This window comes from Oncorhynchus clarkii, unplaced genomic scaffold (assembly GCF_045791955.1).
Source record: "Oncorhynchus clarkii lewisi isolate Uvic-CL-2024 unplaced genomic scaffold, UVic_Ocla_1.0 unplaced_contig_11072_pilon_pilon, whole genome shotgun sequence".
NCBI lineage: Eukaryota > Metazoa > Chordata > Actinopteri > Salmoniformes > Salmonidae > Oncorhynchus > Oncorhynchus clarkii.
In genome coordinates, this window is record NW_027257930.1 from 95,477 (window position 1) to 156,424 (window position 60,948).

Consider the following 60,948-nt stretch of genomic DNA (forward strand, 5'->3'; position numbering starts at 1 on the left):
ATGATAGGTGTTGTTGTACAGGGTCAGTCATAGTGGTATGATAGGTGTTGTTTTACTGGGTCAGTCATAGTAGTGTGATAGGTGTTGTTTTACTGGGTCAGTCATAGTAGTATGATAGGTGTTGTTTTACAGGGTCAGTCAAAGTAGTATGATAGGTGTTGTTGTACAGGGTCAGTCATAGTGGTATGATAGGTGTTGTTTTACTGGGTCAGTCATAGTAGTATGATAGGTGTTGTTGTACAGGGTCAGCCATAGTAGTGTGATAGGTGTTGTTTTACAGGGTCAGTCATAGTAGTATGATAGGTGTTGTTGTACAGGGTCAGTCATAGTAGTATGATAGGTGTTGTTGTACAGGGTCAGTCATAGTAGTATGATAGGTGTTGTTGTACAGGGTCAGTCATAGTAGTATGATAGGTGTTGTTTTACAGGGTCAGTCATAGTAGTATGATAGGTGTTGTTGTACAGGGTCAGTCATAGTAGTATGATAGGTGTTGTTTTACAGGGTCAGTCATAGTAGTATGACAGGTGTTGTTCTACAGGGTCAGACATAGTAGTATGATAGGTGCAATGCAGGTACATCAGAGACAGAGGCGTTACTGTTACCTATGACAATCCGGTCTCAGCCTTCCTCTGCCTACATTGTTAGTCATACAAACCACAACTCCTCCCATTTTACACATGGTCTTGGTCATGTGCCAAGAACACTTATTCCTCCATTCTCATTTCCCCAGGCCCTTGCAGATCAGAAACATCCTGGTGAGAAAACATGTTTTTAACAGAGATGGGAAGTGCTAACAAAATAGCCTCCAACAAGTTTTCAACCAATTTAGCAGATGAGGTGAGGAACCCACATTGCTTCCAGAATGTACCGAAGCCTAAATAAATGCTCTAGTAAGAGCAAACAGTTGTGCAGCCTGAGCTGACAGATGAGCTGGTAGTTCAGCACTGCCAAGGCAGCAGCTACTCTTCCTGGGTTCTGGCAAAATTAAGATAATTTTAATAAATATTTAATAAAGATAAAATTAATTAATTTATACAAATTTAAAAACAGCACAATACATTCATTACAGAATTCACAACATACTAAGTCCTCAGGTCCATACTCCACTACCACATATCTACAATGAAAACTCCATGAGTACATTTGTGTATAGTGTGTATGTTATCATGTGTGTGTGTATAGTGTGTATGTTATCATGTGTGTGTGTATAGTGTGTATGTTATCATGTGTGTGTGTATAGTGTGTATGTTATCATGTGTGTGTGTATAGTGTGTATGTTATCATGTGTGTGTGTGTATAGTGTGTATGTTATCATGTGTGTGTGTGTATAGTGTGTATGTTATCATGTGTGTGTGTATAGTGTGTATGTTATCATGTGTGTGTGTATAGTGTGTATGTTATCATGTGTGTGTGTATGTTATCATGTGTGTGTGTATAGTGTGTATGTTATCATGTGTGTGTGTATAGTGTGTATGTTATCATGTGTGTGTGTATAGTGTGTATGTTATCATGTGTGTGTGTGTATAGTGTGTATGTTATCATGTGTGTGTGTGTATAGTGTGTATGTTATCATGTGTGTGTGTATAGTGTGCATGTTATCATGTGTGTGTGTATAGTGTGTATGTTATCATGTGTGTGTGTATAGTGTGTATGTTATCATGTGTGTGTGTATAGTGTGCATGTTATCATGTGTGTGTGTATGTTATCATGTGTGTGTGTATAGTGTGTATGTTATCATGTGTGTATGTATAGTGTGTATGTTATCATGTGTGTGTGTATAGTGTGTATGTTATCATGTGTGTGTGTATGTTATCATGTGTGTATGTATAGTGTGTATGTTATCATGTGTGTGTGTATAGTGTGTATTTTATCATGTGTGTGTGTATGTTATCATGTGTGTGTGTATAGTGTGTATGTTATCTTGTGTGTGTGTGTATAGTGTGTATGTTATCATGTGTGTGTGTATAGTGCGTATGTTATCATGTGTGTGTGTATAGTGTGTATGTTATCATGTGTGTGTGTATAGTGTGTATGTTATCATGTGTGTGTATATGTTATCATGTGTGTGTGTATGTGTTACGGATACCATTATCCTGTGTGTGTGTGTTTCTTTTCGCTCCTTTTCCCCTCACAGGTGAAAATCATCACTCCCCAATCAATCACCAATCAGAAGACACACCTCTTCCTGTTTCCTACCCTATCACAGTTCCTTCCCCATGGTTTAAAAACCCAATCATTTGTTTGCTCTAGAGCTCAATCTCTTTGTAAATGCCATGTTTGTAGATCTCTGTTTTTGTAGATTTCAGGAGCTCAATCTCTCTGTAAATGCCATGTCTGTAGGTCTCTGTGTTTCACTCGCTCTCTGTGTATTAATTGACCTCTCTTTTGTTTGAGCACCTCCATAGCACTTTGTCATCACCTGTGAGTATTGTTTTTGGTTATGGTGTTTGTTTGTTTGCTGGTGGAAAAAGGGGGAACCAAGACAAGTCGCCCATGGGCATACACTACCCGTAGGTGAACTTTGTTAAATACACTAGTTAGAACTGGGCGGACCACCCACTGTATTTTTGGTTAGTTAGTTAGCTATTGTTAAAGTAGGCTAGTCTAGCTTAGGGGTGTTTTTGCATATTTATTGTTTATTTCCTTGGGTCCAGCTCAGCCCCTTTTCCTCCTCCCCCCATTACCGTGTGTTTATAAATAAACCTGGAGTTTGACGGTAGATTTCTGTTGTCGTGGTTATTTCGTTCACACTTTTACTTTGTCACTATTATAATTTGCATGAGTTATGTAAGGGAATACCCCCCTGATTTGTACAAAAATGAATGTCAAAATATTGGCATTGGACAAACCATGTACACGATGTCCAATACCACCCAAAGCGGCGTTGATTCGTGCAAAGTATATGGCAAATGCCATATGGCAATTGCCAATTGTAACACCTCAAAAATCCAACAGGGGGCGAGTGCGCTCCACCTGGGTTTTTCATATTGGAAATGCAACCCAAGTCAACATCCAAAAGAAAAATTTTGAAAAAATGATATTTTTTTCAAAAACTTTTTACCCCTTAAAAAAGTGCTTTCTGGGCCTTTTTTCGAATTTCTTTCGCTTTTTTTGTCAATTACACATGTGTAAGAACTGTATGAATATACTTTTGTCCAATTTTGATATCAAATATTTTTTTTTTTTATTACATGCGCATAAGGCATATGTTTTGTCCATTTGCAATATGATTTCATAGGAAGTCAAAAGTCAAAAGTCAAAAATGTCAAAATTTGGTAAAAAACTTCACACATCCTTAAAAAAGTGCTTTCTGGACCGTTTTTCAAAATTCTTTCAATTTTTATGTCAATTACACATGTATAAGAACTTTATCAACATACTTTAGTCATACTTTATTATCATTTTTTTTTTTTTTTACTAGTGCATAAGGCATATGTTTTCTCCATTTGGAATATGATTTCATAGGAAGTCAAAAGTCAAAGTCAAAAGTAACGATTTTCCTCCGTGCAACTGGTGATCTGAAATGTGCAACTGGTGATCTGAAATGTGCAACTGGTGATCTGAAATGTGCAACTGGTAACCCAAAAAAAAATAATTTGATTCTATGTTTCCTTACTTTTTCAAAGTCACTGTGCATTTGCAATATGTTTTAATGGGCAGGTACCATCACGAATTTGTCATGCTATAAAAATCCTGCAGGAATGTGAAATTGACTGGCCCGATGAACTCGGGATGGCTTTGCAGTGATTCTGGGTCATCTCAATCGCTCGTTTGGGTTGATTTCAGAATGTCGCTTTTGGTGATGTTTTTTCACTATAGAATCATATTGCAAATGCACGTGCAACTGCTCACCCAAAAAAAAAATGTTTAGATTTTTTTTGTTTATGTTTCCTTACTTTTTCAAAGTCACTGTGCATTTGCAATATGTTTTTTTCACTATAGAATCATATTGCAAATGCACATGCAACTGGTCATCCCCCCAAAAAAATTTTAGATTTTTTTTGTTTATGTTTCCTTACTTTTTCAAAGTCACTGTGCATTTGCAATATGTTTTTTCACTATAGAATCATATTGCAAATGCACGTGCAACTGGTCATCCCCCAAAAAAATTTTTAGATTTTTTTTGTTTATTTTTCCTTACTTTTTCAAAGTCACTGTGCATTTGCAATATGTTTTTTCACTATAGAATCATATTGCAAATGCACATGCAACTGGTCATCCCCCCAAAAAATTTTTAGATTTTTTTTGTTTATGTTTCCTTACTTTTTCAAAGTCACTGTGCATTTGCAATATGTTTTTTCACTATAGAATCATATTGCAAATGCACGTGCAACTGCTCACCCAAAAAAAATTTTTTAGATTTTTTTTGTTTATGTTTCCTTACTTTTTCAAAGTCACTGTGCATTTGCAATATGTTTTTTCACTATAGAATCATATTGCAAATGCACATGCAACTGGTCATCCCCCCCAAAAAAATTTAGATTTTTTTTGTTTATGTTTCCTTACTTTTTCAAAGTCACTGTGCATTTGCAATATGTTTTTTCACTATAGAATCATATTGCAAATGCACGTGCAACTGGTCATCCCCCCAAAAAAAATTTAGATTTTTTTTGTTTATTTTTCCTTACTTTTTCAAAGTCACTGTGCATTTGCAATATGTTTTTTCACTATAGAATCATATTGCAAATGCACATGCAACTGGTCATCCCCCCCAAAAAATTTTAGATTTTTTTTGTTTATGTTTCCTTACTTTTTCAAAGTCACTGTGCATTTGCAATATGTTTTTTCACTATAGAATCATATTGCAAATGCACGTGCAACTGGTCACCCAAAAAAAAAATGTTTCGATTTTTTTTGTTTATGTTTCCTTACTTTTTCAAAGTCACTGTGCATTTGCAATATGTTTTTTCACTATAGAATCATATTGCAAATGCACGTGCAACTGGTCATCCCCCAAAAAAAAATTAAATTTTTTTTGTTTATTTTTCCTTACTTTTTCAAAGTCACTGTGCATTTGCAATATGTTTTTTCACTATAGAATCATATTGCAAATGCACATGCAACTGGTCATCCCCCCCCAAAAAATTTAGATTTTTTTTATGTTTCCTTACTTTTTCAAAGTCACTGTGCATTTGCAATATGTTTTTTCACTATAGAATCATATTGCAAATGCACATGCAACTGGTCATCCCCCCAAAAAATTTTTAGATTTTTTTTGTTTATGTTTCCTTACTTTTTCAAAGTCACTGTGCATTTGCAATATGTTTTTTCACTATAGAATCATATTGCAAATGCACATGCAACTGGTCATCCCCCCAAAAAAAATTAGATTTTTTTTGTTTATGTTTCCTTACTTTTTCAAAGTCACTGTGCATTTGCAATATGTTTTTTCACTATAGAATCATATTGCAAATGCACATGCAACTGGTCATCCCCCCCAAAAAATTTTTTATTTATGTTTCCTTACTTTTTCAAAGTCACTGTGCATTTGCAATATGTTTTTTCACTATAGAATCATATTGCAAATGCACGTGCAACTGGTCATCCCCCCAAAAAAAATTAAAATTTTTTTGTTTATTTTTCCTTACTTTTTCAAAGTCACTGTGCATTTGCAATATGTTTTTTCACTATAGAATCATATTGCAAATGCACATGCAACTGGTCATCCCCCCCCAAAAAATTTAGATTTTTTTTATGTTTCCTTACTTTTTCAAAGTCACTGTGCATTTGCAATATGTTTTTTCACTATAGAATCATATTGCAAATGCACATGCAACTGGTCATCCCCCAAAAAAATTTTTAGATTTTTTTTGTTTATGTTTCCTTACTTTTTCAAAGTCACTGTGCATTTGCAATATGTTTTTTTACTATAGAATCATATTGCAAATGCACATGCAACTGGTCATCCCCCCCAAAAAAATTAGATTTTTTTTGTTTATGTTTCCTTACTTTTTCAAAGTCACTGTGCATTTGCAATATGTTTTTTCACTATAGAATCATATTGCAAATGCACGTGCAACTGGTCACCCAAAAATAAAAATTTTGGATTTTTTTTGTTTATGTTTCCTTACTTTTTCAAAGTCACTGTGCATTTGCAATATGTTTCAATGGGCAGGTACCATCACGAATTTGTCATGCTCAAAATTTTTTAGATGTATTTTTTTTTGTTTCTTACTTTTTCAAAGTCACTGTGCATTTGCAATATGTTTTAAAGGGCAGGTACCATCACGAATTTGTCATGCTATAAAAATCTTGCAGGAATGTGAAATTGACTGGCCCGATGAACTCGGGATGGCTTTGCAGTGATTCTGGGTCATCTCAATCGCTCGTTTGGGTTGATTTCAGAATGTCGCTTTTGGTGATGTTTTTTCACTATAGGATCATATTGCAAATGTACAAGAGTCAAGTGGACAAGAGTCCATCAGTCAATTAGATATCATTCTGACCACCAAACTGATACAAACTGACACCAAACCCACTTTTTCCAACTCGTTTAGTAGCCAACTATTACATACTTCAGAGCTGGCCCAAAATTCACAACCCCTTCGGTTCAAACCATAAAAAAACCATAAAACACGTAGTTACGTTCTAGCTGCGGGTCCATTTCTTATGTTATGTGTTGGCCTAGCTGAGGCGACCCCGAATCCCAAGTTTCGGCTCGATAGGTCATTTGGTGTCCGAGAAAAACCCTAATTGGTGCTGAAAATCCACTATTTTCCATGACTTGCTACGGGGTCCTTGAATGAGCTATTGGACAGAAACGTTGGGGTCTGTCTATATGGGCCGAGACGTTTGCAATGCACCTAGTCTTGCGACTCTGGGACATTTCTAAATGTCGTCATTTTCGTGATGCAAAAATGAATTGAAGTTATTTCAAATGTACGAGGCTGTTTCTCGGTCCGAGAACCGTCTAGAGCCACGTAACTCACCACGCACCATCTACGGGAGGTCTAGAACAGGTTTCTAAAGTTTCGGAACTCTAGGTCCGACGGTTCTTTTTTAGCTCCAACAAAGCTAAGTATTGGAGCCACTGTCTGTCTCTACGCACCCCAATACGTCCCTCCTTCCAAGTTGTGTTTTAGTGTGATTTTTTTTTCCTTTGAATTTTTTTGGGAAAAATGACTGATTTACAGTTCATGGGGGTTGCCTAATCACACATATGAAGTTTTGGAAAGATCAGACTTTTTTAACCCTTCGAAACAGCCCCTGAGACACCAATTATGGCACTTCCGGTTGGCACAGGAAGTTATAAATCAACACATATCCTCATTGGGGTATGCTGTTACAGAATCCTGAGTTTTAAGTCCTTACGTTAAGAATTGACTGATCTACACAGGGTTGAATGCACTATGTCTATCAAACTGCATGCAGTGTATGGGTAAACACTTTTAGGGGCATTTTAACCACTTCCGGTTGGTCCAGGAAGCTTAGAATCAACACAGGTAGACCTCATAGTGGCCTGATGGACTGGTACCGAAGACAGGTTCATACGGCATTCATAACCCACATAGGCCTCAGGTTGAAATTAGGGGTGCAGGCAATGTATTCCTATGGGGAGAGATGACACTGTAATCTGTGAGATCAAAAAACACTGTTTTACTGTTAAGGGTTAATGCCACACGGTCAAGGTTAGGCTTGTTCAGATCGGGAGGACCTTAGGAACATTCATGTGGTGCAATTTTTCTTCTCACTCTAACGGTTCTCTCACTGTCACCCAAAAGCAAATGACATTGTGGTGCAGGCTTCATTTTGGGCCTACTATTCTAATGCTCGCTGCGCCTAGACCGAGCGAGCTACGGTCAAGCGGGATATCTCGCTGAACTCGGTACGGCCTAGGGATTATGGTAATGCCATTTCCTGCTCTCTGTGTCTTTAAGCACCGCACTTTATCACTCCATCCTTCCTGTGTGTGTGTGAGGGAGCTTTTCTTTGACATCTGTTGGGATTAATGACTGATTTACAGTTCAGAAGGGTTACCTAGTCACACATATGAAGTTTTGGAGAGATGTGACTTTTTTAACCCTTCGAAACAGAGAGTGTGACCCAATTAAAGGCACTTCCGGTTGGCACAGGAAGCTATAAGTAAACACATGTCTTGATTTACATAGCCACTTACAGAATCCCGAGTTTTAAGTCTTTACGTTAAGAATTGACTGATCTACACAGGGTTGAATGCACTATGTCTATCAAACTGCAGGCAGTGTATGGGTAAACACTTTTAGGGGCATTTTAACCACTTCCGGTTGCTCCAGGAAGCTTAGATTCGACACAGGTAGATCTCATAGTGGCCTGATGGACTGGTACCGAAGACAGGTTCATACGGCATTCATAACCCATATAGGCTTCAGGTTGAATTTTGTGGTGCAGGCTATGTATTCCTATGGGGAGAGATGTCACTGTAATCTGTGAGATCAAAAAACCCTGTTTTACTGTGAAGGGTTAATGCCACACGGTCAAGGTTAGGCTTGTTCAGATCGGGAGGACCTTAGGAACATTCATGTGGTGGAATTGTGCTTCTCACCCTAACGGTTCTCTCACTGCCACCCAAAATCAAATGACATTGTGGTGCAGGCTTCATTTTGGGCCTTCTTTTTTTCAAGTTTGCTGCACTCAGAACGAGCTACGGTCAAGCGGGGCGTCTCCTTGAACTCGGCACAGTCTGGAGACTATGGTGATGCCATTTTTTGTGTTGATTTCAGAATGCCATTTTGGTGATGGTCCCTCTCCGTTTAAACATATTGCAAATGTACAAAAGTCAACTAGCAAGTCAGTGTCCATCAGTCAATTAGATGTCATTATGACACCAAATGGATATCAATTGACACCAAACCCACTTTTTCCTACTCATTTAGTAGCCAACTATCACATATGTCAGAGCAGTCCCATAATTCACAGCGCCTTCGGTTTAAAACATAATAAAAAGGTAAAACACATAGTTACGTTCTAGCTGCGGGTCCAGTTCGGACATTATGTGAAGGCCTATGTGAGGCGACCCCGAATCCCGAGTTTCGGCTCGATAGGTCATTTGGTGTCCGAGAAAAACCCTAATTGGTGCTGAAAATCCACTTTTTTCCATGCCTTGCTACGGGGTCCTTGAACGAGCTATCGGACAGGCACGTCGGGGTCCGTCTCTATGGGCCGAGCCGGTTTCAATGCACCTAGCCTTGCGTCTCTGAGACTTTTCTAAACGTCGTCATTTTCGTAATGGTCAAAATGAATTGAAGGTATTGCAAATGTACGAGGCTGTTTCTCGGTCCGAGAACCGTCTAGAGCCACGTAACTCACCACGCACCATCAACCGGAGGTCTAGAACAGGTTTCTAAAGTTTCGGAACTCTAGGTCCGACGGTTCTTCTTTAGCTCCAACAAAGCTAACTATTGCAGCCACTGTCTGTCTCTACGCACCCCAATACGTCCCTCCATTCAAGTTGTGTTTTAGTGTGATTTTTTTTTCCTTTGAATTTTTTGGGGAAAAATGACTGATTTACAGTTCATGGGGGTTGCCTAATCACATATATGAAGTTTTGGACAGATCAGACTTTTTTAACCCTTTGAAACAGCCCCTGAGACACCAATTATGGCACTTCCGGTTGGCACAGGAAGCTATAAATCACCACATATCCTCATTGGGGTATGCTGTTACAGAATCCTGAGTTTTAAGTCTTTACGTTAACAACTGAGTTATTTACGGAGGGTTTAGTATGTGTGTGTTATTTCAGAAAATCATAGAAAATCACAGAAATCTCGCAGAGCTCCGCAGCACACTTTAAAAAGATTCGTATGAACACCCTGCAACTGGATCTGTAACCGTTGAAAAAAAAAAACGCCTATTTGTGACCATTGCCAAGTTGTCATTGTTCCGTTTCTCTTAAATGACGATAGATAAATGGCTGGTTCTTTTTTTATTGACACCGGAGGCTCCTTGACTTTGACCTGAAGTGGAAAAATAATTTCTCTATTTCCATTTAGGACCTTTAATCCCAGAAAAACGGCCATAACTCAAAAACCGTCGAGGCCTAGACGCCATCTTGTTCGGGGCCAACTGCCCATTATGCCAAACCTACGCTCACCGAGTTTCGGCTTCGAAATATTTTCCGTTTTCGAGATAAGGCCCCGTCGTGATTCGTGATGTTTTGCCAAATTGCCATATGATTCCGTATGCCCTCTTGTGGGAAATTCCGGGATAGCGGAAAAACGGTCAAAAACTTGTTTATTTTATAAAACGGAAACCGAATGTCCGACAAAGTTCATTTGATGACTTCCCGGTAGGTCTGGCCCTACCGCACGGCCCGACGCCGACCGCGAATTTTACAAACGATTTCGGACGTCTAGTAAGGGACCGTACATTTGCAATATGGACTTTCTCACTGATCATACACGAAATGCCGAAATGTTCCCTTAAGGTATGTTACGGGTCTCATTACCATCCCCCCCTAGACTCTCGGGCCAAAAGGGATTAGTAACATAAGCGGGGGCTCATCCGGGATCTGTCATAACTGACACCCATGCCGCTCATGTAGATTGTTGTAGTGGTATAGTTCAGTGTTGAGCGTCATAGCTGAAGTAGCATTAGTGTTTGCTATTTTCTTTGGCTCTTGTGAAGTAGTTTAAGATGGCTACTTTTGCTTTGAAATCCTTTTTGGATAACCCTTTGTGGGAGGTTTTTGACAAATGTCGTAGAGTTGATTTAATGACCTTGGCTGACCATTATTCAGTATCGATTCCGCAGAGTTTAGTTAAGGCGGAGGTTAAACAGCTAGTATTAAATGTATTGTTGGAAGAGCAGGTGCTTGTGTTACCGTTGCCTGAGTCTACTACCCCTGTAGGGGATGATGCTGCTCCTGTAAGCCCATTGGTGTCTGATAATGAGGGAGAGGCTAAAACACCAGCCACATTGTCCCATTTTGATCCACTCTCCCCACTGTCAAACGGTGATGCCAGGAGGGATGTCCGTTTAGCACAGTTACAACTGGAGGCAGAAGAGAGAGCCCAAATTAGGCGAGAGACTCTCCAGTTGGAGATGTGTAAAATTGAGGCAGAAAAAGAACGAGAATGAGAACAGTGGCATTTAGATTTGGAGATGTGTAAAATTGAGGCAGAAAAAGAACGAGAATGAGAACAGTGGCATTTAGATTTGGAGATGTGTAAAATTGAGGCAGAAAAATAACGAGAATGAGAACAGTGGCATTTAGATTTGGAGATGTGTAAAATTGAGGCAGAAAGAGAACAGCGGCAGATGCCGTTTAAAATGCGCCAGATGGAACTGGAGGCAGAGACAGCAAGGCTTTTTAGGGATGGTTGGCTACTACCGTAGCTTCTGTAAAAATTTCTCTGCGGTAGTTGCTCCATTGACCGATTTGCTTAGTCCGGCAAGACCATTTGTGTGGTCCCCTGATTGTAAGAGAGCTTTTGAATCAGCGAAAGCACTCTTATGTAGTACCCCTGTACTTGCTGCTCCAGGTTTTGAACAACCGTTCAAACTTGAGGTAGATGCTAGTGCCAGAGGTGCTGGTGCTGTTCTACTGCAGCAGGACAAGAGTGGAGTGGATCATCCCGTTTGTTATTTTTCCCCTAAATTTAATAAATGTCAAACGAACTATGCGACAATAGAACAAGAAGCTCTTGCTTTGTTGTTGGCTCTGCAATACTTTGAGGTATACATTGGTTCCAGTGCCCTACCAGTGATTGTGTATACTGACCATAACCCCTTAGTGTTTCTCCACCGGATGTACAACCAGAACCAACGCCTTATGCGTTGGGCGCTGATTGTACAAAATTATAATTTGGAGATCCGCCACAAAAAGGGTTCAGATAATGTGTTGGCAGATGCTTTGTCTCGTGTGTAAATGATTTTTGTATGTTTTGCAAGGTTGACTTAGTTATTATTGTGAGTATTAATTGTAATACTGTGGTCGCAATCCCCCCTAGGGTTGCTCTTTTAAGGGTGGGAGTGTTATGGATACAAGTATCCTGTGTGTGTATCCTGTGTGTGTGTTTCTTTTCTCTCCTTCTCCCCTCACAGGTGAAAATCATCACTCCCCAATCAGTCACCAATCAATCATCAATCAGAAGACACACCTCCTCCTTTTTCCTACCCTATCACAGTTCCTTTCCCTTGGTTTAAAAACCCTGGCAGTTGTTTGCTCTAGATCTCAATCTCTCTGTAAATGCCATGTCTGTAGGTCTCTGTGTTTCAGTCTCTCGTTGTGTATTAACCTCTCTTTTGTTTGAGCACCTCCATAGCACTTTGTCATCACCTGTGAGTATTGTTTTTGGTTATGGTGTTTGTTTGCTGGTGGAAAAAGGGGGAACCAAGACAAGTCGCCCATGGGCATACACTACCCGTAGGTAGACTTTGTTAAATACACTAGTTAGAACTGGGCAGACCACCCACTGTATTTTTGGTTAGTTAGTTAGCTGTTGTTAAAGTAGGCTAGTCTAGTTTAGGGGTGTTTTTGAATACTTATTGTTTATTTCCTTGGGTCCAGCTCAGCCCCTTTTCCTGCTCCCCCCATTACCGTGTGTTTATTAATAAACCCTGAGTTTGACGCTAGATTTCAGTAGTCGTGGTTATTTTGTTCTCACTTTTACTTTCTCACAATTATAATTTGCACGAGTTATGTTACGGGTCTCACTACCATCCCCCCCCAGACTGTCGGGCCAAAAGGGATTCGTAACACCCCATATCCCTAGCTTCTCTTTATTCAACCTGCCATCTACCCACCTGGGGACTGAGGGTTATGAGAGAACCCCCACATCACTGGCTTCTCTTTATCCAACCTGCCATCTACCCACCTGGGGACTGAGGGTTATGAGAGAACCCCCAAATCACTAACTTGTATGTTCTACAGCCTTGTAAAGATAAGGAGGGGATGACTGGGAGGCAGGTTGGCATTTATTGTCATGAATCTTGCCCTGGAGGAAGTTCAGTAAAGTGGTCACTATCTGACACAGGCACAAAGTAATACAATCTGATTTTAATCCTACAGCCAATTTTTACTTTGGAGCTGGGGCTAGGGGGCACAAGGAGTTCCCTAAAGGGAACACCCTATTCCATTCAGCTGAAAAAATATTCTTTAGAAATATTCAACTTTCACACATTAACAATCCAATACAGCAAATGAAAGATAAACATCTTGTTAATCTACCCATCGTGTCCGATTTAAATAAATAAAACAAAAAATGTTTTACAGTGAAAACACAACATATTTATGTTAGATGACTAAATTCAAAAACACACACAGTGATTTTTCAGTCACAAAAGCATAAATATAGATTAAAGAACTATAGATAAAATGAATCACTAACCTTTGATTATCTCCATCAGATGACACTCATATGACATTATGTTATACATGTATTGTGTGGTTTGTTCGATAATGTGCATATATATAAATCTGTTTACATTGGCGCGTTACGTGCAGTAATGTTTTGATTCCAAAACATCCGGTGATTTTGCAGAAATACTCACAATAAACATTGATAAAACATGCAAGTGTTTTCACAGAATTAAAGATCAATGTATCCTCTATGCAACCGCTGTGTCAGATTTAAAACAAACTGTACGGAAAAAGAACAATCTGAGAACGGCGTTCAGAACCCAAAGAAATAGCCGCCATTTTGGTGTCAACAGAAGCTACAAAAAACACTAAATATTCACTTTGAATATCTTCATCAGAAGGCAGTTCCAGGAATCCCAGTTCAATAATAAATGACTGATCTGTTTCATAAAGTTCCAAAAAGCCCATAATTTAGCCACTTGTTGTTAGCTTGTTCAGCCCAGCATTCAATCCTCAAAAAGCACGAGCAATTCCTCCAGACAAAAACTCAAAAAGTTCCGTTACAGGTCGTAGAAACAAGTCAAATGATGTATGCAATCCATATTTAGGATATTTTAAACATTAATCAGCAATAAGGTTCCAACCGGAGAATTTCATTGTCTGAAGAAAAGCATAGGAACGGGAGGACACTCTCTCGTGACCGCGTGTAACGAGACCGAGGCTTTCTGCCAGACCACCCACTCAAAGAGCTATTATGAGCCCTACCTTTATAGTGCTCTGCTAGCTGCCTCTGGATCAGTACGCTCTGCTAGCTGCCTCTGGATCAGTATGGTCTGCTAGCTGCCTCTAGATCAGTATGCTCTGCAAGCTGCCTCTGGATCAGTATGCTCTGCAAGCTGCCTCTGGATCAGTATGCTCTGCAAGCTGCCTCTGGATCAGTATGCTCTGCAAGCTGCCTCTGGATCAGTATGCTCTGGATCAGTATGCTCTGCAAGCTGCCTCTGGATCAGTATGCTCTGGATCAGTATGCTCTGCAAGCTGCCTCTGGATCAGTATGCTCTGCAAGCTGCCTCTGGATCAGTATGCTCTGGATCAGTATGCTCTGCAAGCTGCCTCTGGATCAGTATGCTCTGCAAAGCTGCCTCTGGATCAGTATGCTCTGGATCAGTATGCTCTGCAAGCTGCCCCTGGATCAGTATGCTCTGGATCAGTATGCTCTGCTAGCTGCCTCTGGATCAGTATGCTCTGGATCAGTATGCTCTGCTAGCTGCCTCTGGATCAGTATGCTCTGCTAGCTGCTTCTGGATCAGTATGCTCTGCAAGCTGCCTCTGGATCAGTATGCTCTGGATCAGTATGCTCTGCAAGCTGCCCCTGGATCAGTATGCTCTGGATCAGTATGCTCTGCTAGCTGCCTCTGGATCAGTATGCTCTGGATCAGTATGCTCTGCTAGCTGCCTCTGGATCAGTATGCTCTGCTAGCTGCTTCTGGATCAGTATGCTCTGCAAGCTGCCTCTGGATCAGTATGCTCTGGATCAGTTTGCTCTGCTAGCTGCCTCTACCTTTATAGTAGAATCATACAACCAAGAATCATCTTGTGGAAGCCCTAGGACGTGCATGCTCATCCATATCTAAGATGGACATCCAATGGCACTGTTTTCTAAATTGAGTTCTCACTTCCTGTTTGGATTTCTTCTCAGGTTTTTGTCTGCCATATGAGTTCTGTTATACTCACAGACATAATTCAAACAGTTTTAGAAGCTCCAGAGTGTTTTCTATCCACCAGTTATAATATTATGCATATATTCCAATCTGGGACTGAGTAGGAGGCAGTTCACTCTGGGCACGCCTTTCATCCAAAAGTGAAAATGTTGCCCCCTAGCCTCAACAGGTTTTTAATATCTGTAGGAAATCACACCGTTCTGCCTCCAGGTCAAGATTCATGACAAACATCAACCTGCCTCCAGGTCAAGATTCATGACAAACATCAACCTGCCTCCAGGTCAAGATTCATGACAAACATCAACCTGCAACTGGGAGAGGCAATGTAATATCAAAAATGAAATTGTTTTCACAATTAACATGCCTTTTCTTGTTTCAATTATGTTTTATGAAAAATACAATATCTTCTTGTATACTTGTACAACTAAATAAACTAAAATCACATTTTATTTGTCACATACACATGGTTAGCAGATGTTAATGCGAGTTTAGCTAAATGCTTTTGCTTCTAGTTCCGACAATGCAGTAATAACCAACGAGTAATCTAACCTAACGATTTCACAACAATTACCTTATTTACACAAGTGTAAAGGGATAAAGAATGTGTACATAAACATACATGAATGAGTGATGGTACAGAACGGCATAGGCAAGATGGAGTAGATGGTATCGAGTACAGTATATACATATGAGTTGAGTAATGTAGGGTATGTAAACATTATATTAAGTGGCATTGTAAAGTGGCTAGTGATGCATTTTTTCCCATCAATTTCCATCAATTCCCATTATTAAAGTGGCTGGAGTTGAGTCAGTATGTTGGCAGCAGCCACTCAATGTTAGTGGTGGCTGATAAACAGTCTGATGGCCTTAAGATAGAAGCTGTTTTTCAGTCTCTCGGTCCCTGCTTTGATGCACCTGTACTGACTTCGCCTTCTGGATGATAGCGGGGTGAACAGGCAGTGGCTCGGGTGGTGATGATGCACCTGTACTGACCTCTCCTTCTGGATGATAGCGGGGTGAACAGGCAGTGGCTCGGGTGGATGTTGTCCTTGAGGATCTTTGTGGCCTTACTGCGACATCAGCAGTGTATGTGGAGCGTATGTCCATATATAATTGTACTATTTGTTATTCAACATAAAAGACGTACAAGAAATTATCACATTGGTATTTTAACAGTGTTATTGTTTCAATAGTTTAAATTTAAGAGTTTAAATGTTTAAACAGAGGATCCATCTAAAACAGTATAACACAGGATGATAAACAGAGGATCCATCTAAAACAGTATAAAACAAGATGATAAACAGAGGATCCATCTAAAACAGTATAAAACAAGATGATAAACAGAGGATCCATCTAAAACAGTATAAAACAAGATGATAAACAGAGGATCCATCTAAAACAGTATAAAACAAGATGATAAACAGACGATCCATCTAAAACAGTATTAAACAAGATGATAAACAGAGGATCCATCTAAAACAGTATAAAACAAGATGATAAACAGAGGATCCATCTAAAACAGTATAAAACAAGTGCAGTATGTTCTGAGAATGTTACTTTAACGTCACACTATAACTTCATGGGAGTCTTGTGGAAAGACTGGATGTTGTTTTGGGTGGATTGAGTGACGTCTTCATCAACATTTGCAGAATATTCCTGTAATATTTTCACCTCTTGTCAGACGCCAACAGTCTAGTCGGCTGCAGACATTCATAAGGAGTTCTAGTAGTTTATTTCCCATTTGCAGGTATTAAAAGTAATACATACATTGTAATTCCTTGTTGGAGCTCTCTCACATATAGGACAGTACATACCAGAGGAGGCTGCTGAGGGGAGGACGGCTCATAATAATGTCTGGAACAGAGTGAATGAAATGGAACACATGGAAACCACGTGTTTGATACCATTCCACTTATTCCCCTCCAGCCATTACAAGCCTGTCCTCCCCAATTAAGGTCCCACCAACCTCCTGTGGTACAAACACAAACAGTAAAATATATCATAAAAATGCAAAGTGGTAAAAGATCAGAAAAGGAACCAAAAGGTTCAGTCATGTTCTAATAGTCTGATGGAAACAGGTTGATGATTTAACAGGCAGATAGAACTGGGATAGAAGCTGTTCTAGAACCTGTGGTCCAGAAACTGATTTAACAGGCAGATAGAACTGGGATAGAAGCTGTTCTAGAACCTGTGGTCCAGAAACTGATTTAACAGGCAGATAGAACTGGGATAGAAGCTGTTCTAGAACCTGTGGTCCAGAAACTGATTTAACAGGCAGATAGAACTGGGATAGAAGCTGTTCTAGAACCTGTGGTCCAGAAACTGATTTAACAAGGCAGATAGAGCTGGGATAGAAGCTGTTCTAGAACCTGTGATCCAGAAACTGATTTAACAGGCAGATAGAAATGGGATAGAAGCTGTTCTAGAACCTGTGGTCCAGAAACTGATTCAACAGGCAGATAGAACTGGGATAGAAGCTGTTCTAGAACCTGTGGTCCAGAAACTGATTTAACAGGCAGATAGAACTGGGATAGAAGCTGTTCTAGAACCTGTGGTCCAGAAACTGATTTAAAAGGGAAATAGAACTGGGATACAAGCTGTTCTAGAACCTGGAATCCAGTGTGTGTGTATATGTGTGTGTCCAGTGTGAATGTGTGTGTACAGTGTGTGTGTGTCCAGTGTGTGTGTCCAGTGTGTGTGTGTGTCTATTGTAAGTGTGTGTGTGTGTGTGTGTGTGTGTGTGTGTGTGTGTCCAGTGCGTGTTTGTGTATGTCCACTTTGTGTGTGTGTGTGTTATGCCTTAAAGACAGAAGGGCCCATTGGTGAAAATGTTTGTGTGTCCAGTGTAAGTGTGTGTGTCCAGTGTGTGTTTGTGTGTACGGTGTGAGTGTGTGTTCAGTGTGTGTGTTCAGTGTGTGAGTGTGTGGACAGTGTCAGTGTGTGTGTGTGTGTGTGTGTGTGTGTGTGTGTGTGTCACTGAGTCGCCATTATCATAATCCGAATGTGTCAAGTTATTATTTACTGAAACTGTTGTTTGTCCAGTGTTTGTTTGGATAGAGGTATAGATAGGTGAATGTGATCAGGTGGGTCAGTGTGTGTGAGTGTGTGTGTGTCAGGTGATTATTGACACTGAGGAGTCATCACCCCAAACCCTAATCCCTGGATAGAGGGGCTCAGTGAATGTGGAGGTGAATGTGATCAGGTGGGTCAGTGTGTCAGAGGAGGCTCTATAGAAGGACAGAGTGCCGGCTGGCCAGTCCAGATACACTCCTACTCTGTGGGGGCTGGAGGGGCGGACGTCTATGGTAGTCCGATTTTTATTGTGCCAGGCATAGTAACGGTTGTCAGTGCAGACCAGACTCCAGGACTTGCCATTCCATCCAAGACCACAGTCATTACCCCCTTCTCTCCTGCTGATTCCTTTATATGTCACTACTATACCAGCCCCTCTCCCACTCCTCTCTACCTCCCAGTAACAGCGCCCAGTCAGACCCTCTCTACACATCACCTGTTCACAGTTCTCAAATCTCTCTGGGTGATCAGGATACGGCTGCTTCTTTCTCCTACATGTCACCTTTCTGTTCTCCTCAGAGAGAGAGAGGTGTCTGTTTACTGTGTTTGGGTCCAGTGTGAGATCACAGATATCTGATGGATGAAACCAGACACAATATTAGAAATCATCATCATTCACATTAGAATGTTAACTCACTTTTCACTAATTAATTTAATGTAGATGTTTCTAGGTATCAAAAGGAGAAGTGAAGGTAACGTGAGACTTGTTGAATGATCAGATGTTATACTGTATGGTAATATAAAACACACTTATTCACATTAAATACACACACACACACACACACACACACACACACACACACACACACACACACACACACACACACACACACACACACACAAAAAGCAACTCTTTGTAAACTTTGGTGTCTCTGATTTCTGATTCTGTAGAACTACAGCTGATATTTAATATGACCAAGTCAGTAATGATGGTGGTCTTTGACTTTGACTTAACTTGAATTAAGACTTATTCTTAGTCATATTCTTCACATCAGTCAACACTCACATTTTCTAAGCCCAGGTTTCATTCTGTTCTCTCCACCATGTTCCACACTGTAGCGGTAAGCAGAAGAACAGACAGTCATTGAGGGATACACCTGAACACACACACACACACACACACACACACGGTCAGCAAATAACTAAGAATGGTTGTCTGTGTGTGTGTGTGTCCAGTGTGTGCGTCTCCAGTGTGTGTGTGTCTCCAGATTGTATGTACAGTGTGTGTCCATTGTGTGTGTCCAGTGTGTGTGTGTGTCCTGTGTGTGTGTGTGTGTGTATATGTCCAGCGTGCATTCAGTGGGTGTCCAGCATGTGTCAGTGTGTGTGTGTGTCCAGTATGTGTGTGTCCAGTATGTGTGTGCGTGTGTCCAGTGTGTGTGTGTCACAACAGATCTTGTGTGACACACACTGGGCACAGACACACTGGAAACACTGAACATACAGACATACATACATACATACATACATACACACACACACACACACACACACACACACACACACACACACACACACACACACACACACACACACACAGTCAGTATATAACTTTTTCCAAGTGGTGGTAATAATGTTTTTCTTAACTAGCCTGATAAGTCAAACATGTCTGATATGAACATTGACATAAACCCACTACATACTTGAGTTTCTCCAGTCTGCAGTGTGGATCCTCCAGTCCAGCAGAGAGCAGTCTGACTCCTGAGTCTCCTGGGTGATTGTAGCTCAGGTCCAGCTCTCTCAGGTGTGAGGGGTTTGACCTCAGAGCTGAGACCAGAGAAGCACAGCCTTCCTCTGTGACTAGACAGCCTGACAGCCTGCAAAGAGTCAAATCATATTAAAATCACACTGCTATTCTTTGGTGGTGAAAATAGTGGCAGTATATTTTTCAACATATTCAGATATATCAGTGTCCTGAAACCTTCCATATCTATTCGTAAAATAGTGTATCTGTCATGTATTGTCATGTTGTGTCTTGTTTCTGTCCTTTCCCTTCACCCTGTCTCCCTCTGCTGGTCGTTATTAGGTTACCTTTTCTCCCCCTCTTTCCCCCAGCTGTTCCTTGTCTCCTCCTAACTACCTCGTCACCCCTTTTCCCACCTGTTCCCTTTTTCCCTCTGATTAGGTCTCTATATCTCTCTCTGTTCCTGCTCCTGTCTTTGTCGGATTCTTGTTTGTGTTGTTCATGCCTGAACCAGACTATCGTCATGTTTGCTGCAACCCTGTCCTGTCGGAATCTGCCGGTCCATCTGAGCCTACATTTGTTTTGTTATTAAAGAAGCTCTGTTTACGTTAATTCGCTTTTGGGTCCTCATTCACGCACCGTAACAGAAGAATCCGACCAAGAATGGACCCAGCGATTTCGGATCCTCTCCACTCAGCCGTCGAGATCCAGGGAGCGATGCTAGGCAGACACGAGCAGGAATTGTCTGCTGCTCGACATGCCGTTGAGACCCTGGCCACCCAAGTCTCCAACCTCACAGAACAGGTTCACCATCTCCGCCTCGATCCACCGGCCACTTCCAGGGCTTTCGAATCTCCAGAGCCCAGAATCAATAACCCGCCGTGTTACTCTGGGGAGCCCACTGAATGCCGCTCGTTCCTCACCCAGTGTGATATTGTGTTTTCTCTCCAGCCCAACACTTACTCCAGGAGCACTGCTCGTGTCGCCTACGTCATATCTCTCCTTATTGGACGGGCTCGTGAGTGGGGCACGGCAATCTGGGAGGCAAGGGCTGAGTGTACTAACCAGTATCAGGACTTTAAGGAGGAGATGATACGGGTTTTTGATCGATCTGTTTTTGGGGAGGAGGCTTCCAGGGTCCTGTCTTCCCTATGTCAAGGTAATCGATCCATAACAGACTACTCTATTGAGTTTCGCACTCTTGCTGCCTCCAGTGGCTGGAACGAGCCGGCTTTGCTCGCTCGTTTTCTGGAGGGTCTCCGCGCAGAGGTAAAGGATGAGATTCTCTCCCGGGAGGTTCCTTCCAGCGTGGATTCCTTGATTGAACTCGCTATTCGCATTGAGCGACGGGTTGATCTTCGTCACCGAGCTCGTGGAAAGGAGCTCGCGTTCTCCGTTGCCCCCCTCTCCGCATCACTACCATCTTCCTCTGCCGACTCGGGTGCTGAGCCTATGCAGCTGGGAGGTATCCGCATCTCGACTAAGGAGAGGGAACGGAGAATCACCAACCGCCTCTGTCTCTATTGCGGTTCTGCTGGTCATTTTGTCACTTCATGTCCAGTAAAAGCCAGAGCTCATCAGTAAGCGGAGGGCTACTGGTGAGCGCTACTACTCCTGTCTCTCCTTCAAGATCCTGCACTACCTTGTCGGTCCATCTACGCTGGACCGGTTCGTCAGCTTCCTGCAGTGCCTTAATAGACTCTGGGGCGGAGGGCTGTTTTATGGACGAGACCTGGGCTCGGGAACATGACATTCCTCTCAGACAGTTAAGGGAGTCCACGGCCTTGTTCGCCCTGGATGGTAGTCCTCTCCCCAGGATTCAGCGTGAGACGCTACCTTTAACCCTCACTGTTTCTGGTAATCATAGCGAAACCATTTCTTTTTTAATTTTTCGTTCACCTTTTACACCTGTTGTTTTGGGCCATCCCTGGCTAGTTTGTCATAATCCTTCCATTAATTGGTCTAGTAATTCTATCCTCTCCTGGAACGTCTCTTGTCATGTGAAATGTTTAATGTCTGCTATCCCTCCTGTTTCCTCTGTCTCTTCTTCACAGGAGGAGCCTGGTGATTTGACAGGGGTGCCGGAGGAATATCACGATCTGCGCACGGTGTTCAGTCGGTCCAGGGCCACCTCTCTTCCTCCACACCGGTCGTATGATTGTAGTATTGATCTCCTTCCGGGAACCACTCCCCCCCGGGGTAGACTATACTCTCTGTCGGCTCCCGAACGTAAGGCTCTCGAAGATTATTTGTCTGTAGCTCTTGCCGCCGGTACCATAGTCCCCTCCTCCTCTCCCGCCGGAGCGGGGTTTTTTTTTGTTAAGAAGAAGGACGGGTCCCTGCGCCCCTGCATAGATTATCGAGGGCTGAATGACATAACAGTGAAGAATCGTTATCCGCTTCCTCTTATGTCTTCAGCCTTCGAGATCCTGCAGGGAGCCAGGTTTTTCACTAAGTTGGACCTTCGTAACGCTTACCATCTCGTGCGCATCAGGGAGGGGGACGAGTGGAAGACGGCGTTTAACACTCCGTTAGGGCACTTTGAATACCGGGTTCTTCCTTTCGGCCTCGCTAACGCTCCAGCTGTCTTTCAGGCATTAGTCAATGATGTCCTGAGAGACATGCTGAACATCTTTGTTTTCGTTTACCTTGACGATATCCTGATTTTTTTCACCGTCACTCCAGATTCATGTTCAGCACGTTCGACGTGTCCTCCAGCGCCTTTTAGAGAATTGTCTTTTTGTGAAGGCTGAGAAGTGCTCTTTTCATGCCTCCTCCGTCACATTTCTCGGTTCTGTTATTTCCGCTGAAGGCATTAAGATGGATCACGCTAAGGTCCAGGCTGTCATTGATTGGCCCGTCCCTAAGTCACGCGTCGAGCTGCAGCGCTTTCTCGGCTTCGCGAACTTCTATCGTCGTTTCATCCGTAATTTCGGTCAGGTGGCAGCTCCTCTCACAGCCCTTACTTCTGTCAAGATGTGCTTTAAGTGGTCCGTTTCCGCCCAGGGAGCTTTTGATCTCCTCAAGAATCGTTTTACATCCGCTCCTATCCTTGTTACACCTGACGTCTCTAGACAGTTCGTGGTCGAGGTTGACGCGTCAGAGGTGGGCGTGGGAGCCATTCTTTCTCAGCGCTCCCTCTCTGACGACAAGGTCCACCCTTGCGCGTATTTTTCTCATCGCCTGTCGCCGTCGGAACGTAACTATGATGTGGGAAACCGCGAACTGCTCGCCATCCGCTTAGCCCTAGGCGAATGGCGACAGTGGTTGGAGGGGGCGACCGTTCCTTTTGTCGTTTGGACTGACCATAGGAACCTTGAGTACATCCGTTCTGCCAAACGACTTAATGCGCGTCAGGCGCGCTGGGCGCTGTTTTTCGCTCGTTTCGAGTTCGTGATTTCTTATCGTCCGGGCTCTAAGAACACCAAGCCTGATGCTTTATCTCGTCTCTTCAGTTCTTCAGTAGCCTCCACTGACCCCGAGGGGATTCTCCCTGAGGGGCGTGTTGTCGGGTTGACTGTCTGGGGAATTGAGAGGCAGGTAAAGCAAGCACTCACTCAAACTCCGTCGCCGCGCGCTTGTCCCAGGAACCTTCTTTTCGTTCCTGTTCCTACTCGTCTGGCCGTTCTTCAGTGGGCTCACTCTGCCAAGTTAGCCGGCCACCCTGGCGTTCGGGGTACGCTTGCTTCCATTCGCCAGCGTTTTTGGTGGCCCACCCGGGAGCATGACACGCGTCGCTTCGTGGCTGCTTGTTCGGTCTGCGCGCAGACTAAGTCCGGTAACTCCCCTCCTGCCGGCCGTCTCAGGCCGCTTCCCATTCCCTCTCGACCGTGGTCTCACATCGCCTTAGATTTTGTCACCGGACTGCCTTCGTCAGCGGGGAAGACTGTTATTCTTACGGTTGTCGACAGGTTCTCTAAGGCGGCTCATTTTATTCCCCTTGCTAAGCTTCCTTCTGCTAAAGAGACGGCACAAATCATCATCGAGAATGTTTTCAGAATTCATGGCCTTCCGTCAGACGTCGTTTCGGACAGAGGTCCGCAATTCACGTCTCAATTTTGGAGGGAGTTTTGCCGTTTGATTGGGGCTTCCGTCAGTCTCTCTTCCGGCTTTCACCCCCAGTCTAACGGTCAAGCAGAACGGGCCAATCAGACTATTGGTCGCATCTTACGCAGTCTTTCTTTTCGCAACCCTGCGTCTTGGTCAGAACAGCTCCCCTGGGCAGAATACGCCCACAACTCGCTTCCTTCGTCTGCGACCGGGCTATCTCCTTTTCAGAGTAGCCTCGGGTACCAGCCTCCGCTGTTCTCATCTCAGTTCGCCGAGTCCAGCGTCCCCTCCGCTCAGGCTTTTGTCCAACGTTGCGAGCGCACCTGGAAGAGGGTCAGGTCTGCACTTTGCCGTTATAGGGCGCAGACTGTGAGGGCTGCTAATAAGCGTAGAACTAAGAGTCCTAGATATTGTCGCGGTCAGAGAGTTTGGCTCTCCACTCAGAACCTTCCCCTTAAGACCGCTTCTCGCAAGTTGACCCCGCGGTTCATTGGTCCGTTCCGTATTTCTCAAATCATTAATCCTGTCGCAGTTCGACTTCTTCTTCCGCGATATCTTCGTCGCGTCCACCCGGTCTTCCATGTCTCCTGTATCAAGCCCGTTCTTCGCGCCCCCGCTCGTCTTCCCCCCCCCCCCCCATCCTTGTCGAGGGCGCACCCATCTACAGGGTCCGTAGGATTTTGGACATGCGTCCTCGGGGCCGTGGTCATCAGTACCTAGTAGATTGGGAGGGGTACGGTCCTGAGGAGAGGAGTTGGGTTCCCTCTCGGGACGTGCTGGACCGTGCGCTGATCGAGGATTTCCTCCGTTGCCGCCAGGTTTCCTCCTCGAGTGCGCCAGGAGGCGCTCGGTGAGTGGGGGGGTACTGTCATGTATTGTCATGTTGTGTCTTGTTTCTGTCCTTTCCCTTCACCCTGTCTCCCTCTGCTGGTCGTTATTAGGTTACCTTTTCTCCCCCTCTTTCCCCCAGCTGTTCCTTGTCTCCTCCTAACTACCTCGTCACCCCTTTTCCCACCTGTTCCCTTTTTCCCTCTGATTAGGTCTCTATATCTCTCTCTGTTCCTGCTCCTGTCTTTGTTGGATTCTTGTTTGTGTTGTTCATGCCTGAACCAGACTATCGTCATGTTTGCTGCAACCTTGTCCTGTCCTGTCGGAATCTGCCGGTCCATCTGAGCCTACATTTGTTTTGTTATTAAAGAAGCTCTGTTTACGTTAATTCGCTTTTGGGTCCTCATTCACGCACCGTAACAGTATCATCATAAAAAATGACAAATGATCAAAGTATTGCCTGCAGATAGAAACATGTATAGTACAAATATTATAGTAAACTGACCAGACCAGTTTAAAAAGCAGTATCTGTCAGAAGACAGACAGTGAGGTATCAGATTTAGATTGTATTGAGTATACAGTCCACACCATATCTATTTAGACAGTGAGGTATCAGATTTAGATTGTATTGAGTATACAGTCCACACCATATCTATTTAGACAGTGAAGCTAACATTTTAAATGTGTCTCTATACTCCAACATTTTGGATTTGAGGTCAAATGTTTCATATGAGGTGACAGTATTTAATGTCACCTTTTATTTGAGGGTATTTTAAGACACATTGTGGTACACTATTAAAAATGAAAACAATTTATGTTTCCAGTCTCCCCATTTGAAGAAGTCTTGAGTATTCTGAACAATTCACTCATAGTGTATTAAAATAGTCAAATAGAAAATAGTTTTTAAAATAGTTTTTGTCGTAAAATCGTTGGTTGCATTTGCAGTTTGTTTTGGTTGTGTTTTTGGTTGTGTTTGGCCAATAATAAAATGGTGGATGATGAGTGGAGTACTTTCCTGTCTAAGAGAGTAGATAACATGTTTCTAAACAATAATACATTAATCCTGATGATGCCTTGATTTAAGAAAAATCATGAAAGAATCATGAATAATATTGAGTGAGAAAGTTACAGAGGCTACAACAAAGCATGCTAACCTCTCACCATTACCAGTAACAGAGACTACCACAAAACATGCTAACCTCTCACCATTACCAATAACAGAGGATACAACAAAACATGCTAACCTCTCACCATTACCAATAACAGAGGCTACAACAAAACATGCTAACCTCTCACCATTACCGATAACAGAGGCTACAACAAAACATGCTAACCTCTCACCATTACCAATAACAGAGGCTACAACAAAACATGCTAACCTCTCATCATTACCAATAACAGAGGCTACAACAAAACATGCTAACCTCTCACCATTAACCTCAAATAAAAGGTGACATTCTGTACTCCTAATTTGAAACATTCTATCTCAAATCCAAAATGCTGTCCAAACACATATGTTGTGGACCATGTGTGTCTGGTAAACACAGGTGGATCTGGTGAACAGTTATCACTTGTTGACCAACTACAGGAATACTGACCTCAGAGTCTCCAGTTTACAGTGGGGATTCCCCATTCCAGCAGAGAGCAGCTTCACTCCTGAATCCTTCAGGTCATTGTTACTCAGGTCCAGCTCTCTCAGGTGTGAGGGGTTTGACTCCAGAGCAGAGACCAGAGAAGCACAGCCTTCCTCTGTGACTCCACAGCCTGACAGCCTGACAAAGAGATCATCATGACTTCACAAACACACTGTTAATTTAACACCAGTAGTGTAGAAGGACAATGGCAGATGCATTTGGTTTATTCTCCCAAACAACAGATAGATTTTATTTCACCTTTATAGGTAGGCAAGGTAGGCAAGTAGAGAACAAGTTCTCATTTACAATTGCGACCTGGCCAAGATAAAGCAAAGCAGTACAATACATACAACAACACAGAGTTACACATGGAGTAAAACAAACATACAGTCAATAATACAGTATAAACAAGTCTATATACGACGTGAGCAAATGAGGTGAGAAGGGAGGTAAAGGCAAAAAAGGCCATGGTGGCAAAGTAAATACAATATAGCAAGTAAAACACTGGAATGGTAGTTTTGCAATTGAAGAATGTGCAAAGTAGAAATAAAAATAATGGGGTGCAAAGGAGCAAAATAAATAAATGAATTAAATACAGTTGGGAAAGAGGTAGTTGTTTGGGCTAAATTATAGGTGGGCTATGTACAGGTGCAGTAATATGTGAGCTGCTCTGACAGTTGGTGCTTAAAGCTAGTGAGGGAGATAAGTGTTTCCAGTTTCAGAGATTTTTGTAGTTCGTTCCAGTCATTGGCAGCAGAGAACTGGAAGGAGAGGCGGCCAAAGAAAGAATTGGTTTTGGGGGTGACTAGAGAGATATACCTGCTGGAGCGTGTGCTACAGGTGGGAGATGCTATGGTGACCAGCGAGCTGAGATAAGGGGGGACTTTACCTAGCAGGGTCTTGTAGATGACATGGAGCCAGTGGGTTTGGCAACGAGTATGAAGCGAGGTCCAGCCAACGAGAGCGTACAGGTCGCAATGGTGGGTAGCATATGCGGCTTTGGTGACAAAACGGATTGCACTGTGATAGACTGCATCCAATTTGTTGAGTAGGGTATTGGAGGCTATTTTGTAAATGACATCGCCAAAGTCGAGGATTGGTAGGATGGTCAGTTTTACAAGGGTATGTTTGGCAGCATGAGTGAAGGATGCTTTGTTGCGAAATAGGAAGCCAATTCTAGATTTAACTTTGGATTGGAGATGTTTGATATGGGTCTGGAAGGAGAGTTTACAGTCTAACCAGACACCTAAGTATTTGTAGTTGTCCACGTATTCTAAGTCAGAGCCGTCCAGAGTAGTGATGTTGGACAGGCGGGTAGGTGCAGGTAGCGATCGGTTGAAGAGCATGCATTTAGTTTTATTTGTATTTAAGAGCAATTGGAGGCCACGGAAGGAGAGTTGTATGGCATTGAAGCTTGCCTGGAGGGTTGTTAACACAGTGTCCAAAGAAGGGCCAGAAGTATACAGAATGGTGTCGTCTGCATAGAGGTGGATCAGAGACTCACCAGCAGCAAGAGCGACCTCATTGATATATACAGAGAAGAGAGTCGGTCCAAGAATTGAACCCTGTGGCACCCCCATAGAGACTGCCAGAGGTCCGGACAGCAGACTCTCCGATTTCACACACTGAACTCTATCAGAGAAGTAGTTGGTGAACCAGGCGAGGCAATCATTTGAGAAACCAAGGCTGTCGAGTCTGCCGATGAGGATGTGGTGATTGACAGAGTCGAAAGCCTTGGCCAGATCAATGAATACGGCTGCACAGTAATGTTTCTTATCGATGGCGGTTAAGATATCGTTTAGGACCTTGAGCGTGGCTGAGGTGCACCCATGACCAGCTCTGAAACCAGATTGCATAGCAGAGAGGGTATGGTGAGATTCGAAATGGTCGGTAATCTGTTTGTTGACTTGGCTTTCGAAGACCTTAGAAAGGCATGGTAGGATAGATACAGGTCTGTAGCAGTTTGGGTCAAGAGTGTCCCCCCCTTTGAAGAGGGGGATGACCGCAGCTGCTTTCCAATCTCTGGGAATCTCAGACGACACGAAAGAGAGGTTGAACAGGCTAGTAATAGGGGTGGCAACAATTTCGGCAGATAATTTTAGAAAGAAAGGGTCCAGATTGTCTAGCCCGGCTGATTTGTAGGGGTCCAGATTTTGCAGCTCTTTCAGAACATCAGCTGAACGGATTTGGGAGAAGGAGAAATGGGGAAGGCTTGGGCGAGTTGCTGTTGGGGGTGCAGTGCTGTTGACCGGGGTAGGAGTAGCCAGGTGGAAAGCATGGCCAGCCGTAGAAAAATGCTTATTGAAATTCTCAATTATGGTGGATTTATCAGTGGTGACAGTGTTTCCTATCTTCAGTGCAGTGGGCAGCTGGGAGGAGGTGTTCTTATTCTCCATGGACTTTACAGTGTCCCAGAACTTTTTTGAGTTAGTGTTGCAGGAAGCAAATGTCTGCTTGAAAAAGCTAGCCTTGGCTTTTCTAACTGCCTGTGTATAATGGTTTCTAGCTTCCCTGAACAGCTGCATATCACGGGGGCTGTTCGATGCTAATGCAGAACACCAGAGGATGTTTTTGTGTTGGTTAAGGGCAGTCAGGTCTGGGGAGAACCAAGGGCTATATCTGTTCCTGGTTCTAAATTTCTTGAATGGGGCATGTTTATTTAAGATGGTTAGGAAGGCAGTTTAAAAAAAATATCCAGGCATCCTCTACTGACGGGATGAGATCAATATCCTTCCAGGATACCCCGGCCAGGTCGATTAGAAAGGCCTTCTCGCTGAAGTGTTTCAGGGAGCGTTTTACAGTGATGAGTGGAGGTCGTTTGACCGCTGACCCATTACGGATGCAGGCAATGAGGCAGTGATCGCTGAGATCTTGGTTGAAGACAGCAGAGGTGTATTTAGAGGGCAAGTTGGTTAGGATGATATCTATGAGGATGCCCGTGTTTAAGGCTTTGGGGAGGTACCTGGTAGGTTCCTTGATAATTTGTGTGAGATTGAGGGCATCAAGTTTAGATTGTAGGATGGCTGGGGTGTTAAGCATGTTCCAGTTTAGGTCACCTAGCAGCACGAGCTCTGAAGATAGCGGGGGGGCAATCAGTTCACATATGGTGTCCAGAGCACAGCTGGGGGCAGAGGGTTGTCTATAGCAGGCGGCAACGGTGACAGACTTGTTTTTAGAGAGGTGGATTTTTAAAAGTAGAAGTTCAAATTGTTTGAGTACAAACCTGGATAGTAGGACAGTAGGACACCGCCCCCTTTGGCAGTTCTATCTTGTCTGAAAATGTTGTAGTTTGGAATTAAAATTTCAGAATTTTTGGTGGTCTTCCTAAGCCAGGATTCAGACACAGCTAGAACATCCGGGTTGGCAGAGTGTGCTAAAGCAGTGAATAGAACAAACTTAGGGAGGAGGCTTCTAATGTTAACATGCATGAAACCAAGGCTATTACGGTTACAGAAGTCGTCAAAAGAGAGCGCCTGGGGAATAGGAGTGGAGCTAGGCACTGCAGGGCCTGGATTCACCTCTACATTGCCAGAGGAACATAGGAGGAGTAGAATAAGGGTGCGGCTAAAAGCAATAAGAATTGGTCGTCTAGAACGTCTGGAACAGAGAGTAAAAGGAGGTTTCTGGGGGCGATAAAATAGCATCAAGGTATAATGTACAGACAAAGGTATGGTAGGATGTGAATACAGTGGAGGTAAACCTAGGTAATGAGTGATGAAGAGAGAGATATTGTCTATAGAAACATCATTGAAACCAGGAGATGTCATAGCATGTGTGGGTGGTGGAACTAATAGGTTGGATAAGGTATAGTGATTCATCTTCCATCTCCTAGAATTGTGTGGTCATAATGTTAAACTAATGTAAAAATCTATGCATTTATTCAATGTGTTATTCAATATAATATTATATAACTATTATAATACATATGTTTCTCTAAACTGAATATTTCTTCCTGATGAATAATGTAATTTTATTTACTCACAGAACAGCTCGGGAGGCTTTGACCACTGGCAGCAGCCTCAGAAGACCTTCCTCTGATCTGGAGTATTTCTTCAGGTCAAACACATCCAGCACCTTTTCTGAAGTCAGCAACACAAAGACCAGAGCTGACCACTGTGCAGGTGACAGTTTGAACCTAGAGAGACTTCCTGATCTCAGGTATCTTTGGATCTCCTCCACTAGAGAATGGTCATTCAGTTCATTCAGACAGTGGAACAGATTGATGCTCCTCTCTGAAGAGGGATTCTCCCTGATCTTCTCCTTGATGTACTTGATTGTTTCTTCATGGCTCTGTGAGCTACTTCTTGTCTTTGTCAGTAGACCTCGTAAGTGCTTCTGATTGGACTCCAGTGAGAGGCCCAGAAGGAAGCGAAGGAAAAGGTCCAGGTTTCCCGTCTCACTTTGTAAGGCTTTATCCACAGCACCCTTGTAGAAAGCAATTTCAGGCTCGTCGTTTGTTTTCAGTTTGTCCATTAGATTCTCATTGTTGTTGATGAATGAGAGGAGCACATATACAGCAGCCAGAAACTCCTGAATGCTCAGATGTACGAAGCAGTACACCTTGTCCTGGTACAGCACACATTCCTCTTTAAAGAGCTGTGTGCACAATCCTGAGTACACTGAGGCTTCATTTACATCAATGCCAGACTCTTTCAGGTCTTCTTCATAGAAAATCAGATTGCCATTCACAAGCTGTTGAAAAGCCAGTTTTCCCAGTGACAGAATGCTCTCTTTATTCCAGTGTGGACCTGTCTCTTCTTTCCCAAGATACTTTTCATTCTTCTGTTTGGTATGAAACTCCACAAGGTGTGTGTACATCTCAGTCAGAGTCTTGGGCATCTCTTCTCTCTTATGTTTCAGCATGTGTTCAAGGACTGTTGCAGAAATCCAACAGAAGACTGGAATGTGGCACATGATGTGGAGGCTCCTTGATGTCTTTATGTGTGAGATGATTCTGCTGGCCAGGTCCTCATCACTGAATCTCTTCCTGAAGTACTCCTCCTTCTGTGGGTCATTGAACCCTCGTACCTCTGTCACTTGGTCAACACATTCTGAAGGGATCTTATTGGCTGCTGCAGGTCGGGTAGTTATCCAGAGGAGAGCAGTGGGAAGCAGATTTCCCCTGATGAGATTTGTCAGCAGAACATCCACTGAGGTTGACTCTGTGACGTCCCAACAGATCTTGTTCTTCTGGAAGTCTAGGGGCAGTCGGCACTCATCCAGACCATCAAAGATGAACAGAACTTTGTACATGTCGAAGTTGGAGATTGATTGTTTGGTTTCCATTGAGAAGTGATTGAGAAGTTCAATGAAAGTGTGTTTGTCCTTCTTCAAATTCAGCTCCCGAAAAGGGAATGAAAATACAAATTGGACATCCTGATTTGCTTTTCCTTCAGCCCAGTCCAGAATGAACTTCTGCACAGAGACTGTTTTTCCAATGCCAGCGACTCCCTTTGTCAGCACAGTTCTGATAGGTTTGTCTTGTCCAGTTAAGGGTTTGAAGATGTCATTACATTTGATTGCAGTCTCTGGTCTTGCTTTTTTCCTGTTTGTTGTCTCAATCTGTCTCAGCTCATGTTCATTATTGACCTCTCCTGTTCCACCCTCTGTGATGTAGAGCTCTGTGTAGATATTATTGAGAAGTGTTGGGTTTCCTTGTTTAGCGATCCCCTCAAATACACATTGAAACTTCTTCTTTAGATTAGATTTGAGTTCAAGTTGGCAAATCACAGCAAGCTCATCTGAATCTAGAAATAACACAGAGGATATTAATATTACGTCTGTTTTAATGTCTACAGTATTGTAGGACTGTTATAAAGTTTTCAATTATAATAATTTATTCTCTTAACTGACTGTATAAATGTGTAAATGTTTTCATAATGCATTACAGACTGGTGTGACTGATTATATTATTATTGGTATTATTATTGGTATTATTGATGGTATTATTAATGTTGTCTCTCTCTCTCTAAATGAATCACCACAACACATCCCTGCTGCTACTTGATGGGGTCACTAGGTGTTGTGTTCAGGCTAGAGGTCGACCGATTAACCGGAATGGCCGATTTCAAGTTTTCATAACAGAAATTAGAATTTTTGGCACCGATTTTGCCGATTTTATTATTATTATTATTATTATTATTTTTTACACCTTTATTTAACTAGGCAAATCAGTTAAGAACACATTCTTAATTTCAATGACGGCCTAGGAACGGTGGGTTAACTGCCTCATTCAGGGGCAGAATGACAGATTTTCACCTGGTCAGCTCGGGGGATCGAATCTTGCAACCTTCAAGTTAACTAGTCCAACGCAATAACGACCTGCTTGCCTCTCGTTGCACTCCACAAGGAGACTGCCTGTTACGGGAAGTAAGTTGGTAAGTTGCTAGCTAGCATTAAATGTATCTTATAAAAAACAATCAATCAATCATAATCACGAGTTAATGATGATATTACTAGATATTATCTAGCGTGTCCTGCTAGATAATATATATAATCTGACTGAGCATACAAGCATACAAGTATCAAGCATTGCGCTGTTTATGACTTCAAGCCAATCAAATCAAATCAAATCATCAAATCAAATGTTATTTGTCACATACACATGGTTAGCAGATGCGAGTGTAGTGAAATGCTTGTGCTTCTAGTTCCGACAATGCAGTAATAACCAAAAAGTAATCTAGCTAACAATTCCAAAACTACTGTCTTATACACACAAGTGTAAGGGGATAAAGAATATGTACATAAAGATATATGAATGAGTGATGGTACAGAGCAGCATAGGCAAGATACAGTAGATGGTATCGAGTACAGTATATACATATGAGATGAGTATGTAAACAAAGTGGCATAGTTAAAATGGCTAGTGATACATGTATTACATAAAGATGCAGTAGATGATATAGAGTACAGTATATACGTATACAGATGAATAATGTAGGGTATGTAAACATTATATTAGGTAGCATTGTTTAAAGTGGCTAGTGATATATTTTACATCATTTCCCATCAATTCCCATTATTAAAGTGGCTGGAGTTGAGTCAGTGTGTTGGCAGTGTGTTGGCAGCAACTCCCGAGATCAACTCCCGAGATGAGGCTGGTGTAACCGAAGTGAAATGGCTAGCTAGTTAGCGCACGCTAATAGCGTTTCAAACGTCACTCGCTTTGAGCCTTGGAGTGGTTGTTTCCCTTGCTCTGCATGGGAAACGCTGCTTCGGGGGTGGCTGTTGTCGTTGTGTTCCTGGTTCGAGCCCAGGGAGGAGCGAGGAGAGGGACGGAAGCTATACTGTTACACTGGCAATACTAAAGTGCCTATAAGAACATCCAATAGTCAAAGGTTAATGAAATACAAATGGTATAGAGAGAAATAGTCCTATAATTCCTATAATAACTACAACCTAAAACTTCTTACCTGGGAATATTGAAGACTCATGTTAAAAGGAACCACCAGCTTTCATATGTTCTCATGTTCTGAGCAAGGAACTTAAAAGTTATCTTTCTTACATGGCACATATTGCACTTTTACTTTCTTCTCCAACACTTTGTTTTTGCATTATTTAAACCAAATTGAAGATGTTTCATTATTTATTTGAGGATAAATTGATTTTATTGATGTATTAAGTTAAAATAAGTGTTCATTCAGTAAGTTGTAATTGTCATTATTAAAAATACATTTATTTTGTATTTTTTAATATCATATCGGTATCTGCATTGAAAAATCATAATCGGTCGACCTCTAGTTAAGGCTGCTACAATATCATTGAGTTACACAGCTACTTTAGCTGTACTTTAGCTACAGCTTTTAAATGTTATAAAACATCATTCAACATGAGCCAGACAGCTCTTACATTTCTCCAGTGTGTCAGCAAGCTCCTTCTGGTTCATTTTCCTCAGGACGTGCAGTGTGATCTTCAGAGCCCCCTCTCTGGCACTGCTCTCCAGCTTCTCATCTTCAGCATCCACCACTTCCTTATCCTGCTTCTGACTCTCAAAGCCTTCTGGGAGTTCTGGACTAAGAATCCTCTTGAACCTCTTCAGCTCGTTCTTCACAAATGTCATAATATTATCTTCAAGCATCTGAAATAAATAAAGTAAATGAGTTAAGCAAGATAATAAATGCTTTCTCATTAACACATTAATGAATGATTGACAGGTCAACTTTTCTTGAGGTAAACAAAAACAAATGTACATAACAGGACCACATACACTGAATATGGAGGCCAGGTCTGTTTGATGACTCTGGGAAGACTGACCACTGAGAATCTCTGACTCTGATCTCTCCTGTTGGTTTCTGTGGACAAAACATGAGACATATACACACACACACACACACACACACACACACACACACACACACACACACACACACACACACACACACACACACACACACACACACACACACACACACACAGGGAGGGAATGTTGCGTTTGTTTAATATTGTTTAGGACTATGAAAATGGACAAAATGATTAGCTTATGGATTATGAAAACAACAACAATAAATGGGAAAATGGAAGAGGAGAAATTACTAGAGACAGTGTTGTTTAACTCACTGACCATGACCCATGAGTTCTTCTTACCTTTGTTCAGTAGAAAAATCTCCCTCTCTAAACTGTATAGGTTGACTCATAGACCAGTCACTCTTCATGGACACACAGCTGGGTACAGGGGAGGCTGGTCTCTCCTGCTTGATTGGACTTCAACACAACAGAGACAAACATTACATCTCTCATCTACTCTGAGCTCAGATGGGGAAAAATAAGAAGAGTTTCATTCCAAAAAGCCATATATCCATTTTCAGAAATGTTCATAAATTAGCTTTTATAGTTTAAAGAAGTTATGTTTATGTTAAGTTATGTTTTTTTGCTAAATGAGGAGATGACACGTGGGTACCTGCTTCTATAAACCAATGAGGAGATAGGACGTGGGTACCTGCTTCTATAAACCAATGAGGAGATGGCACGTGGGTACCTGCTTCTATAAACCAATGAGGAGATGCAGCGCGAACTGTGTCACAAATAGAACTGACTTCTAGACGCTTGTTGGCGCGCGAGAGCAGTGTGTCATTTTTAATAACGAAATGTATTTAGCGACGCGAGTGTTGAAGTCATTCCCACCGAAAGGCTCGCAATATCAGATATTAACAGTATTTTTTTTTATCATGTGATTTTACTCTGTGATTTTTCTCTTTTACACTGTGTTAGATACCTGGTATATACCAGGAGTATTTACTCTGTGTTAGATACCTGGTATATACCAGGAGTACTTACTCTGTGATTAGATACCTGGTATATACCAGGAGTACTTACTCTGTAACTAGATACCTGGTATATACCAGGAACAGAGTAGCCTAGTGGTTAGAGCGTTGGACTAGTAACCGGAAGGTTGCAACTGACTTGCCTAGTTAAATAAAGGTAAAAATAAAAAATAAAATAAAAAACTTTTTGCCTAGATACCTGGTATTTACCAGGACTATTTACTCTGTGGTTAGATACCTGGTATATACCAGGAGTATTTACTCTGTGATTAGATACCTGGTATTTACCAGGACTATTTACTCTGTGGTTAGATACCTGGTATATACCAGGAGTATTTACTCTGTGTTTAGATACCTGGTATCTACCAGGAGTATTTACTCTGTGATTAGATACCTGGTATATACCAGGAGTATTTACTCTGTGCCTAGATACCTGGTATATACCAGGAGTATTTACCCTGTGGTTAGATACCTGGTATATACCAGGAGTATTTACTCTGTGGTTAGATACCTGGTATATACCAGGAGTATTTACTCTGTGGTTAGATACCTGGTATATACCAGGAGTATTTACTCTGTAATTAGATACCTGGTATATACCAGGAGTATTTACTCTGTGGTTAGATACCTGGTATATACCAGGAGTATTTACTCTGTGATTAGATACCTGGTATATACCAGGAGTATTTACTCTGTGGTTAGATACCTGGTATATACCAGGAGTATTTACTCTGTGGTTAGATACCTGGTATATACCAGGAGTATTTCCTCTATGGTTAGATACCTGGTATATACCAGGAGTATTTACTCTGTGATTAGATACCTGGTATATACCAGGAGTATTTACTCTGTGCCTAGATACCTGGTATATACCAGGAGTATTTACTCTGTGCCTAGATACCTGGTATATACCAGGAGTATTTACTCTGTGCCTAGATACCTGGTATATACCAGGAGTATTTACTCTGTGGTTAGATACCTGGTATATACCAGGAGTATTTACTCTGTGTTTAGATACCTGGTATCTACCAGGAGTATTTACTCTGTGATTAGATACCTGGTATATACCAGGAGTATTTACTCTGTGGTTAGATACCTGGTATATACCAGGAGTATTTACCCTGTGGTTAGATACCTGGTATATACCAGGAGTATTTACTCTGTGGTTAGATACCTGGTATATACCAGGAGTATTTACTCTGTGGTTAGATACCTGGTATATACCAGGAGTATTTACTCTGTAATTAGATACCTGGTATATACCAGGAGTATTTACTCTGTGGTTAGATACCTGGTATATACCAGGAGTATTTACTCTGTGATTAGATACCTGGTATATACCAGGAGTATTTACTCTGTGGTTAGATACCTGGTATATACCAGGAGTATTTACTCTGTGGTTAGATACCTGGTATATACCAGGAGTATTTCCTCTATGGTTAGATACCTGGTATATACCAGGAGTATTTACTCTGTGCCTAGATACCTGGTATATACCAGGAGTATTTACTCTGTGCCTAGATACCTGGTATATACCAGGAGTATTTACTCTGTGCCTAGATACCTGGTATATACCAGGAGTATTTACTCTGTGGCTAGATACCTGGTATAAACCAGGAGTATTTACTCTGTATTGAAGAAATGTCTCCCTTGTTGCATGTAATTGGCAGTATCATAGAGTGGAGTCTTCATGGACAGACTGCTGTCTCTCTGTGAATACATACCTGGTATATACTATAGATACCTGGTATGTACCATGAGTACTACTTACCCTGTAAATGCAGAAAAGTCTCCATCTTCGCAATCATAGAAAACGTCCATAGACCCGTCACTCTTCATGGACAGACAGCTGGGTGAGTCTGGTCTCTCCTGATGGAATGGGCTTCAACACAACAGAAACAGACCTTCAGCCTCTAGTCGAATGTAGACTAAAGATGATGATGTCATGTCACTGATACCAGGTCAGAGACAACATATGTAGTTAATAAAACATGCCAATAGATTTATGTCTGTTCCCACAGTGCCCCCACAGTGTCCCCACAGTGCCCCCACAGTGCCCCCACAGTGTTCCCACAGTGCACCCACAGTGTTCCCACAGTGTTCCCACAGTGTCCCCACAGTGCCCCCACAGTGCCCCCACAGTGCCCCCACAGTGACCCCACAGTGCCCCCACAGTGCCCCCACAGTGTCCCCACAGTGCCCCCACAGTGCCCCCACAGTGCCCCCACAGTGACCCCACAGTGCCCCCACAGTGCCCCCACAGTGTCCCCACAGTGCATTCCTGAAGATCCTAAAGGCTTAAGATCAGTGGTTTCCAGCCTGGTGCATTTTGCAGGGGTTCCGCATTTTATGACATATATTTTTATTAAAATACAACATAGGAATTGTTGGGAATGAACTAAGCAATTGAAGGGTTTCATTCCAAAACACTATATATCTATTTTCAGAAAAGTTGGTCAATTAGCTTTTATTGTTTAGAGAAATTATGAAAAAGATTGGTGTTTTTTCACTATCTAATCACGGCATGGGGTTGTTCAATGAGAGACATGTATTATATATATATATATATATATATATATATATATATATATATATATATATATATATATATATATATATATATTGTTTGATGGTTTCATTTCAGAGAGACAAATAATCATGCTTTTTTCTTAAATGCTACATATCTGCCTCACTCTCAGAGAAATCAGGAGTACTGCTAAGTTTTACACAGTAATAATATATATCTGCCTCACTCTCAGAGAAATCAGTAGTACTTCTAGGTTTTATACAGTAATAATATATATCTGCCTCACTCTCAGAGAAATCAGTAGAACTGCTAGGTTTTACACAGTAATAATTTATATAAACAGTAATAATATATATCTGTCTCACTCTCAGAGAAATCAGTAGTACTGCTAGGTTTTACACAGTAATAATATATATCTGCCTCAATCTCAGAGAAATCAGTAGTACTGCTAGGTTTTACACAGTAATACTATATATCTGTCTCACTCTCAGAGAAATCAGTAGTACTGCTAGGTTTTACACAGTAATAATATATATCTGCCTCACTCTCAGAGAAATCAGTAGTACTGCTAGGTTTTACACAGTAATAATATATATCTGCCTCACTCTCAGAGAAATCAATAGTACTGCTAGGTTTTACACAGTAATACTATATATCTGTCTCACTCTCAGAGAAATCAGTAGTACTGCTAGGTTTTACACAGTAATAATATATATATCTGCCTCACTCTCAGATAAATCAGTAGTACTGCTAGGTTTTATACAGTAATAATATATCTGCCTCACTCTCAGAGAAATCAGTAGTACTGCTAGGTTTTACACAGTAATAATATATATATCTGCCTCACTCTCAGAGGAATCAGTAGTACTGCTAGGTTTTACACAGTAATAATATATATCTGCCTCACTCTCAGAGAAATCAGTAGTACTGCTAGGTTTTACACAGTAATAATATATATCTGCCTCACTCTCAGAGGAATCAGTAGTACTGCTAGGTTTTACACAGTAATAATATATATCTGCCTCACTCTCAGAGAAATCAGTAGTACTGCTAGGTTTTATGCAGTAATAATATATATCTGTCTCACTCTCAGAGGAATCAGTAGTACTGCTAGGTTTTACACAGTAATAATATATATCTGCCTCACTCTCAGAGAAATCAGTAGTACTGCTAGGTTTTAAGCAGTAATAATATATATCTGTCTCACTCTCAGAGGAATCAGTAGTACTGCTAGGTTTTACACAGTAATAATATATATCTGTCTCACTCTCAGAGGAATCAGTAGTACTGCTAGGTTTTACACAGTAATAATATATATCTGCCTCACTCTCAGTGAAATCAGTAGTACTGCTAGGTTTTACACAGTAATAATATATATCTGCCTCACTCTCAGAGAAACCAGTAGTACTGCTAGGTTTTACACAGTAATAATATATATCTGCCTCACTCTCAGAGAAATCAGTAGTACTGCTAGGTTTTACACAGTAATAATATATATCTGCCTCACTCTCAGAGAAATCAATAGTACTGCTAGGTTTTACACAGTAATACTATATATCTGTCTCACTCTCAGAGAAATCAGTAGTACTGCTAGGTTTTACACAGTAATAATATATATCTGTCTCACTCTCAGAGGAATCAGTAGTACTGCTAGGTTTTACACAGTAATAATATATATCTGCCTCACTCTCAGTGAAATCAGTAGTACTGCTAGGTTTTACACAGTAATAATATATATCTGCCTCACTCTCAGAGAAACCAGTAGTACTGCTAGGTTTTACACAGTAATAATATATATCTGCCTCACTCTCAGAGAAATCAGTAGTACTGCTAGGTTTTACACAGTAATAATATATATCTGTCTCACTCTCAGAGGAATCAGTAGTACTGCTAGGTTTTACACAGTAATAATATATATCTGCCCCACTCTCAGAGAAATCAGTAGTACTGCTAGGTTTTATACAGTAATAATATATATCTGCCTCATTCTCAGAGGAATCAGTAGTACTGCTAGGTTTTACACAGTAATAATATATATCTGCCTCATTCTCAGAGAAATCAGTAGTACTGCTAGGTTTTATACAGTAATAATATATATCTACCTCACTCTCAGAGAAATCAGTAGTACTGCTAGGTTTTACACAGTAATAATATATATCTGTCTCACTCTCAGAGAAATCAGTAGTACTGCTAGGTTTTACACAGTAATAATATATATCTGCCTCATTCTCAGAGAAATCAGTAGTACTGCTAGGTTTTATACAGTAATAATATATATCTGCCTCACTCTCAGAGAAATCAGTAGTACTGCTAGGTTTTACACAGTAATAATATATATCTGTCTCACTCTCAGAGAAATCAGTAGTACTGCTAGGTTTTACACAGTCATAATATATATCTGCCTCACTCTCAGAGAAATCAGTAGTACTGCTAGGTTTTACACAGTAATAATATATATCTGCCTCACTCTCAGAGAAATCAGTAGTACTGCTAGGTTTTACACAGTAATAATATATATCTGCCTCACTCTCAGAGAAATCAGTAGTACTGCTAGGTTTTACACAGTAATAATATATATCTGCCTCACTCTCAGAGAAATCAGTCGTTCAGTCAAATGTAACAAATAAATACATTTAAGAGGCACCAGCAGGTACCTGGATAATAGCCTCATCAGCTGTCCTAAGAGGTACCAGCAGGTATCTGGATAATAGCCTCATCAGCTGTCCTAAGAGGTACCAGCAGGTATCTGGATAATAGCCTCATCAGCTGTCCTAACCAGTTAAGAGGTACCAGCAGGTATCTGGATAATAGCGTCATCAGCTGTCCTAAGAGGTACCAGCAGGTATCTGGATAATAGCCTCATCAGCTGTCCTAAGAGGTACCAGCAGGTATCTGGATAATAGCCTCATCAGCTGTCCTAAGAGGTACCAGCAGGTATCTGGATAATAGCCTCATCAGCTGTCCTAACCAGTTAAGAGGTACCAGCAGGTATCTGGATAATAGCCTCATCAGCTGTCCTAAGAGGTACCAGCAGGTATAATAGCCTCATCAGCTGTCCTAAGAGGTACCAGCAGGTATCTGGATAATAGCCTCATCAGCTGTCCTAACCAGTTAAGAGGTACCAGCAGGTATCTGGATAATAGCCTCATCAGCTGTCCTAAGAGGTAGCAGCAGGTATCTGGATAATAGCCTCATCAGCTGTCCTAAGAGGTACCAGCAGGTATCTGGATAATAGCCTCATCAGCTGTCAGAACCAGTTAAGAGGTACCAGCAGGTATCTGGATAATAGCCTCATCAGCTGTCCTAAGAGGTACCAGCAGGTATCTGGATAATAGCCTCATCAGCTGTCCTAAGAGGTACCAGCAGGTATCTCGATAATAGCCTCATCAGCTGTCCTAAGAGGTACCAGCAGGTATCTCGATAATAGCCTCATCAGCTGTCAGAACCAGTTAAGAGGTACCAGCAGGTATCTGGATAATAGCCTCATCGGCTGTCCTAAGAGGTACCAGCAGGTATCTGGATAATAGCCTCATCAGCTGTCCTAACCAGTTAGGAGGTACCAGCAGGTATCTGGATATTAGAACATGCAGCCAGTCTGTGGTTCCTGCTTTGGAACAGAGGCAACCTGTTATTCAGGTGCAGAGCCCCACCTGTTATTCAGTCAAAAAATAATAATAAGTAAATAGTTGCGTCATGATTGGCTCTGTGTTCTGTCACTCATGGAGACACTATGTCACCTCAAAATCTACAGGGAGATCTCTAAAATTCAAGCCCATTGGATGCTGCCATAGAGTTACATTAGAAGTGTCCATCCAAAAGGCTCAAGGTCATTGGCCACAGATAAAATGAACATCACGTTATATCTACCGTGGCTTTGATTGGACTGATCATATCAACATCATGTTATATCTACAGTAGCTTTGATTGGACTGATCATATCAACATCATGTTATATCTACAGTAGCTTTGATTGGACTGATCATATCAACATCATGTTATATCTACAGTAGCTTTGATTGGACTGATCATATCAGCATCATGTTATATCTACAGTAGCTTTGATTGGACTGATCAAATGAGCATCATGTTATATCTACAGTAGCTTTGATTGGACTGATCATATCAGCATCATGTTATATCTACAGTAGCTTTGATTGGACTGATCATATCAGCATCATGTTATATCTACAGTAGCATTGATTGGACTGATCATATCAGCATCATGTTATATCTACAGTAGCATTGATTGGACTGATCATATCAGCATCATAGTTTCAAACTCTTAGCTAGCAGGCTAGAAGCCATCATCATGAACCAACTCGACAACCTACTGGCAAATCCTTTTCAATCCTTGTCATATGAAGAGAAATTGTAGATAGAACATATAAGTGCTTATCGGCCATTGGACATAAACATTATACAACATTTGAGAAAATAGGTCTTGAATCGTCATCCAACTATAAATTCTAAGTCGGGGACTCTGGCCTTTTCTAGAGCTCCGACCTGAAGATCAATGTTGCTTTTTTCAGAGCTCCAAGTTGTCTTGAAAGCACCATAAATCCAGAGAAGGCCAGACTTTGATGACAAAGTTTGATGACAAAATTTGCCCACAAGAATGGCCGCGCCGCCCCTCCCTACACAGCCCTTATTTGAAGTGTTTCTACAATTCCCTATGGGAAAAATGTATGGTGGAAAACTATTGGAACCATTTCCCTGTTTGACCGCTAGGTGTTATGGGTATTATGACACCTCCACTGTGGGGCTCTATAAAACTATTGGAACCATTTCCCTGTTTGACCTCTAGGTGTTATGGGTATTATAACACCTCCACTGTGGGGCTCTATAAAACTATTGGAACCGTTTCCCTGTTTGACCGCTAGGTGTTATGGCTATTATGAAACCTCCACTGTGGGGCTCTATAAAACTATTGGAACCATTTCCCTGTTTGACCGCTAGGTGTTATGGGTATTATGACACCTCCACTGTGGGGCTCTATAAAACTATTGGAACCATTTCCCTGTTTGACCGCTAGGTGTTATGGGTATTACGACACCTCCACTGTGGGGCTCTATAAAACTATTGGAACCATTTCCCTGTTTGACCTCTAGGTGTTATGGGTACTATGACACCTCCACTGTGGGGCTCTATAAAACTATTGGAACCATTTCCCTGTTTGACCTCTAGGTGTTATGGGTACTATGACACCTCCACTGTGGGGCTCTATAAAACTATTGGAACCATTTCCCTGTTTGACCTCTAGGTGTTATGGGTACTATGACACCTCCACTGTGGGGCTCTATAAAACTATTGGAACCATTTCCCTGTTTGACCGCTAGGTGTTATGGGTACTATGACACCTCCACTGTGGGGCTCTATAAAACTATTGGAACATTTCCCTGTTTGACCGCTAGGTGTTATGGGTATTATGACACCTCCACTGTGGGGCTCTATAAAACTATTGGAACCATTTCCCTGTTTGACCGCTAGGTGTTATGGGTATTATGACACCTCCACTGTGGGGCTCTATAAAACTATTGGAACCATTTCCCTGTTTGACCGCTAGGTGTTATGGGTACTATGACACCTCCACTGTGGGGCTCTATAAAACTATTGGAACCATTTCCCTGTTTGACCGCTAGGTGTTATGGGTACTATGACACCTCCACTGTGGGGCTCTATAAAACTATTGGAACATTTCCCTGTTTGACCGCTAGGTGTTATGGGTATTATGACACCTCCACTGTGGGGCTCTATAAAACTATTGGAACCATTTCCCTGTTTGACCGCTAGGTGTTATGGGTACTATGACACCTCCACTGTGGGGCTCTATAAAACTATTGGAACATTTCCCTGTTTGACCGCTAGGTGTTATGGGTATTATGACACCTCCACTGTGGCTCTATAAAACTATTGGAACCATTTCCCTGTTTGACCGCTAGGTGTTATGGGTACTATAACACCTCCACTGTGGGGCTCTATAAACTATTGGAAACATTTCCCTGTTTGACCACTAGGTTTTATGGGTATTATGACACCTCCACTGTGGCTCTATAAAACTATTGGAACCATTTCCCTGTTTGACCGCTAGGTGTTATGGGTACTATAACACCTCCACTGTGGGGCTCTATAAACTATTGGAAACATTTCCCTGTTTGACCACTAGGTTTTATGGGTATTATGACACCTCCACTGTGGGGCTCTATAAAACTATTGGAACAATTTCCCTGTTTGACCTCTAGGTGTTATGGGTACTATGACACCTCCACTGTGGGGCTCTATAAAACTATTGGAACCATTTCCCTGTTTGACCTCTAGGTGTTATGGGTACTATGACACCTCCACTGTGGGGCTCTATAAAACTATTGGAACCATTTCCCTGTTTGACCGCTAGGTGTTATGGGTACTATGACACCTCCACTGTGGGGCTCTATAAAACTATTGGAACCATTTCCCTGTTTGACCGCTAGGTGTTATGGGTATTATGACACCTCCACTGTGGGGCTCTATAAAACTATTGGAACCATTTCCCTGTTTGACCGCTAGGTGTTATGGGTACTATGACACCTCCACTGTGGGGCTCTATAAAACTATTGGAACCATTTCCCTGTTTGACCGCTAGGTGTTATGGGTACTATGACACCTCCACTGTGGGGCTCTATAAAACTATTGGAACATTTCCCTGTTTGACCGCTAGGTGTTATGGGTATTATGACACCTCCACTGTGGGGCTCTATAAAACTATTGGAACCATTTCCCTGTTTGAGCGCTAGGTGTTATGGGTATTATGACACCTCCACTGTGGCTCTATAAAACTATTGGAACCATTTCCCTGTTTGACCGCTAGGTGTTATGGGTACTATAACACCTCCACTGTGGGGCTCTATAAACTATTGGAAACATTTCCCTGTTTGACCACTAGGTTTTATGGGTATTATGACACCTCCACTGTGGGGCTCTATAAAACTATTGGAACCATTTCCCTGTTTGAGCGCTAGGTGTTATGGGTATTATGACACCTCCACTGTGGGGCTCTATAGATCAAATTAAACTTGAGAATCTAGAGAATTTAACAATATTAGTTTCATCTTGCTGTGATGTAACAATATTCGCTGTGATGTAACAATATTCGCTGTGATGTAACAATATTCGCTGTGATGTAACAATATTCACTGTGATGTAACAATATTCACTGTGATGTAACAATATTCGCTGTGATGTAACAATATTCACTGTGATGTAACAATATTCGCTGTGATGTAACAATATTCACTGTGATGTAACAATATTCACTGTGATGTAACAATATTCACTGTGATGTAACAATATTCGCTGTGATGTAACAATATTCACTGTGATGTAACAATATTCGCTGTGATGTAACAATATTCACTGTGATGTAACAATATTCACTGTGATGTAACAATATTCACTGTGATGTAACAATATTCACTGTGATGTAACAATATTCACTGTGATGTAACAATATTCGCTGTGATGTAACAATATTCGCTGTGATGTAACAATATTCACTGTGATGTAACAATATTCGCTGTGATGTAACAATATTCGCTGTGATGTAACAATATTCGCTGTGATGTAACAATATTCGCTGTGATGTAACAATATTCACTGTGATGTAACAATATTCGCTGTGATGTAACAATATTCACTGTGATGTAACAATATTCGCTGTGATGTAACAATATTCGCTGTGATGTAACAATATTCACTGTGATGTAACAATATTCACTGTGATGTAACAATATTCACTGTGATGTAACAATATTCACTGTGATGTAACAATATTCACTGTGATGTAACAATATTCGCTGTGATGTAACAATATTCGCTGTGATGTAACAATATTCGCTGTGATGTAACAATATCCGCTGTGATGTAACAATATTCGCTGTGATGTAACAATATTCACTGTGATGTAACAATATTCACTGTGATGTAACAATATTCACTGTGATGTAACAATATTCACTGTGATGTAACAATATTCACTGTGATGTAACAATATTCGCTGTGATGTAACAATATTCACTGTGATGTAACAATAGTCACTGTGATGTAACAATATTCACTGTGATGTAACAATATTCACTGTGATGTAACAATATTCACTGTGATGTAACAATATTCACTGTGATGTAACAATATTCACTGTGATGTAACAATATTCACTGTGATGTAACAATATTCACTGTGATGTAACAATATTCACTGTGATGTAACAATATTCACTGTGATGTAACAATATTCGCTGTGATGTAACAATATTCACTGTGATGTAACAATAGTCACTGTGATGTAACAATATTCACTGTGATGTAACAATATTCACTGTGATGTAACAATATTCACTGTGATGTAACAATATTCACTGTGATGTAACAATATTCACTGTGATGTAACAATATTCACTGTGATGTAACAATATTCGCTGTGATGTAACAATATTCGCTGTGATGTAACAATATTCACTGTGATGTAACAATATCCGCTGTGATGTAACAATATTCGCTGTGATGTAACAATATTCACTGTGATGTAACAATATTCGCTGTGATGTTCAGTCCCCAAAATGAAAATAAATACTAAATAATTTCATAGAATTGAACTAAGACCACTTTCTCTTGGTCACAGACGGACAACATCACTTTGTGTTTCCAGCTGAAGATGTAATGAGTCTGCACACATTTGAATGGTGTCTCTGCACCGCTCAGTTGACGTTTAGGAGAAAATATCAGACACTAAAATCTATCTTAGAAAAGTAATATTTTACACATGAAGGTACCCAGAAGACTTAATTTCTGATGAAAAAACACAAATGTGAAAAATTATGGATATAGCGTTTTGGATATAAACTCTTCATAAATTCCTAAACAAAATTGTACTCTCACCTCTTAGCTTTGGTGTCATGTTCCGCAGAGAGACTCATTTTAGAGAATTGGCTGCCCTCCTCTCTCTCCCCAGACTCATTTTCGAGCAATGACCCCTAAACAGAGATCCAACATGTCATTGAACTATAATACATGAAAAAATATACAAATTGTAAAATATCCACAATATATGAATATATGAACAAAATGTTTTTTAATTTCATTGCCTACGCCCAGTTAGCTATATGAACAACATGTTATAATGTGACTTGACTACACCCAGTTAGCTATATGAACAACATGTTATAATGTGACTTGACTACACCCAGTTAGCTATATGAACAACATGTTATAATGTGACTTGACTACACCCAGTTAGCTATATGAACAACATGTTATAATGTGACTTGACTACACGCAGTTAGCTATATGAACAACATGTTATAATGTGACTTGACTACACCCAGTTAGCTATATGAACAACATGTTATAATGTGACTTGACTACACCCAGTTACCGCCATTTTGTATGATTGAACTGTCACGTAGCTGTCCCAGGTGAAATGGACTGTTACATCTGAGTGTTTTACTGTCATTCACTACACTAAAATAACACCATACAATTAATTTCTCTTCACACTTTACAATAATCCCTGGGAAGAGTCTTACCTTGTAGCCTGAATTCACAACCAGAACATGTCAAGTCATTGAGATATTTTCCGTTGTGTTGAGAGATCACCTTCCTGATGACAAGTGGCTCTGTATCTGCAACTTTCTACCAACATCCTACATGAATAATCCCTGGTAGGATTCTTACCTTGCAGCCTGAATTCAAAACCAGAAAATGTCAAGTCAGTGAGAGTTTCCTTTGTGTTGAGAATGAAACCTTGGGAACGGTTTATTCACCTCCCCAATGTCAGGAAACTTTGTGTAATTTTTGTTACTGATTAATTTAGGACTCCATCATTTCTGTTAAAGTTTAGTGGCTCTGACCCCATGTCAGCATCATCAGAAACCCAGTTTAACCTGTTTACCAGAAAAGCCTTGGGTTTACAATAACATCGCTGTGTAGCTACTGCTTTCCTGCAGTCAGATTACCTAGTGACCTCATGGTGGAATGTTATTCATATTGTACCATTATTACCTAGTGACCTCATGGTGGAATGTTATTCATATTGTATCATTATTACCTAGTGACCTCATGGTGGAATGTTATTCATATTGTACCATTATTACCTAGTGACCTCATGGTGGAATGTTATTCATATTGTATCATTATTACCTAGTGACCTCATGGTGGAATGTTATTCATATTGTATCATTATTACCTAGTGACCTCATGGTGGAATGTTATTCATATTGTATCATTATTACCTAGTGACCTCATGGTGGAATGTTATTCATATTGTATCATTATTACCTAGTGACCTCATGGTGGAATGTTATTCATATTGTATCATTATTACCTAGTGACCTCATGGTGGAATGTTATTCACATTGTATCATTATTACCTAGTGACCTCATGGTGGAATGTTATTCATATTGTATCATTATTACCTAGTGACCTCATGGTGGAATGTTATTCATATTGTATCATTATTACCTAGTGACCTCATGGTGGAATGTTATTCACATTGTATCATTATTACCTAGTGACCTCATGGTGGAATGTTATTCATATTGTATCATTATTACCTAGTGACCTCATGGTGGAATGTTATTCATATTGTATCATTATTACCTAGTGACCTCATGGTGGAATGTTATTCATATTGTATCATCATTACCTAGTGACCTCATGGTGGAATGTTATTCATATTGTATCATTATTACCTAGTGACCTCATGGTGGAATGTTATTCATATTGTATCATTATTACCTAGTGACCTCATGGTGGAATGTTATTCATATTGTATCATTATTACCTAGTGACCTCATGGTGGAATGTTATTCATATTGTATCATTATTACCTAGTGACCTCATGGTGGAATGTTATTCATATTGTATCATTATTACCTAGTGACCTCATGGTGGAATGTTATTCATATTTTTTATAATTAATAAACATTAATTGTTTTTTAAGGCTGAAAATCCGGTGTTTCTCGGCCAAATGGTTTTGTTATATTTCAGTCATCTGTGATTTATATAAAGTGTAATATTGGGATGAAAAAAAAACAAAATGGAATCCATTTCAACTCCATATCTGACATGGTACAGGTGTCTTCTTTCTTTAAGCCCATAACCATGTGTTTGAGGTGATATCTTTGTCTCAAAGTAGATTAAGTTAATCATTAATAACAATACTGTGTGACCCTGATTCAGACCACTGCGTTTCAAGGTTAATCATTAATAACAACACTGTGTGACTCTGATTCAGACCACTGCATTTCAAGGTTAATCATTAATAACAACACTGTGTGACCCTGATTCAGACCACTGCATTTCAAGGTTAATCATTAATAACAACACTGTGTGACCCTGATTCAGACCACTGCATTTCAAGGTTAATCATTAAAAACAACACCGTATGAACAACTAGCAGTCTCCAGGACCAGTGATTCAAGTCTGAGTTTCTGTCCCAATGTGGCACCCTATTCCTTATAGAGTACACTACTTTGACCAGAACTCTATAACACCCTATTTCCTACAGAGTGCACTACTTTAGAACAGAGCTCTATAACACCATATTCCCTACATAGTGCACTACTTTAGACCAGAACTCTATAACACCCTATTCCCTACATACTGTAGTGCACTACTTTAGACCAGAGCTCTATAACATCCTATTCCCTACATAGTGCACTACTTTAGACCAGAGCTCTATAACATCCTATTCCCTACATAGTGCACTACTTTAGACCAGAGCTCTATAACATCCTATTCCCTACATAGTGCACTACTTTAGACCAGAGCTCTATAACAACCTATTCCCTACATAGTGCACTACTTTGACCAGAGCTCAATAACACCCTATCCCCTACATACTGTAGTGCACTACTTTGACCAGAGCTCTATAACACCCTATTCCCTACATAGTGCACTACTTTGACCAGAGCTCTATAACACCCTATTCCCTACATACTGCACTACTTTTGACCAGAGCTCTATAACACCCTATTCCCTACATACTGTAGTGCACTACTTTAGACCAGAGCTCTATAACACCCTATTCCCTACATAGTGCACTACTTTGACCAGAGCTCTACAACACCCTATTCCCTACATACTGTAGTGCACTACTTTAGACCAGAGCTCTATAACACCCTATTCCCTACATAGTGCACGACAAAGACCAGAGCTCTATAACACCCTATTGCCTACATAGTGCACTACTTTGCCCAGAGCTCTATAACACCCTATTCCCTACATAGTGCACTACTTTGACCAGAGCTCTATAACACCCTATTCCCTACATAGTACACTACCTTTGACCAGAACTCTATAACACCCTATTCCCTACATAGTGCACTACTTTGACCAGGGCTCTATAACACCCTATTCCCTACATACTGTCACGGCCGATGCTGAAGAAGACTAAGGTGCAGCGTGGTTAGCGTACATTTGTCGTACAAATGGCACCAACAAAACAACAAATGAAAACAACCGTGAAGCTTACAGGGCAAAGAGCCACTAACAAAGTTAACTTCCCACACTGAAAGGAGGGAAAAGGGCTGCCTAAGTATGGTTCCCAATCAGGGAAAGAGCCACTAACAAAGTTAACTTCCCACACTGAAAGGAGGGAAAAGGGCTGCCTAAGTTTGGTTCCCAATCAGGGCAAAGAGCCACTAACAAAGTTAACTTCCCACACTGATAGGAGGGAAAAGGGCTGCCTAAGTATGGTTCCCAATCAGGGCAAAGAGCCACTAACAAAGTTAACTTCCCACACTGAAAGGAGGGCAAAGGGCTGCCTAAGTTTGGTTCCCAATCAGGGCAAAGAGCCACTAACAAAGTTAACTTCCCACACTGAAAGGAGGGAAAAGGGCTACCTAAGTATGTTTCCCAATCAGAGACAACGATAGACAGCTGTCCCTGACTGAGAACCACACCTGGCCAAAACATAGAATGCCCACCCCACATCACACCCTGACCTAACCAATCAGAGACAACGATAGACAGCTGTCCCTGATTGAGAACCACACCTGGCCAAAACATAGAATGCCCACCCCACATCACACCCTGACCAAACCAATCAGAGACAACGATAGACAGCTGTCCCTGATTGAGAACCATACCTGGCCAAAACATAGAATGCCCACCCCACATCACACCCTGACCAAACCAATCAGAGACATAAAAAGGATGACAGAGTGTCATCCAGTCTTCTCTCTCTCTCTCTCTCTCTCTCTCTCTCTCATCCACAATGACAGGATTGTTTTGTGACCATGAATGTAAGAATGACAAACTAACAAAACAGTTTATTTGTCTTCCCCTAGTGGTAGGTTGTGATAATGTCTGTAGTATCTCCCTGTCTCTCTTCGCTCCTCTCTCCGTCTCCACACTCCCCTATCTCTCACAAACATAGACTCTGACCTGTCCAATGAGCCAAACTGGTTAAAGAATCCCTCTCTCTCTCTCTCTCTCTCTCTCTCTCTCTCTCTCTCTCTCTCTCTCCTCTCTCTCTCTCTCCTCTCTCTCGCTCTCTATCCAGCCCTCTCTCTCCCCCACCATCTCTCTCTCTCTTTCTCTCTCACTCTCTCTCCCCTCTCTCTCGCTCTCTATCCAGCCCTCTCTCTCCCCCACCATCTCTCTCACTCTCTCTCTCTCTCTCTCTCTCTCTCCTCTCTCTCTCCCCTCTCTCTCGCTCTCTCTGTCTGTAATAATAATAAGTCACTGTTTGTTAAGGTAGTTATAGACAGTACAGCAACAACAATAATAATAATAATAATAATAAGTCACAGTTTGTTAAGGTAGTTCTAGACAGCACAGCAACAATAATAATAATAATAATAATAATAATAATAATAATAAGTCACTGTTTGTTAAGGTAGTTCTAGACAGTACAGCAACAATAATAATAATAATAATAATAATAATAATAATAATAATAATAATAAGTCACTGTTTGTTAAGGTAGTTCTAGACAGTACAGCAACAATAATAATAATAATAATAATAATAATAATAATAATAATAAGTCACTGTTTGTTAAGGTAGTTATAGACAGTACAGCAACAATAATAATAATAAGTCACTGTTTGTTAAGGTAGTTCTAGACAGTACAGCAACACAAGGCCATGTCTCACACTTATTTGTATTCACTAACAGTGGGCTATTTATTGTCTTTCAATCTGTTATTTTCTAAACGTATCTGAGAATATAGACAGAAAGGCTAAAACGGACATGATTGATCTGAGGGGGAAATCATTGATCTATTCAGAAAGGTTTTATGCATCAAGTAAGAGATTTTATATTATGTAAAGTAGACTAGGTTATAATGTATAGTAGTGGGTTGTTAGTGATATGTAGATGTTATATTATGTAAAGTAGACTAGGTTATAATGTATAGTAGTGGGTTGTTAGTGATATGTTATATTATGTAAAGTAGACTAGGTTATAATGTATAGTAGTGGGTTGTTAGTGATATATAGATGTTATATTATGTAAAGTAGACTAGGTTATAATGTATAGTAGTGGGTTGTTAGTGATATGTTATATTATGTAAAGTAGACTAGGTTATAATGTATAGTAGTGGGTTGTTAGTGATATGTTATATTATGTAAAGTAGACTAGGTTATAATGTATAGTAGTGGGTTGTTAGTGATATGTTATATTATGTAAAGTAGACTAGGTTATAATGTATAGTAGTGGTTTGTCAGTGATATGTAGATGTTATATTATGTAAAGTAGACTAGGTTATAATGTATAGTAGTGGGTTGTTAGTGATATGTAGATGTTATATTATGTAAAGTAGACTAGGTTATAATGTATAGTAGTGGGTTGTTAGTGATATGTAGATGTCATATTATGTAAAGTAGACTAGGTTATAATGTATAGTAGTGGGTTGTTAGTGATATGTTATATTATGTAAAGTAGACTAGGTTATAATGTATAGTAGTGGGTTGTTAGTGATATGTTATATTATGTAAAGTAGACTAGGTTATAATGTATAGTAGTGGGTTGTTAGTGATATGTGGATGTTATATTATGTAAAGTAGACTAGGTTATAATGTATAGTAGTGGGTTGTTAGTGATATGTTATATTATGTAAAGTAGACTAGGTTATAATGTATAGTAGTGGGTTGTTAGTGATATGTAGATGTTATATTATGTAAAGTAGACTAGGTTATAATGTATAGTAGTGGGTTGTTAGTGATATGTAGATGTTATATTATGTAAAGTAGGCTAGGTTATAATGTATAGTAGTGGGTTGTTAGTTATATGTTATATTATGTAAAGTAGACTAGGTTATAATGTATAGTAGTGGGTTGTTAGTGATATGTAGATGTTATATTATGTAAAGTAGACTAGGTTATAATGTATAGTAGTGGGTTGTTAGTGATATGTTATATTATGTAAAGTAGACTAGGTTATAATGTATAGTAGTGGGTTGTTAGTGATATGTAGATGTTATATTATGTAAAGTAGATTAGGTTATAATGTATAGTAGTGGGTTGGTAGTGATATGTTATATTATGTAAAGTAGACTAGGTTATAATGTATAGTAGTGGGTTGTTAGTGATATGTTATATTATGTAAAGTAGTCTAGGTTATAATGTATAGTAGTGGGTTGTTAGTAATATGTAGATGTTATATTATGTAAGGTAGTCTAGGTTATAATGTATAGTAGTGGGTTGTTAGTGATATGTAGATGTTATATTATATAAAGTAGACTAGGTTATAATGTATAGTAGTGGGTTGTTAGTGATGTGTAGATGTTATATTATATAAAGTAGACTAGGTTATAATGTATAGTAGTGGGTTGTTAGTGATATGTAGATGTTATATTATGTAAAGTAGACTAGGTTATAATGTATAGTAGTGGGTTGTTAGTGATATGTAGATGTTATATTATGTAAAGTAGACTAGGTTATAATGTATAGTAGTGGGTTGTTAGTGATATGTAGATGTTATATTATGTAAAGTAGACTAGGTTATAATGTATAGTAGTGGGTTGTTAGTGATATGTTATATTATGTAAAGTAGACTAGGTTATAATGTATAGTAGTGGGTTGTTAGTGATATGTAGATGTTATATTATGTAAAGTAGACTAGGTTATAATGTATAGTAGTGGGTTGTTAGTGATATGTAGATGTTATATTATGTAAAGTAGACTAGGTTATAATGTATAGTAGTGGGTTGTTAGTGATATGTAGATGTTATATTATGTAAAGTAGACTAGGTTATAATGTATAGTAGTGGGTTGTTAGTGATATATAGATGTTATATTATGTAAAGTAGACTAGGTTATAATGTATAGTAGTGGGTTGTTAGTGATATTTTATATTATGTAAAGTAGACTAGGTTATAATGTATAGTAGTGGGTTGTTAGTGATATGTTATATTATGTAAAGTAGACTAGGTTATAATGTATAGTAGTGGGTTGTTAGTGATATGTAGATGTTATATTATGTAAAGTAGGCTAGGTTATAATGTATAGTAGGGGGTTGTTAGTGATATGTTATATTATGTAAAGTAGACTAGGTTATAATGTATAGTAGTGGGTTGTTAGTGATATTTTATATTATGTAAAGTAGACTAGGTTATAATGTATAGTAGTGGGTTGTTAGTGATATTTTATATTATGTAAAGTAGGCTAGGTTATAATGTATAGTAGTGGGTTGTTAGTGATATTTTATATTATGTAAAGTAGACTAGGTCATAATGTATAATGGTGGGTTGTTAGTGATGTGTAGATGTTATATTATGTAAAGTAGACTAGGTTATAATGTATAGTAGTGGGTTGTTAGTGATATGTTATATTATGTAAAGTAGACTAGGTTATAATGTATAGTAGTGGGTTGTTAGTGATATTTTATATTATGTAAAGTAGGCTAGGTTATAATGTATAGTAGTGGGTTGTTAGTGATATTTTATATTATGTAAAGTAGACTAGGTTATAATGTATAGTAGTGGGTTGTTAGTGATATGTAGATGTTATATTATGTAAAGTAGACTAGGTTATAATGTATAGTAGTGGGTTGTTAGTGATATATAGATGTTATATTATGTAAAGTAGACTAGGTTATAATGTATAGTAGTGGGTTGTTAGTGATATGTTATATTGTGTAAAGTAGACTAGGTTATAATGTATAATAGTGGGTTGTTAGTGATATTTTATATTATGTAAAGTAGACTAGGTTATAATGTATAGTAGTGGGTTGTTAGTGATATATAGATGTTATATTATGTAAAGTAGACTAGGTTATAATGTATAATAGTGGGTTGTTAGTGATATGTTATATTGTGTAAAGTAGACTAGGTTATAATGTATAATAGTGGGTTGTTAGTGATATTTTATATTATGTAAAGTAGACTAGGTTATAATGTATAATAGTGGGTTGTTAGTGAAATTTTATATTATGTAAAGTAGACTAGGTTATAATGTATAATAGTGGGTTGTTAGTGATATTTTATATTATGTAAAGTAGACTAGGTTATAATGTATAATAGTGGGTTGTTAGTGATATTTTATATTATGTAAAGTAGACTAGGTTATAATGTATAGTAGTGGGTTGTTAGTGATATATAGATGTTATATTATGTAAAGTAGACTAGGTTATAATGTATAGTAGTGGGTTGTTAGTGATATGTTATATTGTGTACAGTAGACTAGGTTATAATGTATAATAGTGGGTTGTTAGTGATATGTAGATGTTATATTATGTAAAGTAGACTAGGTTATAATGTATAATAGTGGGTTGTTAGTGATATGTAGATGTTATATTATGTAAAGTAGACTAGGTTATAATGTATAGTAGTGGGTTGTTAGTGATATGTAGGTGTTATATTATGTAAAGTAGACTAGGTTATAATGTATAGTAGTGGGTTGTTAGTGATATATAGATGTTATATTATGTAGAGTAGGCTAGGTTATAATGTATAATAGTGGTTGTTAGTGATATGTAGATGTTATATTATGTAAAGTAGACTAGGTTATAATGTATAGTAGTGGGTTGTTAGTGATATGTAGATGTTATATTATGTAAAGTAGGCTAGGTTATGTATAGTAGTGGTTTGTTAGTGGTATGCAGATCGAGGTCTATACCTCGGCTATAGCCTACATATCATAGATGACCAGTCTAAACCTGTTCAGGTCAGTTCACATAATGTTATAGTCCTTCCAGTAGCAGGACAGAGAATGTACTGTATATAACCTACATATCATAGATGACCAGTCTAAACCTGTTCAGGTCAGTTCACATAATGTTATAGTCCTTCCAGTAGCAGGACAGAGAATGTACTGTATATAACCTACATATCATAGATGACCAGTCTAAACCTGTTCAGATCAGTTCACATAATGTTATAGTCCTACCAGTAGCAGGACAGAGAATGTACTGTATATAACCTACATATCATAGATGACCAGTCTAAACCTGTTCAGGTCAGTTCACATAATGTTATAGACCTACCAGTAGCAGGACAGAGAATGTAGCCTAGGCCTGATATTTTTTACAACATTTTCAACGGAGGCCATCAGGTCGATCGTCATGATAAGCAGTGATGTATTTTTTTTTAGGGAGCACAAAGAAATATGTAAATGACGTCAAAAGGTATTCAATCAAAGTTTGTACCGACAGATGTATATCTATCTATTGAATAGCCTTTCATTACAGGGCTCTCCAACCCTGTTCCTGGAGCGCTACCCTCCGGTAGGGTTTTCTCTCCAACCCTGTTCCTGGAGCGCTACCCTCCGGTAGGGTTTTCACTCCAACCCTGTTCCTGGGGCGCTACCCTCCGGTAGGGTTTTCACTCCAACCCTGCTCCTGGAGCGCTACCCTCCGGTAGGGTTTCACTCCAACCCTGTTCCTGGAGCGCTACCCTCCGGTAGGGTTTTCACTCCAACCCTGTTCCTGGAGCGCTACCCTCTGGTAGGGTTTTCACTCCAACCCTGTTCCTGGGGCTTTACCCTCCGGTAGGGTTTCTCTCCAACCCTGTTCCTGGAGCGATACCCTCAGGTAGAGTTTCACTCCAACCCTGCTCCTGGAGCGCTACCCTCCGGTAGGGTTTCTCTCCAACCCTGCTCCTGGAGCTCCTCCCTCCGGTAGGGTTTCTCTCCAACCCTGTTTCTGGAGCGCTACCCTCCGGTAGGGTTTCACTCCAATCCCAGTTGTAAATAGCCTGATTTATCTTATAAACCAACTCATTATTTTAATCAGGTGACTAGTTTTGAATAGTAATGAAAACCTACAGGATGGTATCTCTCCAGGAACAGGATCAGAGAGCCCTGTTTTAGAAGATGGATAAAATCCATCCTCCATTTTGTTTTACTATTCAGCTTCAGCTAACCGTCCTAAAATCTGACTAGAAATGTATATTTTTACTATTCAGCTTCAGCTAACCGTCCTAAAATCTTATTAGAAATGTATATTTTTTGTAACAGTGACGTTACCATTCACCTGGTAATTAAATATAATTTATTTAGAATTGATCAGAATAATTTCTTCGTGTCTTCTTAAAATGAAGGTTCTCCCCAGCACTACACACATGATGATCAGTGATCATAGATCAAACCTAATCTTGACTATTAAATGTCTGATGACGACCTAACTATATAATATAATATGTTGCCTCTAGACTTACCAGAATCTGCTCGTCTTTCCTTCAAATCAATACTTTTACCCGACTTCTAATGTTGCCGAGAAATGTGCGCCACAGTTTCAACATCCATTTTGTAAGTGCATTCGCCTGCAAACTTACTTTCAACTTCATGAGGAAATTACATAACCAGAATTCCTAAACCCAGACGCAACATCCCGAGTCTACCGGGACCGCTGGGAAGAAGACTGTAGGAAGTCGACCGATGCCGTGATTTGGGGTTTGAGAAGTCAGAAGTGAAAAATGATTCCTTAGTTGTACATTTTCTCGAAATCTAAAGCCAAAACCTAGATTTGAGCCAATGTATTAAGTATTTGAACATGTTATTACTCCAACTTCGGGAAAGTGACAAACTGACACGTTATTATTTTAGTCAAAATGACTTTATATCGAAGGAGTGTCTTTTATTTGACGGCCTGCACATGCGCAGTTCGGCGTGAGACGACCGTTATACCCGATAATGTGTTTCTGCGCATGAGTTTAGCAAAGCAACGTTGCCGTGATATGTGCGTCTGTGTCTAGTTTGTATAAATGTATGTGCATATTACACTATATTACACTTTTGGTGCGGCAGGTAACCTAGTGGTTTTAGCGTTGGGACAGTAACAGGAGCTGACAAGGTAAACATCTGTTGTTCTGCCCCTGAACAAGGCAGTTAACCCACTGTTCCCCTGAACAAGGCAGTTAACCCACTGTTCCCCTGAACAAGGCAGTTAACCCACTGTTCCCCTGGACAAGGCAGTTAACCCACTGTTCCCCTGAACAAGGCAGTTAACCCACTGTTCCCCTGGACAAGGCAGTTAACCCACTGTTCCCCTGGACAAGGCAGTTCACCCACTGTTCCCCTGAACAAGGCAGTTAATCCATTGTTCCCCTGAACAAGGCAGTTCACCCACTGTTCCCCTGAACAAGGCAGTTATCCCACTGTTCCCCTGAACAAGGCAGTTCACCCACTGTTCCCCTGAACAAGGCAGTTAACCCACTGTTCCCCTGAACAAGGCAGTTAACCCACTGTTCCCCTGAACAAGGCAGTTCACCCACTGTTCCCTGGTAGACCGTCATTGTAATAAATAATTTCTTCTTAAACTGACTTGCCTAGTTAAATAAAGGTTACTTAATGTTTTAATATATATATATATACAGATAAACTAAGTATGTGGACACCCCTTCAAATTTGTGGATTCGGCTATTTCAGCCACACCTGTTGCTGACAGGTGTATAAAATCGAGCACACAGCCATGCAATCTCCATAGACAAACATTAGCAGTAGAATGGCCTTAATGAAAATCTCAGTGACTTTCAACGTGGCACAGTCATAGGATGCCACCTTTCCACAAAGTCAGTTCATCACATTTCTGCCCTGCTAGAGATTCCCCAGTCAACTGTAAATGCTGTTATTGTGAAGTTGAAACATCTAGGAGAAACAACGGCTCAGGCGCAAAGTGGTAGGCCACACAAGCTCACAGAATGGGGCTGCTGAGGGCTGAAGCACGTCTGTCCTCGGTTGTAACACTCACTATTGAGTTCCAAACTCGGTAGTGAGCCTCAGACCAGGCACATCAAGCTGAAGGACGAGCACAGTCAGAATCTATTTCAAATGGCTCCTTTTGAGCATCTGTAAATACTAAATAAATACCTGTTCTGCATTTGAAATAATGCCACTTCCGAAATCAAACGTGTCCGTGGCAAAATATCATGTGAGAGAGATTAAAGTAGACCGCATGTGCATGTCCAAATATGGGCATGCACATCCTGTTCCTGTGGTCACGTGTTAAGAGGGTGTGTGTTATTTTATATCTATATGGCATCCTTTGAAGTAGTCATGGTGATTGATGTCTAGGGGCCTGGTTGAACTGGGGGGTTTGAGTGTTTGAACTTTTGGAACGTGTATGGCCCCCACCCCCAGTTTTATTGTCCTTATGGTTGTTATCTACGAAGCAGGAGTGTGTGTGTGTGTGTGGGGGGGGGGGAGTCCCTTGGCATTGTAAACTGAACAAGCCAATAAATGAACAACGACCGTGACGCTATATACCAAATTTGCTGACACACCGAACATAGAAAATCACCCAACAATGACAACACAGGCTACCTAAATATGGTTCCCAATCAGAGACAACGACCGTGACGCTATATACCAAATGTGCTGACACAACTAACATAGACAATCACACAACAATGACAACACAGACTACCTAAATATGGTTCCCAATCAGAGACAATGACACCGGCCTCTGATTGAAAACCATATCAGGCCAAACACCGAAAAAGACAAACTAGACATACAGCATAGAATGCCCACTCAGATCACACCTATAACAAACAAAACCTATAAACATACATATCAAACTATGATCAGGGCGTGACGCAAACCTATTGGGAATTATTGATCAATCAAAATGTACCTGTTTTCTGTATAGAATGACTTGTATACAGATTATATTACAACTTGTTGTGTTTTGGCTTAGTGGTTGTTTCTTTACTAACTAGGAAAACTCAACAGTGTGTAAGTCTGAGAAACATTATTGAGCTGGTTGGTTTATTGTTGTTGAAAGCTTGAAATGAACACACATTGAGAAGTGATATTGCAGCAACAGTTTTAAAGTGGGTAATCGTATCATATATATATATATATATCCTTGCATGTTTGAATTATAGCTCCTTTAAAGTGTTTTCATCACCGCCTGGTAAACACATTCTTGTAAATTGTCTACGTTGACATTTCTGGTTATGTCTCACACGTAACATAATAATACTAAAGATTATGATAATAATGTTATATTATTTTTATAATAATACATATGTGCAAACCAAATGTATTTCTGAAAACCCCTTTTTGCATCTTCAATAGTTGTAGATGTTCCAACGTTCGTAGATGATCCTCAGGGATCATATAACAACCTGGGTTGTTGTAGAGTGGGCATAAGTTCAACACTCCGGAGTCAATGTCCTAGCTTTTGTCTTTTTCATAGCCTGTGAGAGAGAATATATTCCACAGCCTTGGTTTCTAATCATACTTTCTAATCAATAAGCAAGGTCAAGTAGACCCTAAGAGGGCAGAAGTTATTGTTTACAAACATTGTGAATGAAAAAACATTGTTTCATTGTATAAATAGTCTTCATTTTTAAAAACATACATGGAAATGCCTAGAATTAATACCTATGGTGATTCTGCGCAATGCACTTGGGCCACAGTTGTGCGTTGGTTGTTGGTGCATGGAATGTGTAGCGAGTGGGTTGAGGTTCC

At 40.4% G+C, this 60,948-nt stretch overlaps 1 protein-coding gene across 3 annotated transcripts; it reads right to left on the minus strand.

Moving 5' to 3' along the window:
* Positions 1 to 14,922: 14,922 nt before the first annotated feature.
* Positions 14,923 to 57,788, minus strand: LOC139393685 (NLR family CARD domain-containing protein 3-like). 3 transcript variants are annotated; one of them, XR_011629791.1, is made up of 12 exons: positions 57,690 to 57,786; positions 46,966 to 47,060; positions 37,301 to 37,411; positions 34,853 to 34,969; positions 34,476 to 34,560; positions 34,118 to 34,346; positions 30,252 to 32,016; positions 26,234 to 26,407; positions 19,717 to 19,890; positions 19,080 to 19,126; positions 17,190 to 18,646; positions 14,923 to 17,129 (listed from the first exon to the last, which is right to left on the minus strand). XR_011629791.1 is itself a non-coding variant. In XM_071142028.1 (12 exons), exons 3-12 carry the CDS (start codon positions 47,001 to 47,003, stop codon positions 18,114 to 18,116), a joined length of 3,273 nt encoding a protein of 1,090 aa, XP_070998129.1. In that variant the 5' UTR covers positions 47,004 to 47,060; positions 47,613 to 47,768; positions 57,690 to 57,788; the 3' UTR covers positions 14,923 to 18,113. The 3 variants fall into 3 exon arrangements, 1 of the variants encoding a protein (XP_070998129.1); XR_011629790.1 differs by lacking the exon at positions 57,690 to 57,786 and adding an exon at positions 47,613 to 47,818; XM_071142028.1 differs by adding an exon at positions 47,613 to 47,768 and having other exon boundaries at positions 14,923 to 18,646; positions 57,690 to 57,788.
* Between the last annotated feature and the right edge of the window lie 3,160 nt (positions 57,789 to 60,948).

What these genes read in the sequence shown, in the direction of transcription:
- LOC139393685 (XM_071142028.1), bottom strand. Translation starts at nt 47,003, where the DNA reads ATGAGTCTCTCTGCGGAACATGACACCAAAGCTAAGAG. An exon ending in ACCTGGCCTCCATATTCAGT is followed by an intron (nt 34,347 to 34,475) that starts GTATGTGGTCCT and finishes TATTTATTTCAG; the next exon opens with ATGCTTGAAGATAATATTAT. An exon ending in TGTAAACTGGAGACTCTGAG is followed by an intron (nt 19,891 to 26,233) that starts GTCAGTATTCCT and finishes GACTCTTTGCAG; the next exon opens with GCTGTCAGGCTGTCTAGTCA.